The sequence below is a fragment of the Humulus lupulus genome, chromosome 2 (assembly GCF_963169125.1).
Source record: "Humulus lupulus chromosome 2, drHumLupu1.1, whole genome shotgun sequence".
Classification (NCBI taxonomy): domain Eukaryota; kingdom Viridiplantae; phylum Streptophyta; class Magnoliopsida; order Rosales; family Cannabaceae; genus Humulus; species Humulus lupulus.
In genome coordinates, this window is record NC_084794.1 from 154520881 (window position 1) to 154592969 (window position 72089).

A 72089-nucleotide genomic window follows, 5' to 3' on the forward strand; every position below is an offset into this window, starting at 1 on the left:
CAAATAGGATGTTTCCCAAAGTGAGGATAGGGATTTAGATCCTCACTTTGGGGATTTTGAAGAAGATGTAGGACCAGTGGAGGACCTCGAGGAGGTCCAACTTGATGAGGCAGATCCGACCAGGGTTGTGACACTCAGTAAAAACTTAGAGACAACAACAAAGAAAAAACTAGTGGAATTTTTAAAGAAGAACTAGGAGGTATTTCCCTGGTCGCATAAGGATATGGTTGGGATCGACCCAGTATTTATCAGCCATGTCTTGAATATAGATAAAAGTTTTCCACCAATACAACAAAAGAGGAGGTTGCTCGACAAAGATAGATCAAATGTGTTAAAAGAAGAAGTCGAGAAGCTAGAGGAGAACGGATTCATCAGAGTGGCATTTTATCCATCTTGGGTCTCTAATCCTGTACTGGTTCCCAAGCTGAATGGCAAGTGGAGGACGTGCCTGGATTTCACAGACCTCAATAAAGCCTGCCCGAAGGATTGTTTCCCACTCCCAAGGATCGACCAGCTGGTCGATGCCACATCAGGGCATGAGATCTTATCATTCATGGATGCATACTCTTGGTACAATCATATCAGTATGCACCCACCTGATGAGGATCACACTAGCTTTCGAACCGATACAGGGCATTACTGCTACAAAGTAATGCCTTTTGGTTTGAAAAATGCTGGTGCGACTTACCAGCGACTAGTCAATCACATGTTCAAAGAGTTGATCAGTGTTAACATGGAGGTATATGTTGATGACATGCTGGTTAAGTCGAAGAAGGCAGAAGAACACATCAGAGACTTGCAAAGTGCTTCAACATCTTGAACTAATATTAGATGAAGCTGAATCCCCTTAAGTGTTCCTTCGGAGTTGGATCGAGGAAATTTTTGGGATTCATAGTGAACTCGAAGGTATTGAAGCTAATCCCAAAAAGATCAAGGCCCTGATCGAGATGAAGTCGCTAGCTAAAATTAAAGATGTTCAAAGCCTAACTGGGATGATTGCCGCTTTGAGTAGATTCATTTCTAAGTCAACGGACAAATGCATTCCATTTTTTAATCTACTTAGGGGCAACAAGAAGTTCGAGTGGACTAAAGAGTGTGAGCAGGCTTTCCAGGCTCTAAAGTTTCATATGTCGCAACCACCGATTTTGTCCAAGCCGGTCGAGAAAGAAACTCTGTTCATCTATTTGGCAGTCACCGAGTATGATGCTAGCGCTGTCCTGATCAGAGAAGAGGAACATGTTCAAAAAGTTGTGTATTATATAAGGAAAAGGCTAGTAAGAGCAGAGTTGCGGTATCCGCCCATTGAGAAATTAGCCTATTGCTTAATTTGGCCTTCAGAAAGCTATGACCATACTTCCAAGCTCACCCCATCGTAGTACTCACCGACCAGCCACTACGACAAGTCCTACAGAAACCAGAAGTCGCCGGTCGATTGTTGAAATGGGCAGTTGAACTTGGACAGTTCGATATTTCTTAGTCGCCACGAGCAGCTATGAAGGGACAGGCTCTAGCAGACTTTGTTGTAGAACTTACTGGGCTCCAGGATACCAAGCCGACAGAAGAGCTTGAACTCCAAATCCAAACTCCTTCCTGGAAGTTGTTCATAGATGGCTCTTCCAACGAGCATAATGTTGGAGCAGGTTTGATCTTAGTCATGCCTGAAGGACATCAATTCCATCGTGCAATCAGAGTCGGCTTCACAACGTCCAATAACGAAGCTCTGCTCGCGGGATTAAGATTAGCCAAGGACATGGATATAAAGTCACTTGAAATCTACAGTGACTCCAAGTTAGTGGTTAATCAAATTATTGGAGAATATCAAGCTCGGGGTCTTAAGATGGTTGCTTATGTGAACAAATCAAATGACTTATTGGCACAGTTTGAAAAATATACTCTCCAGCAAGTACCTCGCAACCAGAACTCAAACTCTGATGCTTTTGCCAAGTTAGCAAGCACGAAGGATGCTGACACCTTGAATATAATACTTGTTGAACATTTGTCCGCATCTAGTATTCAAGCAGAAAAGTCTTCCCTGGTAATCCAAGCAACATACACATGGATTACACCCTTCATTGAATACTTAGAGCATGGATTGCTGTCGACGGACAGAAACAAAGCAAGAACCCTCCAAAGATAGTCGACTTGATTCATTCTGGTCGATGGAGTTTTGTACAGGAGAGGGTACAATGCCACTTCTAAGGTGTGTTTCAAAGGAAAAGGCCAAGGAATTGATGCGAGAAGTCCATGAAGGTTTCTGCGGAGATCATGCTGGGGGGCAGAGTTTATCAAAAAAGATCCTAAGACAAGGATACTTTCTGGCCAACGTTGAATGAAGACTCTGTGGATTTTGTTCGGAAGTGTGACAAGTGCCAAAGGTTCTCCAAGATACCGCGAGCAGCCCCTAATGAGCTAAAACAGATGCAAATCCCGTGGCCATTCGCAGTATGGGGGATAAATTCGATCGGGTCTTTACCCATGGGAAAAGGCAACGTCAAGTGTGTTGTAGTTGTTGTTGACTACTTCACAAAGTGGGCCGAAGCTGAGCCACTTGCAACAATAACGACCAAGAAGATGCTAGATTTTGTGGTCAAAAATATCGTGTGTCGCTATGGGTTACCAAGAAATATTGTCTCAGATAATGGCACACAATTTGACAGCGATCTGTTCACAGATTTTTGCGAAAGGCATGGGATTATCAAGAGTTTTTCTTCAATAGCTCATCTGCAAGTAAACGGACAGGTTGAAGCTGTCAACAAGACACTGAAGGATACCCTGAAGAAAAGGCTTGAAGAAGCAAAGTGGGCATGGCCAGAACAGTTACCTAAAGTCCTTTGGTCGTATAGAATTTCCCATCGAACAGCAACGGGCCATACTCCATTTTCTTTGGCCTATGGTTATGAAGCCATGTTGCTTGTTGAATTAGATCCACCATCGCATATAAGGTTGGCATACGATCAGAGTATTAATAGTCATTTATTGATGGAATCTTTGGATTGGGTCACTGAAAGGCGCGAGCAAGCTCAACTCCATGTAGCAGCTTACCAGCAAAAGGTCGCTCGGTATTTCAACTATATAGTACGTGAAAGAAAATTTAATGTGGGAGATTTGGTACTTAGAAGAGTTTTTCTTAACACCCGTGATCAAACTGCCGGAGTGCTTGGACATAACTGGGAAGGTCCGTATCAAATTGAAGAAGTCCTCCAACCAGGCACCTATAAACTTGCTCGCTTAAATGGAGATCTAATTCCTCGCTATTGGAATGGAGAACACCTGTGCAAGTATTATCAATAAATAGTTCTTTTAAAAGAAATGGCTTGTATTAATTTCACTTTTTACAAGTTTATGAACAAGGGTTAGTGAGTCGTATGACTAGTCGCTTATAAGTGTAAGATCAATTTTTTTATTACTCGTACAGACACGATTGTCCATTTATTACGAGAAATAAAAGGAACTGTGCGCAAAAAGTTATTCTTGCCAATTATTGTATTTATTACAAGTATTTGCTCATTACATGTGTTGTTTTGTTATATTATCATTTTTACAAGTCTTTATTACGAGCAGTAATGTTCTAACAGGTCCGGGTCTTGGCAAGTGACCAAGGACCTTAAGCTCCTCAATCACTTGGGGGGCATATAAGGTACTAAGCAAGAAAAGCATATCAACATGCATATGTAAACACATGAGCAAAATAAGGGAAAGCATATGTAACACCCTGGATAGCCAAGACCGTTACACTGTGTGTTTATAAAGTGCCAAACTTGCTAATCAAGTATTTAAAGTAAAAGCGTGTTACTTAAATAGTAGAGGAACTAGGGTTAAAAGAGTTTTGGTCTCAAAAGATACGTTTTCATTACTAAACATTGTTTATGTACATGGGATCCCAAAAATGACAGTTTAAAAGCCATTTACAAAAGTTACAAAGTCTATATACATCAACAGCCATACTAAGGCAAAATGAGCAGTTAGGTAATTTCCGTCCTGACACACTCCTCGACCGTGGTGATCGAACGGCTGGCTATGTACATTTCACCTCGGAGCTCTCCACCTCAGGCCTGGTCCAGCTTGCCCTTACCCTTACCTGCACCACGAAGCACCCGTGAGCCAAGGCCCAGCAAGAAAACACAGTAATAACAGAGCATGAATAATTAGCAATCAACTCAGTCACTCATACAGCATCTCATAAATTCGAGTATATCATCATTCAAGTATACCACATACAAAGCATTTCAACTCATAATACATATTGCACAGACGATAACCAGGGCTAGCGCTCACAGGCTGCTCCCTCTGTTATCCTATTGTTTCTGGCTCCCAGTGGCCAATTCGCGCCCCGTGCGCTAAAAATCATGAACGGTACTCTTAGACCGCTTATACGTGTCCCTTGGCATAATACCAACGATGACACAATACAATTCTCGGGAGCACTTAGTCCCACCACAATCATACATTCGGGTGCAGTTTTCTTACCTTTCAATTCACTGGTTTCCGATGCCACGTAGCCACAAGCACGGTCCTCTACCCCGAGCCTCTTCAAAGTCCTAATCACAACACAAATATAATATTCTTTGTCGTTAACCAATCCAAGACTACCTTCCCGGTACCTAACCCACACTCTCGGAACCCCCAAAACCTTAGAACAACACCCCGGAGACATCCCCCGAACCCCCGGAGCAAAGGCCAAAAATTGCAAAATGTAACACCCTGAAATTTGCCTTGTGCCGCGGCACCACTTTCCTTGTGCCGCGGCACCCAACACCAGAGACCCCTAGGCCGCGGCAAGCAAAAGCTGTGCCGCGGCACACCATCGCAGACCCAGATTTCTGGGTTTTCCTTCGCGTTTTTCCCGAGCCTAACTCACTCCAAATCACCCCAACTTCATACCCAAGCCCCAAAACCTGTTTGAAACCCCACATAGACCAACCAACAACTTTTAAACACTATAACCCAACTCAGCTACACATTTACCCACAGAATTCACACCTAAATTCAGAGTTAAACCATTGAACCAAAGCTTGAGAAATGTGTAAACCAGCCCCTTTAGATTCTTAAACCATAACAGCTACGAAAATTTAAACATGATACACTCTTACCTCAGTCAAGTACTCAGCTTGGATTCTCCCCAACTCTAGCTTCAAATCACCTTCTCCTTTTGATTACTCCAACTCTAAATTCATGCAAAACCAGCCACCAACTTGCTTCAATTCATATTCATCTCTAAAAATTCAGACTTGAAACTTAAACATATTATAGCCAAATCCTTACCTCTGAGTTTTCTTGGCCTAAGCTTGGTTGATAACCTCAATCACCCCCTTGATTCTCCTTCCAAGAGCTAGAGTTCAGCTTCTCTTTTCCTTCTTTCTTCTGTTATATTTCTAGGTCTCCAATATTCAGCATAAACCAACTCCCAAAGTGTTATACGTAAATGTTATTCCTTCAGCTCAAACTCATCTACTAACTGCCAAAATACCATTTTAACCCTCCATTAATATCACTTACTAACTAGACCTCAAGGGCTTATTTGTCCTTTCCCTAACTTTGCAATTCTACCACTTTCCCAATAAAACCTGTTACTCTCTATAGTTACCAACAGTTACGCAGGTTACCAAATCACCAGTTACCATTATCTAGTTTCCTAGAACCGTCTTGGCACGTGCATCACGTTTGTATCACAGCACCCACACAGTACAATTCACATATCATAATTATCACATAATATAATCCACATAGTCATATAACATGCTTAAAATCATAATCATACATCTTAATCATAATAACCACACATAATTCCCATCTTGCCCTCCCGGCACACTAATCAAGGCCCTTAAGCCTTATTAGTAAATTTGGGTCGTTACAGCATACTATAGTACTTAGAGTATTTTTCAAAATTTTGTTTAAATTTCTTCAAATCATAACAAAGTGCTATGCTAAGTTCGATCGTGTGAACAGATGTTATAATAAATTGCAAATATTATAATATCAAAGTAAAATATTTTACACCGCGAGCAGTTACTGCTCGGATGTAATTGCCAATTAAATTAAAAGCTGCCATACGCAGTAAAAAATTGTCTTGACATCACGAACCGTGGTTCGTGTGTCCTAGTTACAAATTATAATAAAATAAATAAAGTTATGAAGCAGCAGGATCAGCTGGAGAATCTTGTTGAGGCTGCTGGTCGACTGTGGTATTAGCACCCTCGTCAATGCCTTCAATACCTGTGGCCAAAGAAATATCAGGGGATCCCTGAGCTGTCTCCTCTTGCTCTAGGCGAGCAACGCACTTATCCAGCTTAGCCTGCTTCATATGTTCTGGCAAATAATCATAGTTTGCCTCGGGATTTCTTTTCTATAACATATAAAAGCAGTTGAACGCTGCTTCCTTGAACCTCTCCAAGTCACTAACGTTGGTCTCTTCGAGCAATTTGACTCGCTCCTCCAGTTCCGCAGTTTCTTTCCTGCTAATAGCCAGTTCGTCTTGGAGTTTGGAGGCCTCTTTGAAATTAATAACCGAAGCCTCCTTGTACTTATCTTTGGACTTAGTGACTTTGCCCAAGGCCTCCTTATGTTGCTTCATCTCCTCGCCCAGTTTGGCATTTCTCTCCTCAACCGCTCTTAGTTCCTCGCCCAGTTGGGCGTGTCTATCCTCAGTCACTTTGAGCTGCTCAGCGAGTCTTCCCTTAACAGCCTTAATCTCTTCAACATGTTTGGCAGACGTCTCCTCCGAGCGACACCAACCAGTACTCAGGGTCAAAACTCCCTGCGATCAAAGAAATAGGAAAGTTGTTAGTATGAATAAAAAGGCGAGATAGACAGCTAAAGCACGGCAAAAAAAAACAAAATATATATAGCAACTTACACTGAGTAAGTCATTCAGTGAGCGACTGAGAATCTGTTCGACCTTCATGGAGGAGACATTGCTGAAGGCTTCTTAACTACACCGATGTCTTGATAGCTTCTTCAGTTTGTCACTGGCCAAGTTGTAGGCTGTGTTCAGGACCGCCTCGGCCTGATTTTTTCCTGACTGATCAGGAGGCGTTGGGTTGACAGGAGCTGGAGGAGTCAGGTCGACAAGAGCTGGAGGAGTAGGTTCAACGGGTGTTGGAGGAGGAGTAGTTTCTTGGAAGGTACAGGTGCAGGAGGGTCCTCAGTCCGAGCCCTTTTCCTAGAAAGGTCGCTGCTACTTTCCCCAGGGTGCCGCCTGCATTCTTTCCTCCTACTTGCAGGAGTCTTGGCTTTGGGTTTTCTGTACAGATCGAACGCCTCTCTAGAGGCCTTGACTGCAAGATAGAAATGAACGATAAGACAATATAAATTAAGTTACTTAAAAAAGCAAGGAAATAAGAGCAAGAAAAATTCTAAGTAGTATACCCGAGCTACTATTACTGGTTGATACATTATTTATGGTACTACTGCTACACTCACTCTCTGCTTCAAAGAAGTCTGAATTTAAACTACTGATCACATATTTAAAGTTGTCATCCCCGTCGAATAAATGACAGGGAATGGGCAAACTGTCTAAAAGTGAGAAGTCAGTACCGTTCTCATCAGAAGACTTGAGTATGGGCTCAGGGTATTCTGGAAGTTTCTGCTTGGCCTTCCCGTGTTGGGTCGGAACAGTAGCAGCTTGTGGGATGCTAGAAGGTTCCCTGATGGTCACTCCTGTTGCCCACCTTCTCGGGGGCTGTGACACATCCTGATGCTACTCGGGGATCTCTCCTCAAGTAGCACTCCCTGCTGTAGACTCCCTCACATCATGGTGAGGTGCCAGAAGGCCGACCAGCCTTAAGTTGCTCTCAGTTACCAGCTCTTTGACGCTCTTCTCGACGTTCGTCATGCTGGGCAAGGCTGCTGCCCTTATCTCCATCTCTGGAGTAGGAACAGGTCAGTACCATGGGTTAAGGCCAGGTTATCAGCGACCAGGTCCGTTGTAAGAAAGTACTCCTGGAAGTACTTCCCTACATAGGATTTGTAGGTGATGTCGCTCAAGAAGGTACGAGTGGAATCTTGGTGGTAGAAGTGGAAGAACCCCATGTTGCTGTGGTTGGGGTTGGACTTGAGATCGAACAGGTAGTTGATCTCGTGTGGTGTAGGTACAGGGCACTATTTATGGTTATAAAGGATATAGAGCACAGATAATACTCTATATCCGTTGGGAGTGATTTGGAAGGGGGCGACCTCAAAATAATTGGCCACCTCTGGGAAGAATTCATGTAGAGGCAAGATTACCCCTACCTCGATATGGTACCTCGACCAGGCACTGAAGGCCCCCCCAGGCACGTTTGCCCTCTGGTCGGGTGAAGGTTTGATGAGGGTTATCCCAGGAAGATCGTACTTCTTGATATAGTTAGTTACCATCCTAGCAGATATGATGCTAGGAGGCGCAACATACCATTCGCGAGGTCAGGCTTTAGTTTGAATCTCGAGAGGTACAGTATTTACAAGTTGGGGATTGGTAGAAGGCTCCTCGGTGCGAGGGGCAGGCTGGTTAGAAGGAGGGTTGGTTGTTCTCTTCTTTCTGGGAGCAGTATATTTCACGCGACCCATGTTAGGTGGAATGAGCGGAGGTCTGGTCGCTGGGTTGTATTGAGAAAATGGGACTTCTAAAAATGGTAGTGACGGTTGTTCTTGATCCTCAAACAGTAGTGCAAGCAGATCGTCAATAGTTCTCTCACCTCCCCAAGGATCGTGCATGAAAATCTGAGAACAGAAAATGGGAGATGAGAATCTACGGCCAACAGATAGAAGAAGTGGAAACGTTGGGATAACGTTGCTCGTGTATAAAAGATAAACTTTTATACAACCAGCAGCATTCTAACATAAACACTAAAAACATTCGAATAGTTTGGAAAAATTGAAGTTTTTTTCAGAGAAACTTTTTTACTCCGAAAATAGGCGGGAAAAACCCAGATTTTTCCGAATGCATAAAAATCAAATTTTTACTTCGATTGTGCGCCCTAAATCAGTATTCCTACTTCCCAAGCCAATTCCTAAGCCTCATTTAGTGTTTTTTCTAATTCAAACTCCTATCCTATCATTTTACTACCTACGAGCCCGATTACCCCAGAATTATTTTTTCTCAAGAACATTCAAAAACTCAAAGCCCAAATATTAGAAAACTAGAGAAATGAACGTTGCATGGTATAATAGAGATAAATCGATCAAGAAACTTACTTGAATGGAAGATTGAAGTGAAGTCACGAGCGTTGATACAAGCGGCTGAACAGACACACCACGGATCACCAAATTTTTTGAGTTTCTTCTTACTTTTTTGCTTCTGAGTTCTTGAGAAGAAGAAGAGTGGTAAAAGGTAAAAAGTGAGAAGAGTAGGTTATTTATACTGATCGTGGCACGGTTAAAAAGGTAATGATGGGGGATGATTTTTCGAAACGTGGGGAATCGTGTTAGCCGTCAAAACACTTTTGGGAAACTGCAACAATCATAATTAGTCACTTTTTTTAAAAGGTGCTGACAGATGTGATAGGTCATACGGAAGGTCGGTCGCTTAAGTTTATTATATGTTGGTCGCAGTAAAATAAACTTGGGGGCAAATGTTTACCCAAAAAATAACTACCTGGTGACGTGGTAGAATTAGCCTACACGTGGAATGCACGTGGCATTTTAAGTGAGTATAATGTGTTCGACCATCGACTAGAAGATCATTGGCTCATCAGACATCATATTTATGGGCGACCAGTCTGGTCGTATCTTTTCATCTATTTCCTTCAGATATGTAATCTTATAATTACATATTATAATTACATATTAATTGTAATTTCCATTATTATTTAGATACGCATGTTTTAAATATAATTAAGGCTCGTTGTCCTAGGTAGAACTTCTTGTGCCTATAAATAAGAATCAAAAGGTTCAAGAGATGAGACTTTTTGAACTTCGGAATTCTAAGAGAGAAATAGAGTGTTTTTATCCACGATAATTGTATTCATCTAAAAGCTTGTGAATCTCGTGAACCATAGTTCATTGATCACAGTTCTTGGAAACATACATCAATAAGAACACTGAGTGGAGGTAGGTTGTTACCATTTTATTGGGGTCGAACCACTATAAATCTTTTGTGTCGTTTATCTTTTCGTCTTGATTTCATCTCATTTTCTATCGTTTTACTTGACTCCATGTCGTTAACCAATTCGAGGGTCAACACCAAATATAATATATATATACTTATTTCCCCAAAAAAAAATCATTAACGTTCAACTAGCAGATTTCCTTTTCTTTTATATACAGGCTAAAAAAATTGTGCAATTTTTCAAACTTTTATTTCTTGTACAGAGTTTATGAGTTTTATACAACAAAATAAAACACACATAAACAATCATAAACATACGAAAATCATGAACAATATACTTTTATCACACATACATAAAACTTAAACATGCAAACAATTATGCCATTATCCAATTAATCTATCTAGCATGTCAAAAAATCACATACATTTATATAAACATATAAACTAGCAACCATTGGATCTTAAGCCAGTTGTAGGATCTCATTTATATAAATCTATATGCATGCTCCCTATAAATATATATTCAAAACAACATACAAAGTAAAAAAGCATAAATGCATACAAGCATTTGAAAATTACAGAGATATGTAAATACAATAGCAAAACTATTAGAGTACTTACGATATGCGTAGCGGAACAATGACTACACTCTTTCGATTCCCAAACATTTTGTTCCTGTTGAATACTATGTATTGCAAGGAATTCAAACCGCTTTGAAACAAGACCACAGTCTTCCAAATCTTTCTCTAAAACAACCTAGTGTTTGTGTGGGCAAGTCTCAACAAATGAGAAGATAATTCCTTGAGAGAAAACTAAGAGATAGTGGGCAGCAAAGTATAGAATACTAGTAGTGAATTTTTACCTTGTCAAATTCATCTACCCTAATGCATTCTATAACACTAGTATGTATAGGCAATTATCTAGGACATAATATAAGTTTTACTTTCCCATTTTATATTTAATTATTTAATAATTATAATTAATTAAATATTTGTCAAAATTAACCAATTATAATTTTGACCATTATTTAATTTATTTTATTAATATTGATACCAATCTATAATTATTAACAACAATACTCTCTTTGTGATACTTTGCAATAAAAATCTCAAATTTTCTTCTACTTCTTTTTTCACAAAATATCAATAAATAATTTAACATTATTTATTTTCGTTGACCTAGTCAATATGATATTTTTATAATTAATAATTAAATTAATTATTCAAGACTAATAGGTTCACTTTTATAAGAGATGACATGGGGACCATGGATCCATAAACTCAAGCTTCAATAAGTTACTGTGAGTTTATTTATAACAAATAAGCTCGCTACCTTATTAATTTCTCGTGACTCCACTATAGACTCAGAACTGCGCTCTTGAATTCATAGAACACATTACACCAAATGTAAATATATTAATCATTGTTATAACCATAACCACCATTCAATCTTCTATAGATAATCTACTAATGAGACGGGTATAAATTACAGTTTTACCCCTCATTGATATTTTATCCATAACTCTCACTAAGTTTCTTGTAAATGATATTTTTGTAAACTTAATTACAAAAATGAGCACTCTATCATTTAACACTTAAACCAAGCTATAAGGAAATCATCGTTTCACTTCTTAAACAGAAGCTATAGATTTCATGACTAACAAATATCCCCACTCAATTATACTACTAAATCTCAAATATGTAAGTATGAGCTAGTCCGTAAGGTAAGCTAATAACGAACAAATCAAAATACTTGAATAATACAATTAGCAAAATATTAATCACTCAGAATATAGATTAAATTGACATATGGTCAACGTTGAGATATGATTAGATCAAATAATAACGATATTTAATTATCTTATCAATAATCAATATCGGTACAGTCCAATGTAACAAAATACATCTCATCTTATCTACTTGGTCAATGTCCTGAATAGGACAGGACATCACACCAGATGTATAAGTAGATCTTATCGTAGATTACCGAATCATAAAAAATTCAGTATACTGATTTAATCTTATGACAAAATATTTTTAAACATATAATTATACTTATAATCCATTGTGACCGAGTCACTATAATTGTAATTATACATATGTTCAGAATTTTATAAACGTTTGTATTAATAATAATTTATCATATAATAAAACATGTAAACAACGCAATTTGATTGAACAAAATAATTTCTGCTACTTTATTGATAATGAATGAAGTACATAAGAAATATAATTTTATAAAGGCATGAAACCCAACAACTCTCACACTCAACCTTAAAGATGGATAGCTTATGTCCCATTTGCTTTTATTTCTATATGTAAATAGAATAAAAAAAGTTATGAAGTATTCTTAACAAATAATTCAGAAACTAGACTAGTTTCTTTCTCTTCTTTGAGGAGAAACTTCGGCTTCCACGTGTTTTATTTCATTTTTAATATCGTTCAGTTTGAGTCTGTCAGATCGCTGTGTTCCTTCAGTATCAGTATCAGTGTCAATTATTAAGCTTGCAAGATGCTTCAAACAAGAAAGATACTCGGTCTTCACATCACGAGTGTCATGAATAGGCTTCTCACTCCCAAACTGAAAAGCAAAACCAAAAATAATGAGTAGACAATCCCAATAAGTTTAGATAAGCAGCGTAATTTGTATGTTCAGTTTTGGATGTAACATATACATCAAAAGAAATTATGCACGTTGCATTTTAGTGCTAAAGAGTTGAGGATCTTTGCTTACTGATTTTTCTACTACTTGCGTATATTGTTGCTTAAAACTCTTCCTTCTTCATGTATTGTTTCCTTGTATGAAATAATGTCTGTTTCTTATCAAGATAAAAGAAAATTGCAGGCAACATGTACAGCGTGATTGTATGACTGCTGAGTTGGCTAATACTAATATTGAAAATAATATTTTAGATGGTAGTTTATGAGGGATCGTGTTCCTTGTTTTGGTCTTTCCTATTTTGGTGTTTCTTGTTTTGTTCTAGAATAAATGCACGTGAGATTGGCGGTGTGTGCACAATATGACTAGTTTGGTATTGTGGTTTGTTTGGGTATTCAAATAAAATTCCTGGGTATTCAAATAAAATTATTCATCTATCTCAGATTCTGTTTTTGTCACTTTGAAGGAGAGTTACACATGTAGCACACAAACCAACTATTATAACGTCTACAAAACGCTACACGGAAAGGTACCACAAAATGTTGCTGAAATTTTTGGATACACAATGGACAGATGTAGATGAAATCAATTTATGAGACGGCTTTTACAACAGTCAAAATTAATTAATCTTTTATTGAAGAGGAAAATAAATCATCATATTTTCTAGAGTTGATCAGTCTTTTGCTAAGAGAAAGATTACACTGCAAAAGCTTACCTTTTTGTAAGCAGAAATGCATCTAAAGAATGAATTTCCAGCCTCAACAACAGGGGTGTGCTCATCCTGCAACAGAGTAGTGGCAACAAAAGTATTAGAAAGAAAGGTTTATTGAAAAATTAAAATAAAGGTTATATTGACGCCCGCAAAAATTATATAGGCACCTCGAACAAAATGAAACCAATGTAAAATATCAAATAAAAGTATTTTTTATGCTGACACCCTTACAATTCTTAAAATAGGTCACTCTTCCATACACTTCCATCAATTTATCCACATCATATTTTCTTTTTCAAATAAACTAACACCAACATCCACTTAATACTTTCTTCACCAAACTTTTGTCTTTCTTTGTCTTTCAATCGTTTTAGGGCTCAAAATTCAATTAAATGCTTAGCTAAGAACAGGGGATGACATGAATGAATAAGGAGATAATTTTTATATTTTCGTCTTTTTATAAGGATAAAAATATAACAATGGAATTTTAGAAAATTGGGATGCCCTTTATGTTAATTAGGGGTGCCATCCCTTAGACTGGCAATAATTCAATGACATGCTCTGGGGTTTCAGATTCAGAGAAACTAAAAAAAGATCAAAGAATTTTGACCATTATATTAAATATTTAAAATCAATAAATAAATAAACATTTAATGGTCAATTTTTCTTTTTCTATTCAGCTCAAATACATGAGGGGTTGTTTGATAGCTTTTTGAAATTAACATGCCTAACATTTTATGTGGTGTCAACGAAAATGTCTAGGCGATGTCCCTGTAATTTTGACATAGCAAGTGTAACTTTCAAAAAAAAAAAAAGAACAGTAGTATTGATAAATCTAGAACAGGGAGTTATCTAATGCACTTTTAGGCTAATAAAATGAAGCAATTTGAGTGATTTGTGTTCTGTGTTTATTTGTATTTAATTTCATTGTATTTTTGTGTGTTAGTTCTTGTTGACTTTCTCGTTTAGCAAAGAAATGATTAAAATGGCTAAAAACACTTGGTAAAGTTACTTTGTTGATGTAAAACTTCTGTTGCTTGTAGGATTTATATCTCACTTAGTTTAGTTTTTGCAAACAGAAAAAAAAAAAACTCAGGTATGCGGTTGCATTGGATTTTCGTTGTATTGCCGGACTAGTGGCAAATGAAGCTGACATGGAATGGACTTAAGTGGGGTTTAGTCATGAGCTGATGTGGCAAATTTTCAGAGAGACAGTCGGGCTTCAATTTATAACATCAGAATGGTTCCTTGAGAGGTCTTGCAAGTGAGACTCAAGGGCTTTTCCCAATTACGATAGAAAACCCCATAAAAGAAAAGGAATGAATACATCTCACACCCTCTCCACCCTTTGAACGTGATACACCATTGAAGGAGAGAAACCAGCCGGCCAAGGGAGTTTTCAGACCCATTTTGAGAATCCACCCCAGCCAAGAAGAAGAAGATGAGAAAAATACAAAGGAGAAGGAGAAGAGGAGACAAGCATCACTTGGTTTTTAGTGTTTGGATTTGATTTTCTCTACTCACATCTTCCTTGTATTTGAACCTTTTTATTAGATTAATATGGAGACTGACTGATGTGGTTATTTTCTTAAAATTGATCATGAACTAAACTCTTTGTAGATAGAGAAACTAAGGAACCCTAATATGTAATTTTGGGTATTTGTGGGTAAAGTTAATGCCAAAGTAAATTGAGGTTTTGTTCAATGAAGTGGAGAAATTGTTATTGGTTGCTTTGGTTTGGCCAACTTTAGTGGGCAATTAAATTAATGTTGATGCTGTAAAGATTGATATTAATGGATGCAAAACTTGATTGATGCATGTTCTTAGCTTTTAGGTTTTGAATAGTGATAATTATGGCCTATATAATCACCTTGCATAACTTAGAAAGTTTGTGTTGAAATTGGTATTCTTGACATGCAAAAGGTTATGTTAATTAATTGAAGAATTGAAGCTTAATTGTTTTGGAAAAAGAATTAAGACAAGATAATTACCTTAGTCAACTCTGCCTAGAATTGCGACCACATTGCTTGTCCGCATTTTACCCAGAATTGTGTATTAAGGGGAAATGGTAACTCTAACTTCTCATAATCATCTAATTCATCACTTGATTGTTGTTCTAATTTAGTTTTTGTTAATTAGTTTATTTCCTCGTTCATTTGGTTTAATTAAGTCATCTTTTTTTTTTGTTCCAAGTTGTTTGATTTTGATAAGTACAATATTTAGTTTAGGCAATTCTTGAGGAGACGATAAAAATACTTATTACTTTATTACTTGCATGCGATTATGTTCACTGGCATATCATAAAAAAATTGCAGCAAGTATATAAATCCTTACAAATAACTAATTCAATATTCACAAATGTATGGTTAATGTCCTACAGTTTTACACTAATTTAATTAGTTATCAATTTCTTTCATCCACAAATTCAGATAAAGTACCCCTCCAAAAGACTCAAAGGTGACAAAAATAAAGTAAAATTATATTATTGACAATTACAATACTACACTCGATGTAATTAGTTATGTTTAATATTAGTTGTATTTTATCTTTATCCTGGGTGTACGCATTTAAGTTAAGTTAGTTATTTCAGTTTGAGAAATAACTCTTGTACTATTTAAAACCCAACATTGAGGTTTAAATCATTATTCAATAACATTCAGATTTTCCTAGTTTTCTCTCTATATTCTGGATCTTCTTTGTTTTATCTCTTGGCATTCTACATCAACTTTGAAGACTTTATTTTTAAAAGAGAAAAAGGTCACATCAACTTTGAAGACTTGCTATCACTTCATGAATAAGTTCACTGGTTTTAAGTCTTTGGACTTTGTTTTTGTTTTCTTTTTTAAAAAAAAATAATAATATATGTCATTGCCATTGGTATCTTCATGCAATAGAAGAAGAGGCCACTCAAGTGATCTACATGAATTTGTTTTCTAATATTAGGAGGCAAAGATATTGTGGATAACCCTCTTGGAAACTGTAATACAATGCACATCCTTTATACAAACTTTAAATTCTTAGGGGTGTTTGGTATGCGGGTTGGAAATGGTGGGAATAGACTTAGAGAGAGTTCAGATTAAGAGAATGTGAAACTCAAGTGTTTAAAGTGGTCAAAATTACCATCAAATCAAGCTAAAAAATGAAACTCACTTGGAAACACAAACCCCCAAGCCATTAAAAATAAATTTACCAAACATGGGTTAGTCTTGACATTCCCACTCCCACCAAACCTAACCCCATACCAAACACCCTTTGAAGTTTCGTTAAAACATTCAATAAAGTAGCATGTTCCAATCTTGGGAAACCACTTTCCTTCTGAATGGCTACTTTCTTCCCTATCTTTCACTATTTTTTTCCACACAAATAGCTATATACATAAATTTGGTAAACACATCCAAAAATGAAGTCACTAATAGACTGAAGCAGTGAGAGACTTGAATGCTAACCTTTAAATCTTGTAGCTCTTTCTTCGTGATTTCCAAGAGCCCAAGAGCATCATATGATTGTAACTGCAAGCAAGTGGATTCAACAATAGTCGACAGAAAATGTCACTGCTTATAAGATACCAGAATTGTAGCCACATTTAGTTCCGTAGAACATGATAATACTAATTATACCGAGTTTGATCATCAATCAAAATATAATAACGGTTAAGGGATAAATAATTTCCTAAGATGAAACAAAAAAACAGGACATACTCAAGTATCTCTCACTAACACCAGCATACACCACTGGTACTATCACAAATACGAGAAATTGATTATGGTCTGAGTGTGCAGCCCTATGCCCCCACAAATTGCACTACCCACTTTCTTCTTCTTGTTCATCTTTTTTTTTCGTCAATCTCTTTCCAGAACAAAATCATACTACCTTTGAATAAAGGACATTTCAGAGATGAAAAAGAATAACATACACATCTGCATAATCTGAAGACAACAGTCTACAGGTAGCATTTATGAATATAAATGGGGTATACTCCTTTTTTTCTTTCCATCCTTGACAAATATTTTTTTGAAAAAAATCATATACCTTTTAAATATTTTCAGTACAAAATTCTCCATTCATAAATATACTTTTTTAACCTTTATATTTATTGTTTAATAAAAAAACTTAAAGTAATTGTGATACTCACAAACCTTAGTTTTACTTTTTAACTCAAAATATGAAAAATATAAACATAAATAATTTTATATTAGAAAAAAAATTTATCTCACTGGAATCAAAATCTGTTGACAATCAGAAAATAACATCAAAACGTTACAGAAGGATGTTTCAGTTTCCTAAAGTCTATAGGAATTCTCTTTTATTGTATTTATGTTGTATTAAAGATAGTTTGATATGTAAAACTGTATATAAGCCTAAGTTCTAGTTTGTAAAATTACACAGCAATAAGAAAACATTTTGTTCTCCTCATCATTTTATATGGTATTAGAGACGTACGGTTTTTTTTTTCTATCCTCTCTGATCGGCTCCTGGCAGCTTCTTCAACTCCAGGTGACACCTTTGGCGCTCCAAGCGATTATCGCAACTTCCAGCGACATCTTCAGTGCTCCAGGCAGCTTCTGCAACTTCCAGTGACATCTTCGGCGCTCCAGGCGGTCTGCAACTCCAGGGGCAATCTCTGTCCAGTCCGGCTCGACTGTCCAGCCCAGTCTCGTGGCTCTCTGTCCAGCCCTACCTCGACAATCTCTGTGTAGCTCAATCTCGGTCACGGTCACATATTCAATCTCGGTCGTATATTCACTCTCACATATTCATCCCATACTTCCTTATCAGTCTCACATATTCCTGCCAGAAAACAAATTTTTGATTGATACATCCCCACTTGTTAGCCAACCCTAGCCACGTGTCATCATGTCAAGCAGTGATGAAATCTCTTCTCAAACTAGTGGCCTAACTCAAAACCAGCCCAAACTCAGTCCTTTGGCTCCATTTATAGTCATGATACCAACTCTCTCCACATCACAGCCCACAAACTCGATGGTAGGAACTATTTACAGTGGACACAGTCAGTAAAGTTAGTCATTTGTGGACATGAAAAACTCGGATATCTCACCAGTGACCTTCCTGCCCCTCCATTGGCTGACTCAACCTACAAAGTATGGCAGGCTGAGAATTCTATTGTCCTTGCATGGTTTATTAATTCAATGGATCCAAAGATCAGTCGCAGTGTGGAAAAAGAGACTTTTTCTTATATTTTATTCATAAAGAATAAGGCCTTTAAATAGGCACTGTACAGCTCTAACAAATCTGGTAGTTAATACCAAATATGCAAAAAATAATTACAAATATTCTAGAGTAAATCAATAAGCCTAATCAGAATAATCTAATTATAGTATCTACTACAATTATACAGCTATACTAAATAAATGCTAAAAATAGAATGTTTTCTACACGCAGGTATTTATTTTTTAAAACTGCTAAGGAAGTATGGAGTAGCCGAAAGGAAAAATCATCACCTCTTAGAAGTAGCCCGTGCTATCATGTTCAACATGAATGTTCCAAAATATCTTTGGAGCGATGTTGTACTCACTGCTACTTATCTAATCAATCGCCTTCCCAATCGGCCTCTTCAATTCAAGACACCATATTCTATTCTTCAGTTTCTCTATCCTCACATTTCCACAAATACTCTGCCAGTAAGTCTTTGGGTGCACCACCTTTGTCCATGTGCACTCCCAACACCGGAGTAAACTTGATTCTAAAGCCATAAAAACAGTTTTCCTAGGATATTCTCCTACACAGAAAGGCTATTGTTGTTACTGTCCCTTCACCAAGAAAAATCTACATCTCCCGTGATGTAACTTTTTTCGAAAATACTCCATACTTCACTCCCAGTTCGCTTCAAGGGGAGCATATTCATCACGAGCAAGAAGCTCAGTGGTCGTGGGCTTTAGATTTACCCCTAGACGTGTCCTTTCCTCCAATGAATGAAATCATTCCCGAACCAGAAAATCTTCCACCTTCTCATGACTCTCAAAATCAAAACATGCAGAAAGAAATTCGAGTGTATACCAGAAGAGAAAGAAATAAACAAGTGATGAATTCTCATCACAGTCAAGAGGTCGATCCAGTGATAGAACCACCTCATTTAAAAGATTCAGGAACTCTACCCTCAAACACTCAATCAAATCTAGATATTCCTATTGCTTTAAGAAAAGGAAGTAGATCTTGCACCCAACACCCTATTTCAAAATTCATCTCTTATGCAAAATTATCATCTCCATTTAAAGCTTTTACCACTAGTCTATCAGATGTTGTGATTCCTAGGAATATCAATGAAGCACTTGGTACTCCTCAATGGAAGACAGCAGTTCTCGAAGTGATGAAAGCACTTGAGCAGAATGGTACTTGGCGATTAGTGGAGTTACCACCAGATAAGAAAGTAATAGGGTGCAAGTTGGTGTTCACAGTCAAATATAATGCAAATGGATCTATTGAGAGATACAAAGCTCGGTTAGTTGCCAAGGGTTTTACTCAAACCTACGGAATTGACTACATTGAAACATTCGCTCCAGTTGCCAAACTCAATACCATCAGAGTATTGCTCTCGCTTGCAGTCAACTTAAATTGGGAATTGCATCAACTTGATGTAAAAAAATGCATTCTTAAATGGTGAGCTGGAAGAAGAAGTGTACATGAGTCAGCCTCCGGGTTTTGAAGAATCTCCCAATACAACCAAAGTTTGCAAGCTAAACAAATCGCTCTACGGTCTAAAACAATCTCCTCGAGCATGGTTCAAAACAATCTCCTCGAGTATGGTTCAATCGGTTCTTGAAAGTTATCAAGGGACTTGGATACATACAAGGTCAGACTAACCATACTCTCTTCATCAAACACTCGAAAGAGGGAAAATGTCAGTTCTTATTGTATATGTTGATGATATCATTGTCACTGGCAACCATACTGAAGAGGTGATTCGGATTAAAGAAATGTCGGCAAAGGAGTTCGAAGTCAAGGATCTCGGTGAACTCAGGTATTTTCTAAGAATGGAATTTGCTAGAAGCAAAAAGGGAATTTCTATTTCTCAAAGAAAATACACTCTTGATCTCTTGAATGAGACAGGAATGCTAGGCAGTAAACCTAGCAAAACTCCAATCGAGCTCGGAGACAAGAGGAAAATGTTTGAAGGAAACCCAGTTGACAAAGAAAGGTACCAGCAACTAGTAGGGAAGCTTATCTACCTCTCTCATACCAGACCAGATATTGCCTTTGCAGTAAGTCAGGTCAGTCAATACATGCATGATCCATGCCAAGGATATCTTAATGCAGTATATAAAATTATGAGGTATTTAAAGCAAACACCAGGAAAAGGTCTTTTCTTTATAAAGACGACTGAAAGAAAAGTTGAAGTGTTCACAGATGCAGACTGGGTTGGGTCAGTTGATAATAGGAAATCTACATCTGAATATTGTACAATTGGATGGGGCAATGTGGTAACATGGCGAAGTAAAAAGCAAACAGTGGTTGCAAGAAGCAGAGTATAGAGCCATGGCCCACGGAATATGTGAAGCGATATGGATCAAACGCTTGTTAGGAGAACTAAAGATTGAATATGAAGCTCCCATTCAGCTTTACTATGATAATCAGAGTCTACCATCAGTATTGCACACAACCCTATACATCATGACAGAACTAAACACGTGGAAGTGGATCGTCACTTTATTAAAGAGAAGATTGATAGGGGAATTGTCAACATCAAATATGTTTATACTATTCAACAGTTGGCTGATATTCTCAGAGAGGGGTTATCCGAGCGAGTATTTAAGTTCTTAGTAAACAAGCTTGGACTCATCAATATCTATAGTCCAACTTGAGGGGGAGTGTTAACAGTCAGAAAATAACATCAAAATGTTACAGAAGGATGTTTCAGTTTCCTAAAGTCTATAGGAATTCTCTTTTATTGTATTTATGTTGTATTAAAGATAGTTTGATATGTAAAACTGTATATAAGCCTAAGTTCTAGTTTGTAAAAATACACAGAAATAAGAAAACATTTTCTTCTCCTCACCATTTTATAAAATCATTAGTACAATCACAATTATCAATTTTTATGCATGTAAAAATAAAAATATCTACAAAATTATTCTTTAAAAATAATAAACTAGTTAATATATAAGTGACATGCTAAATATTTTAGAGGTGTGCTAAAAAAATAATTTTTATTTCTTAATATTTATTGAAGACATTTATGTCAATTCACCTTAATAATATATTTGCTAATAACTAAAAGGATCATACCATTTCAATAGAATAAACTTAGTACCTTATTGTTTAATTACCTTGTATATGGTAAATTAGTTCAAAATTATTTAGATTTAAAACATATTTATAATTTTTTTATCAAAAAATACATTTGCCAAAATGAGTAGAGAGGAATAGTTTTGAACTGTGGTTCCAAGACAAATAACATGGTACTAAAATGGTATATGGTAAAATAGTTCAAAATTATTTAGATTTAAAACATATTTATAATTTTTTTATCAAAAAATAAATTTGCCAAAATGAGTAGAGAGGCATAGTTTTGAACTGTGGTTACAAGACACATAACATGGCACTAAATGGTATAATCCCATTAATTTATTGAAATGGTAGGAAAGGAAAAGAAAAGGTGCCAATATTCCCAAGTGTTGTAAATGCAAAAAATAGAAAAAAGGGCAATTGAGAGCTGTAATTTTTTATGAAGGAAAGATCATACATAACAACTTTTGCATTCTTTCAAAAAAGAGAGAGAGACCAACCAGTATAACTAATGCTTCACGTCCATTCTTTCTAGTTTCTCCAGGTGCCCCAAGACCTTGCACTTTCCCATTTTGTTCACTCAATTTATTTAATATATTCTCTGCTATCCTGCACGAATAAATATAACTGATCTCTAAGACTTCATACAACTTAAAAACAAAAGTCCAATTAACATAGTCAGAATGGAGCAATACTTACAAATCTCTTAAATTCTTCCAAAAAAAGTATCCATACTTTTCATTAATAAAATGAATTACAGTCGTTACCAATAGTTGAAGGTGAACAAAAATAAAAAAAGAAGAAGAAGAAGAAACATCTAGAACTCTTCACAAATAAGTGATTTTAAAAAAAAATGACAACTTTGTACCGGAGAGAATTACTCTCCTTTGGGAATCTCCAAAGCCATTTAATTAAGAGAGATTTATTCTGGGAACTAATCATTACTGAACAAGCAAATAAAATTGATAGTTGAAACACTGCATTTCTATCAAGAGGCAGGAGGCTAACCCTCATTCAATCTGTTCTATTGGCACTACCAACTTATAACCTAAGTTAGCTTGTTGAAACTTTGTATGGGAGACAGGAGATTATGGTTGGGGGATAGTACTGAAATATTCTCATGTAAATCAGCTTTTGAAAGGCTGACTCTGAACAAAAAATATCAAGAATTATCAATTAGACAACTTTATGGAAGAGTCATGTTCCAACAAAAGTGAAGATTTTTGGAAGTGTCAAGGATGTTTTGCAAAAAAGAAGACCTTGTCATGCTTTGTCTTCAGAGTGGTGTGTGTGGTGTAAAGATAATAGAGAAAGTGTTGATCATGTATTCCTTCATTGTTCATTCTCACTAGAGTTATCGTTTAAAGTTCTGAAGGAATTTGGTATGGAATGGGTTATACCTTCTCAATGCATAGATGTTTTATCTATGTTTATGGAAGGTGATAAAAGGAGGCAGCTGCTATGGAAGGTGGTGACCATGTGGCTGAATGGTGGCCTTTGTGTAACTTGTGTTTGTAGCTTTCTCTTTCACAAAGTTGTCTTTCTCTGAATACAGAGTCCAGCGTGCAGAGGCTAGCAGTTTTCTATTGTATTTGTTTAAAGAAAATTTTGAGCCTATTTGGCATTGTAACATAAAACTATGTTTTTGTTTTGAAAACAGAAAACTGTTCTCTGAAAACAGATAATGGTGTTTGACATTGTTTTAAGAGAACAATTTATAAAAAAAAAGTTCCAAAAGTTGTCTTTTACAGTTTTCAAAAATAATTTTTTTTGTTTGTCATTTTTATAAAAATATATATATATTTCTTAGCACTTTCTCTTAAATCACTTTTTCCCACATCACTCTCTCATATTACTCTCTCATCATTTCTCTTTCATCACTTTCTCATTGCTTTCTCATATGGAAAATGGAAAGTGCATTTACACACATAGCAAGACAATATTGAGACACAAAAACAAATAGAGATGAGTGTTGGGGATCATTTTTATATTAAGCAAATGCATTAATGACCCATAAAAAACCAAACAAACAGACCTTACGGAATTATTCAAATGATCTTTTGCCTTTTCAAGCGCAGCAATTGCTTTGGAAGTATCCATCTTCCTTAGCCAGTTGGCATTGAGCATTGCCAACCTAGCAATGTGAAGCCAATTGGCACCAATCTAACAATGAGAACATACAACATTAACAGCGCAAGTAATCAGAATTTGTCAACAAAGACATTATGAAAAATAGTTTCAGGATTATTATATAACAATTAGTTTTTTGCGGCATAATTTCCTAATGTTTTCAATTTGTTATGCCTATATCCTCAATCTTTTTTTTTTTGCAGCAATAGTTTGTAACATTACGTTATAGTGCAGTCGTTAGTCCCCTGCCATTATCTTCTACGAATAGTTGCAACGAAAGTACCTATTATTTTCCATTTGTTGCACCTATATCCTCAATGTTACTTTTTTTTACGACAAATATCTCTAGCATTATGTTTTAGGTGATTTAAAAAAAAAATTAATTTTAAATAAATAAGTTATAGCCCCTTAAAGATCTAAAATAAATCTCTGAAAATTTTTAAATAAATTATGATCCTAAAAAATTTGAAATATATATTTAATTAACTTAATAAAAAAATCAGCTAAATAATGTATAGATATTTTTGTTGATTTAGTAATTAATAATCTAATATATGCTTCTGGATTTTAATTAATTTCAATTTTTAAAAAAAGTTACTTAATTTTTTTGGAATTTAATTTATTACAAAATTTTCAAAAGGATTATTTTCTATTTTTAAGGGATTATAATTTATTTATTTATTTAATATTTTTAAAATTCACAACTAGAACATAATGTTAGGGATTTTGCCATAAAAGAGTAAGATTAAAGATAAAAATGCAACAACTAAAAAAAATAGGGACTTTCACAACATATATTCCTAGAAGATAGCAACTAGTGACTAACAGTTGCACTAAAAACATAATATTAGAGACTTTTGACTTCAAGAAAAAAAGTTTAGGATATAAGTGCAACAAATTGGAAACATAACTCTTCCACTGCATATATCCCTATGATAAATAATAACATTGCAATAAAGTAATATGACAATAGTAATACTAACAACAATAAAAGTTAATGGCAATTATTGTAGAAATATCATTGTAAATACTTAAAGTATATTGTACAACTAACTTTAGGTTGTAATTGACAGCTAAGCTTTAGGTTATATTTTTTACTTGTTTTTAGTTGTCTAGCTATTTGTATTCAGCCTATATATATGTCATACCATTCATCAATAAAATAAGATTAGAAGTAATATTCACAAAAACTACATGATATCAAAGCTAGGTTCGACTTCCAATGCACTCCACTCTTGACTTTAGTTTGGGACATTCCCAATGTATGTCGATTCTTATTTGATTCTATGACCTGTTTCGAACGGCGTATATACCCACAAATTTCCCGACCAGCCTTGTGATGTCTTATATTCCCACAAATTTTTCGAGTCGGCCTTGTGGCATTCTATCAAATATTCACGTTCGGTCATGTTGTATCTAAAGTCGTTCATAATGTCCATACTTTCAGGACCAAACATGAGGAATCGTTTTAAATATGACAAAACTCTCACATGAAAAATATATAGGAACAAGAATATCTTTATAAAGAAAATGTTTTACTCCACCTATCACCAATTGGTTTGGCATTGAGTATAGCCATTCTGAATGATGAATTTAGGGAATTTTCCAAACCATGCCCGTGTAGATTGCTTAAGGCCATATAGAGATTTTTTTGAGTCTACATACTTTGTCCTGGTTGGATGAATTCTCAAAGCCAGGTGGAATATCCATATAGACTTCTTCAAGATCACCATTCAAGAAAGCATTCTTAACATCTAGTTGGTGCAGTGGCCAGTCTCAATTTGCAACAAGAGATAATAGAACACGGATGGTGCTGAGTTTAGTCACAGGCACAAAGGTCTCTTGATAATCTATCCATAAGACTGAGTGAAACCCTTAGCAACCTGGCGAGCTTTAAACCTCTCAATGCTACCATCTGCTTTATGTTTAATGGTGAATACCCATATCCATCCCACAGGCCCCTTTCCATTTGATAATTTTGTAATTTCCCAAGTACCATTCTTTACCAAAGCATTGATTTCATCTTATACAGCCTTTTTCCAACTAGGATCAGTCAGTGCCTCTTGGATTGTATGAGGAATCTGTTCACTATCAAGAACAGAGACAAATGCCTGATAGGATGGAGATAAGATATTATAGGACACACAGTTGCCAATGGGCACGAACTCCTTTTCTCAAAGCAATAGGTAGATCATCATTTATATGAGTAACATTATCATGACTAGGCAAACCTGAATGTATTTCTAAAGGATGTGGTTCCAGTTCCGATTCATGGTGGTCCTCGAGATGTGTTCGGTCTTCTAATTCTTTCTCAAAAAAATTTCTTCTTTGGTAGACACGCAACTCTTTAGGTTCTGGTTGAGAATCAACAGTCATTGGTGGCCCAGATGAATTTCCAAATTGATTTTCTATGACTTGGGAAGGACTAGATGGATCTTGATTTTCTATGACTTGTGAAGGAGATGGATCCATTGGCTGTGGTTTGGAAGATTGAACAGATACCTGGAATAATGTCAGTATGGGTACCTGGAATAATATCCCAAAGATGAGATTCACTTACATTCTCCCCTTGAATCTCGGACTTGTAATAAGCATGGTTTTCGAAAAAGGTGACATCCATAGAGTTATAGGTTTTTTTAGTAGTTGGAGAATAACACTTATAATGCTTCTGATGAGATGAATAACCAATAAAGATGCATTTGATAGATTTAGGATCTAACTTACTCCGATATTGCGAATAGAGATGGACAAAAACAGTGCAACCAAAAATCTTAGGATCAACAAAGCTAATGAACCTTGTATGAGGGAATAGTTGCAAGAGAGTTTGACACGGAATTTTAAATTTGAGAACTTTAGATGGCATCCGATTGATGAGATAGGCAGCAATAAGAACTGCGTCCCCCCAGAAAAATTTGGGAACATGAGTCCCAATCATGAGAGATCGAGCAAGTTCAAGAAGATGTCGATTTTTGCATTCAGCAATTTCATTTTGCTGAGGAGTGTCAACACAAGAACTCAAGTGAATGATGCCCTGTTGTATCATATAGGGACCCGGAACAGAATTAAAAAATTCTTTGGCATTGTCCATTTTGAGAATTTGAATCTTAGTTTGAAACTGAGTTTGAATCATAGAATGAAAGCGCTGGAAAATCTCACTCACTTTTGATTTATTTTTCATAAGAAATACCCAAGTTAATATAGTGTGATCATCTATAAATGATATAAACCATCTTTTCCAGTTATAGTGTTTACACATGAAGGTCCCCATACATCGTTATGAATGAATGAAAAAGGTTTGGATGGTTTATATGATAATCTAGAATAACTATTACGAGTGTGTTTTGCAAATTGACAGATTTCACAACTAAAAGAGTTTGGATTTTTATTAATAAATAAAGAAGGAAACATTTTTGACAGATATAAAAAATTCGGATGACCCAGACGATAGTGCCATAACATAATATCACTATCTTTATTAGAATAAGAAATAGATTGATTATTCAAAGAAAACAAACTGAACTTTTGGATTGTGCTAGTGGATGGAATTTCATTATGTAAAACATAAAGACCCGAACACATCTCAGCACTTTCAATCCTCTTCCCCGAATCCAAGTCCTGAAATACACAAAGTTTTGCGAAAAATTTAGTCACACAATGGTGGTCACGAGTAAATTTACTAATCGAAAGCAAATTACAATCCAATTTAGGCACATAAAGTACAGATGTGAGAGATAGGTCCTTATTTATTGTGACTGAACCCGAACCCTCAACTTGAGAGAGTGTGCCATCAGCAATTTTCACTGTATGATTTCCTGTACTCATGTGAAACTCAAAAAAAATCAATGCATCTCCGGTCACGTAATCTGATGTGCCAGAGTCAAGAATCCAAGATTTAGCAATTCTTTTATTGACAAAACAAGCTACTAACTTATTACCTCTCATGGCCAACATTCCAGTACCCTGAGTAGCATTTGGCTGATTGGAGGACTGACTTAGAAGCTTTTGAAGGGCCTCAAGCTGAGCTTTAGTAAATGGAGCTGATTCAGATGCGTCTTTATTCCCTTCAACAGTAGAACTAATAGTGGCAGCAACATTCCCATGACTCTCACGATCACCCCATGACTTGGGCTTCCAATTTGGAGGCTTTCCATGGATTTTCCAACATGTTTCTCTGTAGTGTCCAGGTTTTCGACAATGGTCACACCAAGGACTTCCCTTGTTCTGATGATTATCAAGATTTGCACCACAAGACTGTCCTCGGGCAGCAAGGGCAGATGATTCCTGATCTGAAAGCAGAGTTGGAGAGCCCATCATAACCTTTTTCCTACTTTCTTCAAGATGGACTTCAGAGAATGCCTCTTTGACCTTAGGAAGGGGCTTGGTGCTCATAATTCGACCCCGGACTACATCGAGATTTTTGTCAAGGCCATGAAGAAATTTGAAAGTCCTTTTTCTCCACAATGGTACGGTAGAGGGTAGTATCATCAGTACACTTCAAGGCATATTCTTCAAATAGATCCAGTTGCTGCCAACAGCGTGTGAGAGTGTTGAAGTATTGAGTGACAGAGGTATTATCTTGGCGAAGATCATACAAGGCAACTTCGATAGCAAAGAGTTCTGAGGTATTTTCAGAACTTGAATAAGACTCTTTGACAGCATCCCATAATTCATTTGTCGTGGCATATAAGAGAAAATTTTCTCCTATATCATTATTCATAGAGCTTATCAGCCATGATTTAATCATATGATAGTCAGATTTCCAAGTTTTGAACGTAGGATCATCTTGCTTTGGAGCAGAAATTTCCCAAGTGAGATATTCCTCCTCGCCTTTTCCACCAACATACATCAGCACAGATTGGGACCATTGGAGATAGTTGTGTCTATTGAATTTGTGGCTAGTAACCAGAGAGACAGCTTCATTGCTATGAGAGAGAGCTGGAGTAGAGAGGGACTTATCTAATGAGGACGTCTTGGAGGTTACCTCTGAGTTGAAGTTGTCTTTTTCAGCAGCCATTGCAAACAGAAATGGACACACGGTGAAGAGAAGAAGGAAAAAAAATATTGAAACCCTAGGAAAGTTACGGCTCTGATACCATGTGAGTTTTTGAATATTTGTCTTGTTTTATTATCTCCAATGAGGGAATATATATACATCCTAGAAGGAAAAAATAAATCTAAACAAATAAATATACAATCAGCTAATTCTAGGAAAAACAAAATTATAATCCCCTATTTCTAGAAAGAAAAGATATACATGATATTTGGTATTAACACCATATTGATCCCTATATACAACTGTGATCAATTTCCTAATTTAGGAAATAAATCCACACAATTGCTTGTAAGTGGATTTTCATCGTCAAGTATAATGCAGATGGGAGTATCAACAGATTCAAGGCTCAATTAGTTGCCAAGGGATTCACTCAATCGTATGGTGTTGACTATTAGGAAACCTTTGCTCCCATCGCCAAACTTAATACAGTAAGAGTTTTATTATCACTTGTTGTAAATTGTGATTGGCCTTTATATCAGTTGGATGTAAAAAAAATGTCCTTTTGAATAGGGATCTCGAAAAAGAAGTTTATGAAAATTTCACCAGGGATGAAGAAACACTCCAGTGGTCGAGCAGTGTGCAAACTTCTCAAATCTCTTTATGACTTGAAATAGTCACCTCGGGCATGGTTTGACAAATTCGCAAAGTTAGTTGTCAAACATGGATATACTCAAAGCCAGGCTGATCATACTCTATTTTTCAAGTTCTCTTCAACAGGGAAGCTAACGATTCTCATTGTCTATGTGGATGACATAATCTTAACTAAAGATGACTATAGAGAAATTTCAAATCTCAAAAGACTTCTTGCCTCAGAATTTGAAATAAAAGATCTAGGAACCCTCAAATACTTTCTTGGTATGTAAGTAGCCCGATCGAAAGACGGAATTGTTATATCTCAGCGAAAGTATATCCTAGATCTTCTAAAGGAAACTGGATTGGGAGCAAGCCGGTTGACACTCCCATGGATCCAAACTTGAAAGTTAATCGAAGAGAGGATTCAACTCCAGTAGAGAGGGGGAGCTATCAAAGATTAGTAGCAAAACTAATCTATCTCTCTCATAATAGACCTGATATCGCCTTCCCTGTCAGCGTTGTGAGTCAACATATGCACAGTCCTTGTGAGGAGCACTTGGAAGCAGCGTATCGTGTTCTAAGGTATCTGAAAATGAAATCAGGTCTTGGTTTGCACTTCTAAAACACAACAACCGAGACTTGGAAGTTTACAGAGACTCTAGTTGGGCTGGTTATTGCACCTATGTATGAGGTCATTTAGTTACTTGGTGCAGTAAAAAGCAATCTATGGTCTCAAAGAGTAGTGCAGAGTCAGAATATCATGCGTTAGCCTTAGGTATTTGTGAAGGGATGTGGATCAAAAGGCTTATGAATGAATTGAGGTTTGACTCTCCCGAGTCTTTTAAAATGTACAGTAATAGTCAAGCTGCAATTAGCATTGCTAAAAATCCAGTTCACCACGACAGAACTAAACATGTTGAAATAGACACTTCTTTTTTGAGAAGGTGATTCGAAGATCATTGAGCTCAACTACATTCATACAAAGAAACAGATTGCTGACATCCTAACAAAGGCCCTACCAAGAACAAGTTTTGAAGAATTCAATTCCAAGCTGGGTTTGTAAAACATATACAACTCAGCTTAAGGGGGAGGGTAGAAATATCATTGTAAATACTCAAGCGTTGTACAACTAACTTTAGGTTGTAATTGACAGCTAAGTTTAGGTTGTATTTTTTCCTTATTTTTAGTTGTCTATCTTTGTATTCAGCCTATATTATTCACAATAAGATTAGGAATATTATTCACAAAAACTACAATTACAGAATTCCTGCTAGTAGAATCTCACAAGTAAAAGCTACCACTGAATTTTTTTTCCATAAAGTCTGAAGTTCGAGTCCCTTTTGGGTACTTAAAACAAAAATTGCTATAGTTTTCTGGTCCTTGACTGTGGGTTAGGCAAGGGGTTTAGCTTCAAAATAATAATAATAATATGTATTTGATTTATTAAATAAGAAGAAAGAACAGTTTTCCTTACAGGTCGTGTTTTGTTTTTCCAAGAGTAAACTTCTATATGCAGAAAACAAGGTAATGAATTGTAGAGTAACAACTTCATTATGAGTATTAAAACAACAAACCTGAATATGATCTTCAGGAAGTAAGGTTTTCCGAGCATTAAGACACCTGAAAAAACAGAAATCAGGAATAAAGTTCTCACTTCTAGGCTCAATGTCAACACTTTACCCTAACTATAATTCTATAATTGCACCTTTCAATAAGTTCCTGGGCTTCTTTTAAACTCCCAGCAGACTCTAGAGTCAGGGCCAAACCTTCAGCTGCAATTACTGTATCCAAAGAATTCCATCCCTGATTCACAATAATATTATTAAAACATATTTGGTTATGGTAATTGATAACTGTGTACATGGACAAGGTATATTAAAATGCTAAACAAAAAATAAATTGACAGGTACACTTTACAACCTTTAATGTGAATATGAATATTAAAAAGAGTACTTTTTGCTATCTAATATATACAAATTAGATAAGCAAAATGTAAAATTCTAGTGGTGCCAATTATGATGTGTAGAGAGGGATAGTTTTGTGAGAGACATTAAAATGGGTATATACTTAGTATTAGGTGTGTTATGGGGAGAAAATTATGGAGTTTCCCTATATAAATGTGAGAAACCATTACCAATGTGGATGCAAAATTTATATTTGAAGCATATAAGAGAAAATATGGAAGATAAAATAGATAATTCAAACCTTAGTTAACTCCAAAATATGAAGGATCTTTCTTTGTACATTCTCAGCCTCCCTAACACGATTGGTTTTCAGGTATATCTAGGGAGAAAAAGAACAATTAATAAGCTTGTAATGAAAGATTTATAATTCAGTAACATGGCAAATGAGATCTTTAATTATATGGTAATGTAGGAAGAATGTTTATAATTAAAATGACAAACACAAAAAGACAAACTTTTTAGAACGAACAACTCAGAGGAGTAAAAAACTATTCATCTAGAAGTGATTCATCCATGAATGATGGGAAATAAACATCAGACATTCATTGATTCTACAGAAATATTGTGAATGAAATAATAAATTCTGAATCTGAAAGCAATCATCGATTGAATTCTCTTTTTAGACACTAAGAATAACACATTTACGTTACATAGCTATGGCCCTCTCCTAATTGTTGCACACACACAGTTCTACCTCACTTCCCATGGTAATTAGTCGTCCTTCTACCTGTAATTAGTAAGGTATCTAGATTTCCATTTCTAGTTATAAGCAGCACACTGTTATTAACTTCTTTCAACTTCAAAAATTTGAAAAACAACTGCAATCTTTCACTCTGGATTGCCTGTTCCATCTAAATAAATGTTTCAAACTGTAAAACAATCGAGAACCATCATTTCCTAAAATCAAAGCTCATTCTCTCATCTAATTATAACGTTTACACTCAAAAGGGGTTTCAAGACATAAAAAATCAAATTCAGGTTTTACTAACATCACTTAAGACACGAATGAGTAAATAATATTTTCAGATAAACAAGGTTCCTACGATTATCCAGGAAGGAATCTTGCATAGCAGAAAGTATAACCTGTGCAAGATACCGTAATCTCTTGACACATACGGTTGATTCTGCCTGGCCACTTTCCTACAAGATCAAACACTTGGATCATTAACAACAGACTAGCAAACTGAATACAATGAATCGCTGCTTCTAAGCCACATCGCTCCACACCTCTAGTATTCTAACAGAATCCAAAACAAGGGCCTCCGCATCTACATTCTTTCCTCGGAGATACAGCACCTGAAATTAAATTTCCATTTCAGTTTACAAGTATAAAATTTAATTCACAAGGCCCGGAAAATAGACAGCATAAAAGTCTTCTGATGGAATACATTTCTTAATAATCAAAATGACTTTACAAGAGAACATGTTATAAAAACATTCAAAATCAGTTCTGTATGCAAGCATGTGTACGTCTGTGCCAATTTATTTCCTACTAATTGTATTTTTTGTCTTTAGGAAGTACTTATCGTTTTTGCTTTTTGTTAGTGATTAACAGGGATATTGATGGAAGATCTATTGCCTTTCTTTTTGTATTCCTATAATCCAATACACTATATTCTCAAATTCCATGTAAAAATGGAAATCGTGACATGGAAAAAGAAAAGGTTTTGCCAAAAAAAATTATAGATTATATTCCTAAACTCAACTAGTAGTACATTTAGAGCCCACTTCTTCCCCATACTATGAGTGAAAGAGATGTAAAGACTATCACTAAAGCAGCCCAAGCAAGACGTACTATATCCATGGGAATAATCATTAACAATAGTAGAATCACCGCACAGAGTCGAATGAGATTTTAATCCAACACCATTGATAGAACAATAAATCCAATTATGTTCTTAATAATGAAAAGATTTGAGTATAAAATATTAAGCACAAGCAAAATACACAGATAATATTCATAAGTGTCAAAGGAATGTTAAGTTAATAATATGTCTAAATAATAAGACCATATTCTTATGTTTTCAACCAATTCAAAAAGAAAATTCCTCCTATTACATCATCATAAGCCATAATTTTCAATCCATTTCAACAAGTTAGACTGAAGTTACAAAACCCATTCGGAACAACCATTTTGTACCTGAAGTGAACACCTTATAATTTAATCATGATTACATCTATATTGTTAGAAAAATCAGATACTTGGATGATGTGATATAGACACTATTTGGAATCAAGTCATGTTTTTATTGGCTATCTTGTAAGTTATGCTTAAGATTTTCAGGAATTGAATATATTTAGGACATGGGATTCATTATTGTAATTTCCTTTGGGTGGACTTCTAGTCCCCTTATTTCAAAAAATGATGTTAATCATTGTCATCCAGAAGATAAAATGATGCCATACTGAAGTCACAGTACATCACCACTAATATAATCATTATGTTCAAGCAAATAAAAGGGAAGAAGTAAAATAGATGTAAAACAAAGCTAAATTGTTGTACAGACATTTGACTGATACAACACTTAAGAACCTACCATTCCAAGATGATACATGGTATCTGCATAATCTACATGGTTATGTCCCAAAACACGACCCTTTATCTGAACAATTATAAGGAGAATAACATCCAATGTTAGAGTTTATAAGAACAAACACACAAACTAATGTAAATATATAAATATAAATATTATAAAGAGGCAACAGAATGATACCTTTACAGCACGCTGGGTAATCACCAAGAAGACAGCAAGAATAACAACAAATGTCAGCAAAAAAAAAGCCAATGTTGTAAATGGAATATATTGTTGTAGACAACAGTTCAGAAGAAAGGTAAAAGAATTATAAGTTACATTTGCAGATAAACTTGCATAACTATATCCCAACTAACAAACTTTGAAAACAGAAACATGCACAAATACAAAAAAAAAATACAAAACTAAAAGGTATTCAGAATGAAAGAAATGAATTTGGAAGAAATATTTTATGTAGTTTAAAATCCTAAATAGTGGTAGTGAATATCAACAGTAACCCATGAAAGTATTTCCATGCTGTATGAGTATTAGAAATAAACAGTACTATTAAAAAAGATTCATTAGAAGGGAAACGTAGTAAGACATAAATTAAGAATCATGTATATTTTCCCATCACCTCATAACAGTTATGAGCTTCTTCCAGCTTCCTTTGCACAAGATAGAATTGCCCAAGGTTGTGAAGGGCTGAACCAACTCTGGGAAGACATGGTGATAGTGCCAAGACAAGAAATTAAAAAAATATGTGAATGAAAAGAATTCCTTATTCTCTAAGTTTGTAGAAGTCAGAAAATACAGCGCTTGGCTGAAACAAGATTCATTGCATTTTCCTTTACTTCGTTCTTTTCTTGTTTTCTCAAAATCTATATGTACTGTGAGTTTGTGACACTTAGAACAGAAATTAGAAATACAAAACAATCCGACAAAGACAGACAAATGTGTAAAATATCTACTATGGATTGCTTCTTACTATCTTAAATTAAATGAGATTCAATTCGCAAGCACTTGAAGACACAACATGCATATTGCTCCTATAGTATGAGAAAGAGAAGCCTTGTAGACTTTTGAGTTAGGAGTTCCATGTTTTCAACAATTCATAGATTATAAGAAGGCTTTAAGTATTTTTTAACTTAACTGCTAGCAAAATGGTAGATCATGTGGAAAAATATAGTACGATCTATTTTTTTTCTTTGCATACAATATCCTATGTGTAGGATGTAAACAAAGTAGCTATGTAAGCTGTACAAATCTGACAGCTAACCTGGGTCAACTAATTAGGGCTAGAATCAAGTGATATATGCAAAAAAGAGGAATGTATTAATTTCAAATTCCTCCTAGGTTGATACCAAAATGTACAATATTTTTTATGATATTTCTACAGCTATATGCTGGGGGAGGGAGTGTTCATTATCTGCAAATACTGAGCAGATTCTTATAAAAAAGCATCCAGGCCATTTGGTTATTCATTATGATGATTTTTGTCAATGCAGAAATAAAAAGTGAGTTAGCAAGGCTGACAGAATGCTGGGAAAGAAGTTGGACAAATACCCGCAGTCATACCTAACTTTTAAAGAACTAGATGTTCCATAAACAAATGTTGAAAGATATTTGGCTAGTTAGAATAATTTAAGTTTGAATTTTAAATATTAATTTGAAAATTGGATAGGAGTAAATGTTTTTTTTTCATGTTTTAAATTTAAATGTTCTTATATTTTAGGATTGTTATGATTTTTTCTTACTATGAATATCTAGGAATTTCTAGAGTATAAGGGTCCCGTTTGGAGCCTTGGACAGCTTGGAATTGAACAATTTGGCCCAACCCAAGTTTGGCACAATTTTTAAGGTTTTGGAGGATTGGACTCTCCTTCGTTGGGACTCCACCAAGAGGGTAGGTTAATTTAGTCCCCAACAAAGGGCACTTCTTTTTTTTAGTATGTAATATATATTATATATTAATTAAAATTTTAAAAATGGCAAGTCTTTCAATTTTAAAAATAATAAATTACGTCTATTATAAATTTTATTGAAATAATTTTTTTCTATATTTTTAATTTTTAAAAATAATAAATTATATGTATCACAATTTTTGTTCTTAAATATAATTTAATTACCAGAATTATTATTCTTATTGAAAATTATTTTATTTATTTTTAAATGTTTGTTTAAATTAATATTATTTTTATTAATAAAAAAATAATTTGATAAAATTACAAATTTATTTAAAAAATTATTTTATACTTCATTTAGTCCTATACTACCCCAAACACGATATTGTACTAATATATTCTAATCCAGTCCAGCATACCAAACGGGCCCAAAGAGTGTATACCATAGGTTGTAAAGATTAGAATATTGAAGAAATATTTTTTTTCACTCAACATTGCATTTATAGTTTGACAGCATTAATTGCTTTCTTCTATTCCACAAACACTTAGAATCGAAAACACTTAATGTACAAACCACCTTTGACTTCACCAAATCTGATGTTAGTTCAGAAAACAATCCTTTCACTCAATCTACAGCCCAAACCACACCCAGATTTGTCATGCTTCATCCTCTGCTCCTAATAACCCCTCCTTACAAATCCCTACTCAAAAAACTTAATGAACTAAACTACCTACAATAGTCTCAAGTTGTCACGATGTTTAAAATTGACAGTGGAAAACTGGTGTATTTGAGAAGAACTGTCAAAGATATGGTGACAACAGGCTCGACATCTTTGTTACTTGGGAAACTGAAAAATGCTATAATTATGGCCTAACATTAATTCCGTGAGGAATATTGTAAAGAAGCTATGAATGCTCCTCGTTCTATTCCTGAGCTTGACAAATCGGCTTTACTTGCTAAACCAGTGGAAAGTGCATTAGCTAAAGGACCATCTACTCGTGTAGGTTCGCATAGACAAAATCAAAAGAATCAGAGTCTTTGGTGCGAGCACTGTCATAAGCCTTGTCATGCTAAAGATGTATGTTGGGTTCTTCATGACTGCCCTGTTAATTTTTCTAACTGTGGACCAAATGCCAAAAGGCTAGGGCAACAAAATGGATCTGATTGAGCCTATACTATTGGATTCAAGGATCAAACACCTGGAGGTTCACTGTTCACCAAGGAAAAACTTGAGTTGCTCAATCAACTTATTAATCAATCCACCCAGTTTGACCCTTCTAATGGTGAACCCAAATGCAATGTGGCCTAACAAAGTATTGGTTTCTCTACCTTTCTTTCTAAAACAGCTTGAATAATAGACTCTGGTGCTTTAGATCATATGAGTGGGACTAGGCAATCTAATTTGTTCATTTCTTATACTCTTTGTTCTGGTTATACTAGCTTGTGTGGTTGATGGATCTGTCTTCTATTGCTAGAGAAGGAAATATTTCTCTTGCTGAAAATAACCCTGTTATCTATTTTATATGTTACACATTTTTTTTAAACTAGGCTTCCCACCTAACCCTACAATATTTGGGGACCAAGAAACTATAACAATTGCTATAGGTACCTAGGAGGGACTCAAACCAAAAACCTTGTGGGAGAAAACCATTTTTATATGTTACAAATTTGTCTTGTGATGTACTTTCTTTTTTTCAAAAAAAGAGTAAGAGGTCGAAATGACCTCCTCTCAATAATATTGAAAACCCTCACTTATGGCGGAGGAATACCGTAGTAACATAGTGAAAAAAGAAAACAAAAGTTATGACCACAAATGCACCCACTCCCTACGAAGATCCAAAAAGAACACACCCTCAAACTCTTTCGTTCTATACACCCAAGTGGCAACCCAGAACCTGATTTTATCCCAAAGGTTGTCCACGGAAGAAGAGGAATTGTCAAAAGTCCTCGAATTTCTCTCCAACCAAATAGCCCAAAATGTAGCGAGGACGGTACACTGCCATAAACGCGTCACCCTCTTTCCTCCCTCCAAATGAGAGAGAAACAATAGCGCACAGGAGGAAGGCATACACCAACCGACCCCGAATTCTTTTAATACTTTATTCCAAACGATGTTGGCGAAAGAGCACCGAAGAAACAAATGGCCCACTGACTCGCTATTGTTATTACAGTTAGCACACCGATTGGGCGACAAGGAATGGAAAGGTCTCCTCCTTTGCAAATTCTCATGGACACTTAACTTGTCAAGGAATAATAACCAACCAAACACTTTAATTTTGTAGGGGACACCACTTTTCCATAACCTCCTTGCCCACGGCCACTCTGGCCCTAACTGATCATAGGCTAAGCTGTGAAAGGCCGTTTGGCAACTGAAAACCCCGCTACTGTCTGGTTTCCAGATCCTTTTGTCTTCCAAAATTTCCGGCAGATGCACATCCTTAATCAAATCTAACATCTCAATCAAGCTAGGAATCTCCCTGTCGAATAAATTCCTTCTAAGTCGGAAATCCCAGCCGAGACCTTCCGAGCTAATACCACCATCAGCCACCACCAAGTCTCTGATCGAAACATTCACTGCCTCGGACACCTTGAATAAATCATTGAACCGTGAGCTCAGGGAACAATCACCAATCCACTTATCCTCCCAGAAGCAAATCCTGTCACCCCTCCCCACCTTGAAAAAGACCCTACGCTTGAACTCCTCGTACAACATAGAAATGTCTCTCCACGGACCACAAACTGAAAATCTACTCCCCACGTTTGTATCCCAGAAGCCAGCGTCTTCACCATACCTACTGCTGATCACCCTGTGCCATAAAGAATTCATTTCCAATGGAAACCGCCACAACCACTTCATAAGAAAAGCCTTATTACTCAAAACCAAATTCCCAATCCCCAAGCCTCCGTGACTACGAGAATTGCAAACATCGACCCAGGAAACCAAATGATCGGCACCTGACTTGTCCGCACCTTCCCAAAAGAAATCGCGCATCAGTTTCTCAATTGTCAACGCCACATTCTTAGGGATACAAAATAGCGACAGGTAGTACACGGGAATGGAAGACAGAACAGATTGAATAAGTGTCAGCCTCCCTCCTCTAGACAGAAACGCACTCTTCCAGGAATCCAACCGAGTAGCACATTTAGATAACACAGAGTCCCAAAACCCTTTGGAACGTGGGGAAGCCCCCAAAGGAAGCCCCAAGTACTGAATAGGCCAATCACCCACTTCACACCCAATCTCACTAGCTTTCTGATCCACCAGCTCTTTCTGCAAATTAATCCCCAGAAGCTGACATTTCTGCAAATTGATAGATAACCCCGAAACTCCACCGAAGACCTTTAGAATGTCCAAGAGAACTACCAGCGACTCCTCATCATTTGCGAAGAAAATCGTATCGTCTGCAAACTGAAGGTGGCTCACATCCACTTTATCCTTGCCCACTGAGAAACCTCTTAGAGCCGAGGCACTTTTAGCTTTATCCACCATTCTACCTAAAACATCCGCTATCAAAGTGAACAAGAATGGAGACAAAGAGTCCCCCTGGCGAATACCCCTGTAACCTTTAAACTTTCCTCTCGGACGCCCATTTACAAAGACAGAGTAAGAAGTGGAGGACAAACACCCACGCATCCACCTCCTCCGAACTTCACCAAAACCCTTCCTTTCCAAAACTAACTCCAAGAAACCCCAGTCCACACAATCATAAGCTTTAGTGAAGTCTATTTTAAACACCCAACATTTTCTTCCTTTGCTTCTATATTCTTCCACTGCCTCATTTGCAATCAGAACTGTGTCCAAGATCTGCCTCCCCTCGACAAAAGCACCTTGATTTTCCGTAATTGTTTCTGAGAGAACTCCTCGAAGCCTATAAGCCAACACCTTTGAAATAATTTTGTACAGACTAGTGACTAGACTGATAGGCCTGTAGTCCCTTACCCGACAGCTATTCAATTTCTTCGGAATCAGGCAAATGAAAGTTTCATTGATCCTTTCGTGGATAACGCCATCCTTGAAAAAATCATGAAATACATCCATCAAATCCTTTTTCATTACCTCCCAATTGTTCTGATAAACAGCAATGGAAAACCCATCTGGCCCCGGGGCTTTAGTGCCATCACACGAAAAAACCGCTTGTCTGATCTCGTCTTCAGCAAAAGGACGCTCAAGGAAAGAAGCCATAACCGACGAAATTGGAGACCAGGAAATCCCGTCCACACCCACCCAATCTCTCGGCACCGCCGAATACAAAGATGAATAAACACCCACAATAGCCCTTTCAATATCGGGGTCTTTATCCCAAATAGTACCATCCTCTTCCTCAAGCCTAGAAATGAAATTCCTTGCTTTCCGAGCACTAAGAATGCTATGGAAAAGTTTGGAATTAGCATCCCCTTCCTTTGCCCATCGACACTTAACCTTAAACCACACACTTCTTTCTTCTTCGAAAACAATTTGCTGCCAATCCTCCTTCACCTTTGATCGTTCCAAAAGAAGATTCTCATTCCAAGAGCCCCCTTCCTCCAATCTATCCAACTCAAACAGTCTCCTTTCCAAGAGACGTTTCCGCATTTTCCTCTCCCCAAAGACATGACGACTCCACTTCCTAATATGAAATATGACCACGAATAGAGTCTAGTTTTGACATAAATATCATGCCCGACTCCCCTTGCCCCTTAGCTGGACCCCACCACTTCTGGAAAAGAGGAGAGAAATCATTGTGCTCCAACCATGCATTATCAAATCTGAAAGGAGAAGGGCCCCAAGACGGAGGACTAGAGTCCAACACTACCGAACTATGATCAGAAACTACCCGAACCAAAACCTCCTGCCGAATGAAAGGATAAAATTCCGACCACGAAGGAGAGTGAAAAAACCTGTCCAGCCTACAGCAAATTGGCTTGTGTCTGAAATTTGACCATGTATTACGACCATTTTGAAGCTTTGGATCCACCAATTTTAATTCTCTAATCAAAGCGTCGAACACCTTCATGCTCCTAGTGTTAGAACTGTTATTCAACTTCTCCTCAATTCTTCTAACCACATTGAAATCTCCCCCAACACACCAATTATCTCCACAAATAGCACTCAACCCAGCCAATTCATCCCAAAAACTGTCTCTGCTACCATAGACTACAGGACCGTAAACACCTGAGAACCACCAGGGACCCTTCCCCTCAGCCTCCAAGCAAATTGAAACTGAGAAATCCCCGACTAAAGAATCAATTACAAAAACACACCTCGTATCCCAAACTACCAATGTGCCTCCCGAATGGCCTGATGGATGCTGATAAATCCAAGCTTTAAACCTAGATCTCCAAATGCTTCCAATAAAACTCCTGTCAACAGAACTCCTTTTTACCTCTTGAAGAACAATAATGTCTGGGTTTACTTTACAGATCAATTCCTTAATTGCTTTCCATTTACTCTTATTGCCACAACCTCTCACATTCCAAGTAAGCATCCTCATAAATTGTAACTGTGCCCCAAGCCCCTCTTTTTCCTGTTTCCATAGTTAACATTAAAACTCAGCTTGCGTAATTCCCGGTAACTTTTCTGAGATAGGCTTACAGGGTCTCCCAAACTTTCCCCTCCCAAAGCAGAATGGATCACTGATATACCCAAAGAATCCATAGACTTAAGAAGTCTAGAGGACTCACTCAACTTCTCCTCTTCCTTGCTCCTAATATTGTCGATAGAGGCTGGCCCTTCCTGTGAATTACCTCCCTCTGACAACCCTTCTACGCACGCAGTCCCGTGATCTTCCTCAACCTGAGTGCATTCTTCATTCCTTCCTCCACCCCACAGGTATCTCACCTGCTCAACACAGTCCTCTTTGTCATTCATTTCGCCGTCTCCAATCTCATCCACATATTCATCTTCTGAGCTGCCTGAATCAAGCTCCTCATCGATTGGAAAAACTAGATCCTCCTCTTCTCCTACAGTTTCAAAAGAAGGCTCCCCCCTATCTAGATCTTCTATAAAAAACTTATTGTCTACGCCATCGTTATTTTGCCGGTGAGAATACACTTTCAATCCACCCTTGTTATCTTTAAACTCTGACTCCTTCTCCTCAAACTTCTCCAGCAGTACACTCTGCTTCGTAATGAGGCTCCTTCGCACCGAAACATCCCAAAAAATGATATTCCCTTGTGAAAAACTGCCACGCTCCTTAGGAGAAATCCCTTTTGAATTGGGCAGCTTATTTATTGATTCTGTATAACCCAAACCGTGGCCCAAAATATTTAAAAGACTTATTGGATTGAAGAGAGCCCATGACTTGATAATCAAATTAAATAAACAAGGCCCATTTACCAAATTAATTTGAAACCGGCCCAAAGAGAGTGCTGAAACAACCCAGCCTTTATCCTTAAAGTGCCACGTGGAAAAGTCATTTTGATTCACCTTTTTGAAATAGATGCACGTGCTTGCCATCCCTCTACAATTAATAGATAAGTCTGACTTTATTCTATTAAATATTCTCCTTAATGGCAGGCATGAGTTACGTGAAGCAACGGTAAACTCATCAATGGTGATCGTGTCCAGCGCCGACCCTCTCCTTGCTGCCTGCAACTTCCGATCAATCATGGCCACCATGGCGCCGCCTTCCCTCTCCTCCACTACCCCACGCGTCTCTTCGTTCTCAGCGTTGGTCCCCTGCTGCTTCTCCAAACAACCTCCTTCATCGGGACCCGAGCCACACCCAGACTTCCTGGTTGATTTCCTCACCCAAAATTGCGGACCGGAAAAAGCTTCTTCCCTCGAGCTTTAACCAGACGCAAGGACAGTTGATTGCCATCATACGGCAAAGAGATGAAGCTTGGAATAAAACCCGAAGCATCCCCCTTCACTTTAATATAGGCACAAAAAAGATTCTTCCTTTCCAAAGTGTGCTTGTCTATAGCTAATAGCCCTCCACAGAGTGAGCCAATCACCTTGAAAACATGGTGGTTCCATATATTCAACGGAATACCTTCAATACCAATCCATTCATGTTTACAAGAAATTTTCCTGTTCTCCATTTGATTCCTCCAACTCCATATTGCAAAGGAGACTGCAGTCAATCTAGGAATAGTAACCGAGCCAGTAGAGATCAGCCTTTCCTTCTCTCTCTCGTTCGCACACCATATTAGAGCCCTGTCGTCTGAAAAATGCGAAACACATAACTTTTTCCCCCACCATCTTTGGACTCCCTCATGAACAGCCGACCAAGGGCATTGGTTGTCCCTTCTGAACATGAAAACAGCCAAACTCCAATCGAAACAGGCCTCATCCCCTGTTAACAGAGAGTGGCAATCCTTAAATAACTTGACTGCCCCCTCCTTCTCATCCATGATCACCTCCTTGGGGTTTCCTTTAACTATAGAAGCCCAAGAGACTTTTCCATTGACCTTCCTTCCGAGATCTCCTTGTGAATCAAAGCCCTTCTTCTTAACCAAGTGTCTCAGGCAATCCTCTAGTCCTTTCCATCCTTGAGCAAAATCCTCCTCCGGAATGATGATCGAATTGAAGGCATTGTTTTTTAGTACGGAAATCTTCAAAAAAATTCCTCTAACGTTTTGATAACATTCCAGCCACACCCTCATGGAATAATCCCTGAAAGTTCTCCTCCGATGCACCCTAAGGTCAGCTCTAGCCTCGATCAACCACACTACTTCTAACAGCCACCTAGAAGCGTCTAAAGATAATGAAATCTCATAACCTGATAGTCTTGTCCTCTCACAAATCCTTACTGAGCCGCCATCCTTAGAAAGGGTCAGCATGAACACCTTGAAGGCTGTACGAAAGCTCCAATACCTCTGACCAGAAGACACGATGGGACCCCCCCGAACCAGAATTTTGTCCAAATCCAGTGGGAAAATGGACATATTTCTTCCCATAACCCTTGTGATGTACTTTCAGTTAGCAATTTTACAAAAACCAACAATTGTATTGCTAATATATTTTTTGCTCTCATTGTGAAGTTCAGGATTTGAATTTGGGGAGAACAATTGGCAGAGAAATTGAGAGTGAAGTTTATTGATAATCTGGGAAATTCGAGAGTCCCAGTTTCTCTCCAAGAGCCAATGCTCATACAGATCAAGATAAGTCATACCTCAACCCTACACTCTCTTGCTATTTAATTGCAAAGAAATTCCAAATTAAACAGATACTCAAAGATATTGCCAATAATCAGATTCATTTCAATTGATTTCCCTACCCATGAAAAACTACCAAACTTACCCCCCAACTCTTGCACCTAATATAAGTGTGCCTAATTGGGGGTCTATCATTACCCCCGCCGAAACTTTCACCTTGTCCGTAAGGTGAAAAGAAGGAAACTGCTGCAGCATGTGGTCATAGCTTTCCCAAGTTGCCTCAAAGAACGGTAGGTCCTTCCACTTGATGAGTACTTCCATTTCACCGCTCCGATCTACTTCGGTATTTCGAAGACCCATAACATCAGTAGGTTCAACTAGCAACTCCAAGTCCGGAATCAAGTGAGGTGGCAACAATAGAGAAGAGTGAGTCACACCATGGGCTCGTCAAAGTTGTGAAATATGAAACACCAAGATGCACAAAGGAGGTGACTAGCAATGCCAACTTATAAGCGACCTGGCCAATGCGTGAGAGTACTTCAAAATGCCCATAGAAACGAGGAGAGAGCTTCTCATTTCATCTAGCAACAAGAGTTTTCTAGCGGTAAGGCTTCAACTTGACAAATACCTTCTCTCCTACTTCAAAATGGTCATCACACCGCTTCTTATCAGCTATTATCTTCATATTCTATTGGGCGCAGAGTAGATGCATTTTGAGGTCATCAAGTTGTGCATCTCGTTCTTCACATCTCCTCAATAGAAGAAACTGGAGTGGAGTCGGACTTATACCAATTGAGGGAAGGAGGTTCGCGGCCAAAGAGAATCTAAAATGGTGTATGTTTTGATGACGCATGAAATGAGGTGCCATACCAATATTATGCCCAAGCTAGCCAACTCAACCAAGTTCGGGGCTTCTCCGAGGCATAGCAGCGCAAGTAAGTCTCCAAACACCAATTGACAACCTCGGATTGACCATCTGTTTGAAGATGGTATGCGGTGCTGTAATGGAGTTCTGTTCCATGTAGCTTGAATAACTCTTGCCAGAAATGACTCAGGAAGACCTTATCACAATCTGAAATGATAGATCTTGGAATTTCGTGCAGATGTACTACTTCCCGAACAAATACCCTGGCTACCATTTTAGCTATAAAAGGATGCTTCAAACGAATGAAGTGAGCATATTTGCCCAACCTATCCACCACAACTAAGATTGTATCCATACCAAGGGATCGAGGCAATCCCTCTTTGAAATCCATAGTCAAGTCTTCCCAAACCAAGGAAGGCAAAGCGATGGGTTGTAATAACCTAGTCAAAGACATAGCTAATAAGGATTTGTGTTTCTGGCACATCTCGCAACCGCGCACCCATTCAGCCACTGCCTTCTTCATTCCCAACCAATAAAAATCTGATGCAATGCATTTGAAAGTTTTATCCTCACCAGAATGTCCTCCAAGAGCATAATTGTGATAATCCCTCAGTATGGTTGGAATAAGAAAGCATGTTTTGGACAACATCAGTAGCCCTTCATATCTCAATTGTCCATGTTCCCAGGAGAAATCAGCAGCGCGAGTTTTCCCTTGTTGTAAATCGGAAATGATTCTGCTCACGAAGGCATCTTATTGTAGTTCTTGGTGTAAAGCATCCCAATCAATCCCTTGTGACATGAGTAGATTGTGACATTCCATGAGACAGGAAACTCAGGATAGAGCATCAGCCACCTTATTGCCAACCCCTAGTCTATATTGGATTTCGAAATCAGACCCCATCAACTTAGCCATCCATTTCTTATTCTCAGTAGCCACAATGCGTTGTTCCAATAAAACTTTCATACTCTGCTGATTAGTTCGAACTACAAAACGTCACCCAAGTAAATAAGGTCGCCAATTTTGAATAGCAAAGACAATAGTCATCAATTCTTTCTCATTAATCCGCTTTGCTCGGGCTTTTTGCCCCAAAACTTTACTGTAAAAGGCCATAGGTCGTTCTTGCAATAACACAACGCCCACTCTATAGCCTGACGCATCAGTCTCCACTAAGAAAGGCTGGGTAAAATCAGGGAGGGCAAAACCAGAACAGTAGCCATGGCTCGCTTGAGGGCATCAAAAGCAACAGCTGCAGATTCATTCCACCCAAACTAATCCTTCTTTAACTGCTTGGTGAGGGGCCATGCTTTCTCACTATAGCCTCGGACAAACTTTCGGTAGTAACCAATAAGTCCCAAGAATCCTCTCAATCCTTGATACTTCTCGAGACAGGCCAGTCTAACATAGCATGTTCTTTTGCTTGGTCTGCCACCACCCCAATACCTTAGATGATGTGACCCAAGTACTCCAATTTTGCCCTTGCAAACAAACATTTTTTGAAATCTGCATAGAGTTTATGCTTGGACAAAATTTGTAGGACCGTGGTTAAGTGGTCAACATGCTCAGTGAGAATACGACTGTATCCCAATATATCATCAAAAAATACCAACAAAACGACGAAGATAAGGGCAAAATACTTCATTCATTGATGATTGGAACGTTGCAGGGGCGTTGGTGAGGCCAAAAGACATGATCAAGAATTCGTAGTGACCCTCGTGAGTGCAGAAAGTTGTCTTGGCACGTCATTAGGTTGAACACAAATCTGGTGGTAGCCAGATTTGAGATCAAAGTTGGAAAAAATGGTAGCTTGATGAAGCTCATCCAACAGCTCATCAATGACCGGAATGGGAAATTTATTAGGAACTAGAGCTCTCAGATGCGTTTTTTTGGGCTACTCTTCTACCAAAAAAGGGCACAAGTGCTACCATCTCTCTACTCGTCGTATGTACATCTCCTTAGACGTTACATTGAATGAAGAGCAACCATTTTATCCCAACTTTTCACTTCAAGGGGGGACGGTGAGTGACGTTTCTATGGCCTAAAGCAATCCCCAAGGGTGTGGTTTGAAAGATTTAATCAAGTGATAAGAAAGCATGGATATAAACAAGCTCAGTCGGATCACACTTTGTTCTTCAAACACTCACAAGAGGGTAAGGTTACTATCCTCATCGTCTGTTGATGACATGATAATAACAGGTGATGATTGTAGTTGTAGAGAATGGTGAATAGAATTGTGTATTTTATTCATGTGAATGTCATATATTTATACAACCTAGGAGAAACTAAAATAGGAAAGTATGAGAGAAAATAGAAAACGAAATAATTACAATTGACCCTATCTTCTAGCTAATTTACAGCTAATTATTCTAACACTCCCCTCAAGCTGGAGCATAGATGTTAATCATGCCCAGCTTATTACAAAGATAATTAATCCGCACCCCATTCAAAGCCTTCGTATAAATGTCTCCTAATTGTTCTCCAGTTTTCACATATCCTGTAGAGATCAAGCCTTGTTGAATTTTCTCACGAACAAAATGACAATCAATCTCAATGTGCTTAGTTCGCTCATGAAACACAGGATTTGAGGCAATATGAAGAACAGAGCAACTTGATTATCACACCATAATTTTGCTGGCACTGAAGTCTGAAATCCTACTTCAGTCAAAAGCTGATATATCCACATTATCTCACACACAGATTGTGCCATAGCCCTATATTCTGATTCAGCACTGGATCTGGACACAACATTTTGTTTCTTACTCTTCCAAGAGACCAAATTACCTCCAACAAAGACACAATAACCTAAAGTGGATCGTCTATCCACCTTGGAACCAGCCCAATCTGCATCTGAGAAACACTCCATCTGGATGTGCCCATGATCCTTGTAAACAATACCTCTTCCGGGTGCTCCTTTCAAGTAACACAAAATTTGCTCTAAGGCTGCCCAATGATGAATTGTTGGAGATGGCATAAACTGACTGACAACACTAACTGAGAATGCAATATCTGGACGAGTCACAGTAAGATAATTCAGCTTTCCAACTAATCTGCGATATTTCTCAGGATCTTCAAATGGTTCCCCATCACGTGTCAGATGCACAGCTGGATTCATTGGAGCACTACAAGGTTTTTCTCCCAATTTTCCTGTCTCAGTTAACAAATCAAGTACATACTTCCTTTGAGACAGAAAAATACCTTGAGTGACTTCAACTCCCAAGAAATACTTGAGCACCCCCAAATCCTTCATGTGAAACTGGATATGAAGGAATGATTTAAGGGAAGAGATGCCTTCAGTATCATTTCCAATAATAACGATGTCATCCACATACACAACTAACAAAATGATACCAGCAGTTGATCTTTTATAGAACACAAAATGATCTGACTTACTTTTCAACAAACCAAATTTCTCAACAGCCTGACTAAATTTACCAACCCAAGCACGAGGACTCTGTTTCAAACCATATAAAGACTTGCGAAGACGACAAACTCGGCCTTAACTCCCCCTGAGCAACAAACCCAGGAGGTTGCTCCATATATACTTCTTCCTCAAGATCTCCATGAAGAAAAGCATTTTTAATATCAAACTGATGCAAAAGCCAATGATGAGTAGCTGCCATGGAAATGAACAGTCGAACAGATGTGAGTTTAGCAACAGGAGAAAAAGTATCACAATAGTCCACTCCATAAGTTTGAGCATAACCCTTGGCAACAAGACGGGCCTTTAAGCGAGCAATTGTTCCATCCGGATTAACTTTAACCGTAAACACCCATTTGCACCCTATGGCCTGTTTTCCTGAAGGCAAATTAACCAAGTCCCAAGTACCATTTGCAACTAAAGCATTTATCTCTTCTATCATTGCAGCAAGCCAGCCAGAATGAGACATAGCTTCACGAACAGTTTTAGGAATAGTGATGGAATCAAGAGAAGCAATAAAAGAGCAAGAGGAAGAGGAGAGATGATTATAAGAAACAAAAGAAGAAATAGGGTATGTACATTGGCGTTTACCTTTACGTAGTGCAATGGGAAGATCATCTTTGAGTTCCGGATCTGATGACGAAGATGCAGGTGCAGGACATGAAACGGGAGATGGAGGAGGTGGACGCCTGGTGTACACTATAGAAGGCTTAGGAAGTGGTGGAGGTGGTGGAGGCGTAGGCATTACGAGAGCTATGACCGAGGCAGGTGAAGGAACAAGAAACTCGTCAGAACATGTATCAGGCGCAGAGGATGTGACAGAATATACCAACAAATCATCATCCTCCCCCTGACGAGTAAGAGTAGGTGAAGATGAAAAATAAGGTGTATTTTTTAGAAAAGTAACATCAATAGAAACAAGATATTTGTTGAGATCAGGACAATAACACCTATACCCTTTCGAAAGACGAGAATAACCAAGAAAGACACATTTTAATGACTTAGGGTTTAATTTGGTGACATGTGGACGGACATCGCAAGCAAAACAAACACTGCCAAATACCCGAGGAGCAACTAGAAACGACTTACCAGGAAAAAGAATTTTAAATGGGATATCACCATTTAGTACAGAGGATGGCATGCGATTAATAAGAAAGCATGTTGTGGAAACTGCATCGGCCGAAAAAGGTTTAGGAACTTTCATTTGGAACAAGAGGGCACGTGCAGTTTCAAGAAGATGTCTGTTTTTACGTTCTGCTACACCATTTTGAGGTGCAGTATCAACACAAGAAGTTTCATGAAGCATGCCATTAGAGGTCATGTAAGATTGAAATTGAGCAGATGTGTACTCTTTGGCATTATCACTTCGCAAAGTACGAACAGACACATTAAATTGATTTTGAATCTCAGCACAAAATATAGAAAACAACTCAGAACGATTTTTCATTAAATATAACCAAATTACACGAGAATAATCATCCACAAAAGTAACAAAATACCTGAATCCAGGTTGGGACAAAATAGGAGGACCCCAAACATCAGAATGAACTAACTCAAAAGGAACACTAGCACGTTTATTGACTCGAGGACTCAAACTAACACGATGATGTTTGGCAAACTGACATGACTCACAATCTAATGAAGACACCTTACAGGTGTGGTGGGCCCATAACCCACAGGTCCCAGGATCGGAACCTGGCTCTGATACCATGTAGAGAATGGTGAATAGAATTGTGTATTTTATTCATGTGAATGTCATATATTTATACAACCTAGGAGAAACTAAAATAGGAAAGTATGAGAGAAAATAGGAAACGAAATAATTACAATTGACCCTATCTTCTAGCTAATTTACAGCTAATTATTCTAACAGTAGTGAACAAGAAAGACTGAAAGGTGTGCTAGCCCAAGAATTTGAAGTAAAAGATCTTGGATCGATGAAGTACTTTCTTGGAATGGAGGTTGCAAGAACGAAATAAGGTATTTCAGAATCTCAGAGAAAATATATTTTGGATCTTCGCAAAGAAACTGGAATGAGTGGCTGTAAACCAGTGGCGACACCGGTTGAACCGAAAGGCAAGTACAAACAGGTGACAAAAGAAAACACAGTTGACAAAAGGATGTATCAACAGTTAGTAGGCAAATTGATCTATCTATCTCACACGAGACCTGACCTTGTGTTTGTTGTGAGCTTAGTCAGTCACAATCATTTAGAAGAGCACTTGGAAGCTGTGTACAGAATCCTGCGCTATTTGAAGAAAACACCAGGGACTGGATTATTGTTCAAAAAGAACGAAGAAAGAGGTGTCCTTCACAGATGCGGATTGAGCAGGATCAATTGAGGATAGAAGGTCAACTACTGGGTATTGTACTAAAGTTTGGGGGAACTTAGTGACTTGGAGAAGTAAAAAGCAACCGGTAGTAGCTCGAAGTAGTGTCAAAGCAGAACTTATAGCTCTCACTCAGGGAGCATGAACTGATATGGATCAAGCGCATACTTGAAGAGTTAACTCCAAAGAACTGAGCCTTTGCAGTTGTATAGTGACAGCAGATCAGCAACAGCATTACACATAATCCAGTTCATCACGACAGAACCAAGCATGTAGAAGTGGGCAGACACTTCATTAAAGAAAAAATTGATGAAAGGGAATTATGTGTTGTTTACATTCCAAGGTTTATCTAAAGAAAATTTTAATGAGTTAGTTTGCAAGCTTGGCATGTGGAATCTCTATGTAGCAGCTTGAGGGAGGGTGTAGGAAATAATGTTTTATTATTATACGATATCCCTTTTAGAATAGGAAACCAAGTTGTATAAAATATTTAGTTTCTATATTTAGCTAATTATAGGCCGACTTATTTCTTCCTAGAATTTATGTAATTATGTTAGGATATTTTGTATTCATTACCAAAAATCCTCATTCTCTGTACAGTGCCTATTTAAAGGCGTAACTCTCATTCAATAAAACATAGAAGTCTAATTCCACAAAAGATATTGTCAATAATCAAATTCATTTCAATTGATTTCCCTACCCGTGAAAAACTACCAAACTTATCCCTCCCTCCCCCCCCCCCCCCCGGCAGCCCATTCTTGCGCCTAATATAGGTGTGCCTAATTGGGGGTCTATCACGATGCTAGAGAAGTCGATGGGCATATACTATTTTGGTGACGTTGCTATTTGAGAAGAATAAAGTTCAAGGGGCTTGGAAGAAAATCAGCTATGGCAATTCAAATTATCATAGTTTCCTAATTTACAAAAGTTCTTTCTTGATTTGTTTAAAAATAAGAGGTTGGAACAATTTCGATGTGAATTTTGTGAATTGGCTAAGCATCAACCTTTTGTTTTTTGTTCTCGTTCTTATAAAAATCGTTTCCTTATTTGTTAATATATAGTGATATTTGGAGTTCTCATTTTCCTAATTTGACTCATACTAGTTAGTTCATTACATTTATTGATGATCAATCTAGATTATGATTACTCTTGAAGACGGCACCATGAACCGATCTCCAAAGCTACTCGGTATTCAAAATCGAATCCAAGTCTTGTTGATCATGCAAAAATCAGCAAATGAGTTGCTCATAGCCAAGAGAAAACCAATATGCTCATGCACACAACATCCTATTGATAGAATTGTGTTACAACATCCTTGATAACATACTCAATTTTTATCAATGGTAGACCTTGAGGAAAGATCATTGGTACATGAGGTGTTAGCCAAGGAGATCCACTTTCACCTTTTTTGTTTACCATTGTGGTAGATGTTGTAGGGAGGATGGTGGATAAAGCTAGAAATTCCCCTCTTTTCAAGGGATTTATGGTGGGGAGAGATAAGATTGAAGTGAGTCATCTTCAGTTTGTAGACGATATAATGTTTTTTGTGAAGTTATGAAGGACAATGATTCACTTTTGCTGAATGTCTTAAGTGTTTTGTGTTGTTTCTAGTGTGAAAGTAAATTTGAATAAAAGCCAACTACTACGATTGAATCTGGGATGATCTCAGTGGAACATAGTGCTTTGACCATTGGGTGCAAAGTAGGTCAATAGCCAACGAAGTATTTAGGACTACCTTTGGGGGGAAATCCCAAATCACAGTTGATTTGGGAACCGGTCTTAGCCAAATGTGCCAAACGGTTAGAAGGTTGAAAATGCTCTATTCTGTCCAAAGGGGGGAGACTGACTCTTATTTAATCTGTCATATCCTCTTTATTAGTGTACTACTTGTCATTATTTAGAGCTCCTAAAAATGTTATTAACAACTTTGAGAAACTGATGCGTGACTTCTTTTGGGAAGGTGGGAGGTGGTTTGTAAATCGAGATTTCGAGGCTTGCGAATAGGAATGAGATGAGGAATAAGGCATTCCTTATGAAGTGGCTATGGAGATTCCTTTGGAGACAAACACTTCATGGCACAAGGTAGTTAAAAGTCGTTATGGAGCAGCAAAAAATTTTTGGGATACAAAAAAGGGAGAAAGAAGATCACTTAGAAAGCCTTAGAAAGGGATAGCTAATTTATATGATGAATATCTAAATTTGGTCCATTTTAAGATGGGGAATGGAGTTAGGATCAGATTTTGGGAGGATGTGTGGATAGAAAATGAGGCCCTTAAAAATCAGTTTCCTGATTTTTTTTTTTTTTTCAATTTCTACAACTAAGAATAGGATTATTAAAGATTTGGTGGTTGACAGTGATGAGAATTCTTTTTATGTAGAGGGCATGAATTTCCATTTTAGGAGGAATTTGCATGAAAGGGAGATCCCCAATTTGCTGGTCATGGTGCAGATTTTGGAACATGTGTTGATTCAGTCTCTAACGAAGGATAGGAGAGTGTGGGTTTCTTCTAGAAATGAAGTACTCTCTTGTAAACTAGCTTTCAGTACTCTTAGCTTACATCATTTGAACTCTGAGGAAAGGTGGGCCAAAGCCATTTGGAAGATTTGTGCACCATCAAAAGTTAAAGTGTTTGCTTGGTTACTAGGGTTGGAAAAACTGAACATTCACGAGAAACTTCAACAATGGCGGCCATACCAAATGTTGTCTCCAAGATGGTGTGTATGTTGCAAGAAAAATGGAGAGAATATCTCTCATCTTTTCCTGAATTGTGAGTTTGTTAAAGAGTTGTGGACTAAAATGCTCACTAAATTTAATATTCAGTGGAGTATGCCTCGATCTTGTGCTCGATTGGGTTTTTAATAAACTTGGGAGGTCACTAATGAAGTTGTGACCTTTGTTTCTTTTAAACAAAAAAAAAAAAGTGGGTAGGTTGGGAAGCAAACTAGCGAAGGTTCCTATTGATCTTAATCACAAAAGTGAAATTTCTGAGAATGGAAAGTGTTGATAGAGAAAGTTGTCAAAGCTAGTGGGTAAGCTAATTTACCTATCTCATATACACGACCAGATATATTTTTTAATTGGTGTAGTCATGCATGATCTTGAGGAAGAACATCTTGAGGTTGTTTATAGAATCTTGAAGTATTTAAAAGGAACTCCAAGTCGTGGTCATCTCTTCAAAAAGGGAAGAGAGCTAACAATTGAAGCCTACACAGATGCTAACTAGGCAGGGTTGATAGGGATAGAAGGTCCGCTTTAAGTTGTTGTACATTTGTTTAATGGTGATCAAGGTACGTGAATGAGTAAAAAAACAATTTGTTGTGGCTAGGAGTAATGTTGAAGCAGAATATAAGGTAGTAGCACAAGGGATTTGCAAGTTGTTTGGTTATAATGGGACAATACTAAGCGCCAGTTTGGTACTAAAAAAATTGTGCAATAAAGGTGTTTAGTAAACAATCTGAAAGCAGCTTATTGAAGAATTTATGCAGAAGTTACAGCTAAAAGCTAAAGCTACTTTTTTAAATAAATGTGTTTTTTCGTCTAAATATATCTACTTATTTATTATATATTAACCCAAATAAAAATATTTACAATAAATTATTATGATAATAACCTTAAACAATATTTGAATCTTAAATATTTTTATTTTGTTCTAAAATTATTTTTATATATTTATATTTATTAGATATTTTCAAACAATTTTTATTTTGGTAATTTTATATTAACAAACGACATTAATATAAAGATTTTTTAAAAATGTTTAATATAGAAATTATTATACACTATAATATTATTTTTGCATCCCATAGTATTTTTAAATTATAATTTATCAAACACATTAATTTCATGCTTTAGGCAAAAAAAAAAGAGAAATAATTAAAAACATAAAAGGTGAGATTTTGCATAACTTAATTTTTACATATTTGTGATTATATCATGAATAAATCATGATATTATAATCGTTATAATTAAAATTTTAGCTAGAGTGACAAATTATAATATTATTTTTGCATCTCATAGTATTTTTAAATTATAATTTATCAAACACATTAATTTCATGCTTTAGGCAAAAAAAAGAGAAATAATTAAAAACCTAAAAGGTGAGATTTTGCATAACTTAATTTTTACATATTTGTGATTATATCAATCATTATACTATGATCTTTATAATTAAAATTTTAGCTAGAGTGACAAATTATAATATATATATATAATTATACGTGTGCATTATATAATATAACATTTTTGTTGATGATTACTTTATTAGTGCCTTCTCAAAAATATATTTAAATAGATACAATGTTAATATTGAAATTTATTTTGTATGTGTCAATTTATTTTAATAAAATAAAAAAAATATAACATTTATTTTGTTCTTTTAATATTTAAGAACACTTCAACTAAACAATCTGCTACAACTTTTCCAACTCACAAAACTTTAATATCTATAATTTACTGAATGCTCAGCAACTTTTTCCCACAGCACAGCTGCAATTGCTTTACTCCACTGTACAACTACAGTTGTTTTTCCCCACAGCACAACTACAGCTGTTTTTCCCCCAGCACAACTATACCAAGCTGGCCCTTACACTAGTGAGTCCAGTGAAACTATACTCTGATAGCAAAGCTGCAATCAGCATGTCAAATAACCTAGTGCAACATGACAAAACTAAGCATATTGAATTGATACACTTTATTGAAGAGAAGCAGGAAAAGAGAAATAATCTGCATGCCATACATTCCAACGAAAGAACAAGTTTCTCACATCTTCACTAAAGGGCTATGTAGAGTGATATTTGAATCTCTTACAGACAAGCTAGATCATATCTACAAACCAGCTTGAGGGGAGCATTCAAAGACATTCGGCTAGTTTGAATTTAAATATTAGTTTGGAGATTAAATAGGAGTAAATGTTTTGAATTTAAATGTTCCTAAATTTTTGGATTGTTATGATTTTTTTCTTCTAAATATCTATAAATTTCTAGAGTATAGGAGTGTAAACGGTAGGTTTTTTTTTTTGGTAGAAGTGTAAACCGTAAGTTGTAAAGATAGTATTTGAAGAAATAATATTATTTTCCTTCACTCAATATTGTGCTTACAAACAGTTATCAAGTTTATGACGAAAAATAAAATTCCCTTCCTTATTCTAAGTTCTAACAAGGTTTCCCCATAATCAATAAACAGAACCAGAACTCTAAATTCAGCTAGAGAAGATGTACCAAAATAAATTGAAATATAATCCTAGGTATCATCTGAAAGCCATCAAATTCAGCATTAGAAGTAATTTAAATTCTCTCAATAGTCCTTGTAATAAATCATAGCATACCGTATATCTTCAGGACCAAATGTTTGTTCCAATATGTCGATGGCCTGTAAATACAATGGCTCTGCCTTATCAAATGCTCTATTCACTCTATATAGTTCTGCCTGAAAAAAATAGAACGAGAAATAATGAATTCATGTAAGGGAAATTTGTTCGAAAGAATAAGGAAACAAAAAATAATATTAATGATTAGAATAACTGTTAAAGAAATAAAGAACTCTACAATCATCTTATTCAAATACAAATCTAACCCCAGTCTAACATTCCCAATTTTTTCTTCTCTGCACTCAAGAAAGAAAAATCCCAGTTTCTTGCTCTTTTTAAGAGGAAGCAATTTACTACTGTCAAACTAGTTTAAAGACTAGAATGGACAAAATCTCTCCTCTTAAATCCTCCCTAAAATTCAAAGAGTAAACAACAATAACGAAAAGAAAAAAAAAACAGAATTATGTTTACAAATCTACTTTATAAGAAACAGAGGAATATTATTTTTTAAAAATAAATAAATAAATAATAAGCACACAAAAAGAGAGGTTAAAACAAAGGGAAAATAAAATAGGCATATTACAAAATGCTTGAGCTAAGAAGTTTGTTGTAACACATAATGGGCAAAAATACCAGATTGTTGCAAGAAGATGCAACATGTGGATCCCTCTCGCCAAAACCTTGTTTTGCTTCTTCTAGTGCAGAAAGGAAGAATTGTTCAGCTTCCTTCAATTTTCCCTATAAGAAAAAGAGTAAAACTGAATAAATCAAACAAACAAATCAATTGAAGAAAAAAAAAAAGAAGCCACACCAGGCTGAAAAGCTTGCCTGCAAAAACATATCCCTAGCATAATCTGTAAAAACTCTCCATTTAGATGTATGGATATTGGATATGACAGAACCATCCTCAATTTTGCGTAATCCAACAAAATCGCTGTCATCTTTTAAATTTTCTTCTGTTGAGACTTGCTTTGCTAGGATAGGACTTGTATTTATCCCAACAAATATTGCTTCAAGAGTAAAAGATTAGACAGGAATACGTCAACAACTAACAACCAAGTAAAAGAATGTGGTATATTAATTCATAATGTCTTACAACATAAAAATAACAATAATAATAATGCAATCTTTATAATTACTGGTTTCAGACTCCATGAATAATTTTTTTTAAAAACATGTAGAAAGAACAACTGACCCGCATTCCCAAAGAGAAAAAACCATAGGCGAGGGTCCCTGTGAATGAGGCTCCACCAGTGCTGATGAATATCGCTGGGAGGTTGATAAGAGAAATTGGTTTTGGTTGTGCCTGCAAAGGCAATAGAATCTAAACAAAAAATAGAATACAAATATGAAATAACAAAGTTAGAAGCGTTACTGAAGATTTGAGAAGGGGGCCGAATCCGCCTCCGAAACAAGTTTGCTGTTGCTTGCCGCAATAACATCTTCTCGGCCGGGATTGGGAACACTTGGGGCCTGGTGGGTTTTACTCTCCTCAGCAGGGGTTGTTATTTTATTTTGGGAAAATTGGAGAAAATGATAATTAGTCTAAAAAGTTGTAAATAACTCAATAAGTTTTTTTTTTTTCTCAATAAGAAAAAAATTTATTAAGCACTAACACCCAACAAAATAACCTGCTAAAATATAGACATTAACAAATTCTATTGCTAAAGAAATTCTATTAAGTACTGGGGAAAGATATGCTTGAGTGCTTTAATTAATACTATTGGTAAGCCAATTATGTTTTAATTAATACTATTGGTAAGCCAATTATGTTTGATAAGGTCACTCGAGATTAGTGATGCACATGGGGCAGGGAATTGGCGAGGAGTGCTCCCCTGTCCCCGTCCCCGTCTCCATTTATAATTTTAATCCCCGTTCCCGCCTTATCCTTACTTATTCCCTCCGGGGACGAAGTTTATTTTAAAACCTATGTTAAAACCTAGTTTTATTATTTTAAAATTTATTTAAATGATTTTTTAATAAGTATTAGTTGGACCAATAGGAGATCGATGCATGTCATCTTTTTAAAGAGTTAATGAGGCTATTAGATAGTTAACGAGACTGTTAGATAGTTAACGAGTTTGTTAGATTGGGTACCAACGGAACCGTCTAGAATTGAAGTTTAAGTACTTTTGCCACCAATTTTCGAGTTTGAGTATATATTAGTGGCAAACTCAACAAATTGGGTATTTATGTTGCAAATACCTATAAAAAATAAAATAAAATAAAACTAATAAAACATCATTCATAACCAAAACAAAAAATAAACAATAATAAAGTTTGTTGACTCATTTTTTCATCAACTTGCATAGAACAATAAATGAATAGTTGTTTTGTATGTAAAATCTCAAAGCGGAACTTAATGAAAAACAGTGAGTCAAAGAAAAAAGGAATAAATGCAGTATTGAATGAAAGAGATAAAGATTTATATTAGTTCGACCAAAAAAAGATGACATACGTCCACTTAAGTTAGTATTATTTATGATGAACTTTGAACCCTTAAGAACACACTGAGTTTGTTCTTGTTCTTGGGGCAGTTACAGTAATGGATAGCAGGAGCTCTCTCCAAAAATGAACAGTTACTGACTTGTTGCTCGACCCTTGTTACATTTTGATTTGCACTATTTATAGCCGCGGAGATGGGAAGAGCTGACGATGGCAACTTGTTTCCCAATCAAGCTAAATTTCGGTACACTTGGATGGAGACAGGTTTCTGTCTCACCAAAAATGGTAATCTGACGTGTCTTGTTCCTCTAAAGGTTGAAGGCACACTTTGGTGCGGAGGAAGGCTCGGGTAGCGAGGGCCACCGGCGAGCAGCGAGCACCCTTGGCGACCGGCGAGGGTCTCAGGCGACCAACTATGGTAGATGGTGACTTAGCTGGTGCTTGTGGTGTTACTTGTTGATAAGGTTGTACTTGAGGAGTAACTTGGTGATAAGATCACACCACAACCGACTTTAGAAGTTGGAACATAACATACCACAATTACAAACCAGGATACTACAGTAGTCTGTCGTAGAGAGAGAGTTGTAAGACAACCTGTTCGTTACACTAGATTCAGAGAAGCATGAGTTGCAATATCTGATGGCAATGTTAATGACTCGTTGAATTTTGGTCAAGTGGTGAATGATCCTTATAAGGAACAATGGCTTGAAGCTATGAAACTTGAGATAGAGTCGATGTACTCCAACTCAGTCTAGGAACTTGTAGATCTGCCTCAAGATGTAAAACTCATTGGGTGCAAATGAATATACTAGAGAAAGAGAGGAGTTGATGGGAAAGTATAGACTTTCAAAGCGAGGCTAGTAGCCAAAGGCTAAACACAAAAAGAAGGTGTGGATTATGAAGAAACGTTTTTCTACTATGGCCATACTAAAATCCATCCCGATCCTCTTATCCATTGCCAATCATTTTGGCTATGAGATTTGGCAAATGGACGTCAAAACAAATTTTCTGAATGACCACCTTGATGAAAGTATCTTTAAGGTACAACTAGATGGTTTCATAGAACAAGGCAAAGAGAAAAGGGTTTGCAAACTGCAAAGGCCCATTTATGGTTTATGGACTTAAGCAAGCATCGAGATTATGGAACATAAGATTTGACCAAGGTGTTAAATCTTATGGTTTTGACCAAAATGTTGATGAGCATTATGTATACAAGCGAATTGACAAGGACAAAATGATCTTTCTAGTTTTATACATAGATGATATATTACTCATTGGGAATGATGTAAATAAATTATCTGATATAAGAGTCTGGCTAGCCAACCGATTCCAAATGAAAGATTTGGGAGAGGCAAGCTTTCTTGGGATACGATTAATTCGTGACCGCAAGAAGAAGTTGTCAACACTATCTCAAGCATCTTATATAGATAAAATACTAGCAAAGTATGTGATGCAGAACTCCAAGAAGGGAAACCTCTCATCTCATCATGGTGTTCACCTCTCCAAGAACCAATGTCTTAAGACACCCCAAGAGGAAGAGGAAATGAGATGGATACCCTATGCCTCCATAGTAGGAAGCTTAATGTATGCAATGTTATGTACCAAACCTAACATTTGCTACATTGTGTGTATAGTCAGTAGGTACAATTCAAATCTAGGATTCGATCACTGGACAACAGTTAAGCACATTCTTAAGTATCTTAGGAGAACGAGATACTGTATGCTAGTATATTCCGGGGAGAATTTGATTCCAATCAAATATATAGATTTTAACTTCCAATCCGACAAAGATTCCCAAAAATCTACGTCTGGAGTTGTTTTCACACTTGGGGTGGAACAATTATATGGAGGAGTATAAAACAAACTTGCATTGCTGACTCCACCATGGAAGCAGAATACGTAGCTGCAAGTGAAGCAACTAAGGAGGTTGTATGGCTTAGGATTCCAGACAACAGTGGAGCGGTTGCCAACTCAAGAGAACAGAGAAGCCATAAGAGAGCCAAGCATATAGAGCATAAGTACCATCTTATAAGAGAGATAGTGCATAGAGGGGATGTAATTGTTTAGAAGATTGAGTCAGTGAACAACCATTATGATCCCTTTACGAAGATGCTGTCTGCTGCGAGTTTTAATAGTCATTTCTTAACTTTAGGATTACGCGACATGTCTCATTTATTTTTGGGCATGTGGGAGATTGTTGAGATTTGTGCCCTTAAAGTGTATTTCTGTATGAACGATTACTGTTTATTAAATGAAGTTAATATTTTGCACTCATATTTGTATTTAATTATACATGTCATTTATCATGAATATCAAATATTATTGATGTGGTCTCGAATTAAATATATGTATAATGACATATATACAAGAGGATTTAATTCAAGATAATGATATAAAAATTGTCTGTAATCGCTAAATAAATGTTAGGAAAAAATTGTTTTGCCTCAATGGAAATGATTATAATATTACAACTCTAAGCAATAATATTACAAATAAAAATAGATTGATTAAATAAGGTTACAACACTATAATGAAAATTACAAATAAACAAAGAAAAGGAAGAAGATGATGATGAAGAAGAGAATAGTGAGAATACAACTCTAAGCAAAAGATTACAAGTAAAATAAAGTGTTTAGACCAAAAGAAAAGATTACAACTCTTAAACAAAATATACAAGTAAATAGAACAAGAGAATAAGAAGAAAAGCAATAGAATAAAAAGAAGAACAGAAACACAAGCAAACTCTCACTTACACAACCTAAGTGAACAGGGTTGGGGATCACCAACTTGAACAAGGTTTAAAACCTTTATCCAAAAGCTTATTTCCCCCTAACTCAAGCACTAAGGGATCTCTCTCAGATATTGGAAAAGCTTTCTGGAATTATCAAGTCTCAAGGTGTTTCTAGCCAAGTGCTCTAATGGATAGAAATGTTGTGTCTTACAAGTGAGCTATAGGCTCCTATTTATAGAGTTTAGAGACACCCTTTGAATTTCAAATTCCACCAACCCCCATGGCTGTTACCAATGTTTAATTGGATTAATATGGAATTAAAAAAGAGATTTGGGAGTTATTTGGGTTTTTTGAAAAGTTCAACAAAGATCGAAAAAACTGAAAAATTAATCAGTTTTTGGCCTGTGGCCGCTGGTCTCTGTCCCATAGGCCGCGTCCACCAACATTTAGTGGCCGCGGCCACCGACCAATTTCAGCACTTAAAAATGTGTTGTTTTTCCAAACGGTTCCAAACCCTCCCAAATGACTTTGTAACTCCCAAAACACATTATCGGGATTAAAATCATATCTCTAACAGCCATATCACATATGGCTTTATGAAATTCATCTCAATATTGTGTAACAACAATTTACACAATAAAGAGTAATATTTGGAAGTTACAAATTTGTAACACCAAATATGTTACATTATTTGGATATATCTCATATATCTAAATATTGTAACTCTCTATTATATGTTACAATATGTGACACTCTTTGTCACATTTATTAAATCTAAAACATTATATTATAATATAATATAATTTTACATTATATTATAAAATAATATAACATTCCCCCACAAGATTAAATAGTTGTCTATTGTAACACTTATTTAATCAATCATTATATTTTGAAATATAACATATCCCCCACTTGATTAAATAAGAACTCTCACTTATAGGAGTCATTGCATTAGTGCATAAAGAAAAGTGTTTTTCAACTTGAACTTTACTATAGTGTAATTATCACAAAATTTGTCGAAAATTAGGTTGCACTAGGCATTGAGCCATCTTTTCATGATGACAAATCGGTGATAACACACACACCTTTGCGATGTTCACTTGAGACCTCTATGTCTCGCTTTGCATCGTTAATGGCCATGTGCACTTTCCATTCATGGACGTTCTTGAGAATACTCCCAATTCTCATGAGAGGCGGCACCACCCCTAGGTCCATATAGGTAGAATTCTTACAGTATTTCGTTACCAAAAATACTTGTCTTTACAAGAATGAATTCTATTAAAAAACTTTTCGGTTTTAACCCTCCACTTGGTAACACACAAGTACTCAATATCTCAGATGGGACTTGTTTTGAGTAAAACTAATATTCACTTGATTGACTTATTATTACCTATTGAACCTAACACTAGTTTCAACTAGTGTTAAGATAGGTTACCATCAATCGTGAATCTCTTTAGGGAGTTTAAGTCTCATCCCTCGAGATGATGCAGCCACTAAATCCCTCGTTAGTGGCTTAGTGAAAGGATCCGCCAGATTTTTACTTGTTCTCACATAGGATATTGAGATTACTCCTCTTTGAATCAATTCTCTTACATATCCATGTCTTAGACTAATGTGTCTAGACTTCCCATTATACACTCCGCTATATGCTCTAGCCAATGTCGCTTGGCTATCACAATGTATCGATATAGTAGATACATTATCTTTGATTTGGGGAATCTCTATCAACAGATCCCTTAACCATTCGGCCTCTTTGCCAGTAGCAGCTAGAGCTATAAACTCTGCTTCCATAGTGGAATGAGATATACAGGTTTGTTTCTTGGAACCCCAAGAAATTTCACCTCCACCAAGTGTGAATACCCAACCAGTTGTGGAAAAATTGTCCCCAAGATTGGATATCCAACTTGCATCTGTATATCCTTCTAAAATCGAAGGAAATTTGGAGTAGTGAAGGCTTAGTCCTTTGGTTTTCTTAAGATAACCTACGACTCTTCCAATTGCTTTCCAGTGATCCACACTTGGATTACTTGTAAACCTACTAAGTTCACTTACCGCAAATGATATATCAGGTCTAGTACACTGGGCAGCGTACATTAGACTCCCTATAGCACTAGCGTACTCCAATTGAGCCACCGCTCTTTTTTCATTCTTCTCTAGTTTTACACTATGATCGAATGGAGTATTGCCATCTTTAACCTTGAGATGGTTAAATTTGTTCAATACTTTCTCAACATAGTGGGCTTGCCCTAACGCAAAACCTCCACTATGTTTCTTTACTTTGATACCGAGAATGGTATCAACTTCTCCAAGATCTTTCATCTTGAAGGTTGATGATAAAAACCTCTTCGTTTCTTCTATCCCTTTCATGCTATTACTTAGAATAAGCATGTCATCCACATATAAGCAAACAATGATCACATATCCCTTACAAGTTATGGAATACAAACACTTGTCTCCATTGTTATGTCTAAACCCATTAGACATGATGGCTTGATCAAATTTCTCATGCCATTGCTTAGGAGCTTGTTTCAATCCATATAAGGATTTTACAAGTCTACAAACTTTATGTTCATATTTTGGTAGGACAAACCCTTCGGGTTGTTCCATATAGACCTCCTCATTGAGGTCACCATTAAGGAATGCCGTTTTGACATCCATTTGATGAACATACAAGTTGTGTATAGAAGCTAAAGCGAACAAAATTCTTATAGAAGTTGTTCTTGCAACAGGCGCATAGGTATAGAATAATCGATACCCTCTTTTTGCCTAAACCATTTAGCTACTAATCTAGCTTTAAAGGTTTGGATAGTGCCGTCAGTGTGGTATTTTCTCCTAAATACCCACTTACACCCAATTGGCTTAGACCCCGGTGGGAGGTCTACCAATTCCCAAGTGTTATTGGAAAGAATGGAATCCATCTCATCATTGATGTCTTCTTTCCAAAATGCACTCTCTCGATTGCATAGCTTCTCTATAAGTCTTAGGATCATCCTCAACGAGAAGTACAATAGGTATTTTCCTAATGACTTCCTCTCTATTTCCTTCTACCATGTAGAATGAAATTTGTTGAGAATCTATCTCATCCACTACTAGACTTTTATGATTTTTAAGCCTTTGACTTCTTCTCGGTTCAAAGGGTTGCTTTACATCCTTTTGAGAATTCTCTTCTTGAGAATCAACTTTAAATGTAGAAGCTTGAGAATTGTTCTCATATAACAAATTCTCCTTTAGAGATGTTGAAGCTTGAGAATTGTTGTCACATAACATATTCTCAAAGAATTCAACTTCTCTAGATTCAATCATAATATTAGACTCTAAGTCTAATAGCCTATAAACTTTACTATTGTTGGCATAGCCAACAAAAGCACACTTTATGGCTCTTGAACCTAACTTTGTTCTATTAGGTTCGTTTTTTTTGCAATATGCAAGACACCCCCACACTTTGAAGTACCCTATGTTGGGTTTTCTTCCTTTCCATAACTCATATGGAGATATCTCATTTTTCTTCATCGGTATTCGATTAAGAATGTGACAAACGGTTAAAAGTGCTTCACCCCATAAGTTGAAGTTCAACTTAGAAAACACCAACATAGAATTTATCATCTCTAGATAAGTCCTATTTTTCCTTTCGGCAACACCATTGTGTTGTGGTGTATAAGGTGCAGTGCACTCATGAATTATACCATTTTCTTCACAAAATGTATTGAATTCATTAGAGAAGTACTCTCCTCCTCTATCACTTCTTAAGCTGGTGTACATTGTCAGCTGCTCGGCCGCCACGGTCGACAAATTGTGCAGGACGGAAACCTAAAATGTATATTTTGCCATTAGAGTGGCTTGAACTATTTGTAACTTCTAGAATTTGTTGTAACTAAGACATCTAAACCCTGTTTCGAGTCTCCATGTACTAAATCGTCATTTTTAATGAAAATAGCCTGTTTGTAACCAAAATCTTTTTATTCCTACTCTGATAATGGTATAGAGCTTACACTTTGTCTGAATGACTTGATTAGCAAGTCTTGCACTATTTTAAACACACAGTGTAACGGTCTTGGTTATCCAGGGCGTTACAAGTAGTGATGCCCTAGGTAACGTGATAGTTACCCTTGATGGGGATATTTATTGGCTAGATCTTAGTGTTGAGACTTGGTTCTCTCTTACAGATTAGCAATTATGTTGGAGGGCGTGTTACGCCCGAATTGTTGGAAATTGTCGAGCGTTGGTCTTGAATTATATTGTGATATGATATATCTGCTTACTCTGGGATTTTATGAGTGCAGGGATATATTTGTTGATTAGATATAGTTGTGAAATAATATATCTGCTTGCTCTGGGATTTTCTGAGTGTAGGGATATATTTGTTAATAAGAAATAGTTGTGGTATAATATATCTGCTTGTTCTGAGATTTTCTGCATGCAGGGTTTTATCTGTTTATAGGAAATAATTTATCATTGGTTATCAGGCATGACCATAAGTTTGCCAGGACTCTTTGTGTTCTTGAAATTGATTGTGTAGGGTCCGGATGGATTCGGAACCCTAATCCTCTACATGCTTTTGTTTGAAGGTTGAACTTACTAAGGGTTTTCGCTTACCTAGTTGTTTCATGTTGTAGGTAAGAGCAAGGGCAATGCAGAGCAATGAGAGCCGGAGTCTACCTTGCAAATGTACATGTGGACCAATCTTTTGGGAAGCCGTTTTATTTTTGGAAATGTTGTGTAATTTTCCTAAACTAGGCTCACTCTACTCTTTATAAAATATCTTGTAACTAAATGTTAAGTAGGGTCATACGGCTTTTTTAAAAAGTTTTTTTTATATAGGTTTTTTAGACATTTTTGTTAAATCAAAACATTTATATTTCCACATTATCGAGTCTTGAAAATCTGGGTCGTTACATCACAGATATGAAATATGCTCCTTACTTAAATGAATGCAGATTAATTGTTCATTTTAGTGTTGATGTAACGACCCCAAATTCGCTAATAAGGCTTAAGGGCCTTGATTAGTGTGACGGGAGAACATATATGGGTTTAGAGTGAATAGTATTTATTTGAATGTGATATTATATGATTAATAGTGCTTAAATGATATTTTATAATAATTGATGATATTATGTGATAATATGTAGTAAATATGTTGTATATGTGAGAACCACATTATTAAGTGGATAACTCTGTAGCCGGGGACTCGAGGCGATCCTAGGGCTAAATAGCGGGAAAAGTCACAACGGGGCATTATAATTGACTTTGGACAAGTCAGGGGTATTTTAGGTATCGGATAGTGATTTGGACTATCGGGTTATGAAAATAAATAATTGGAGATATATTTGAGGTTAGGATGTCTAGGTGGGATTATTGGGGGATTTTACCGTTTTGCCCTCGGGGACGTTTCCGGCACCCCGAGCTTTGGGATTAGTCTAATAACCTAAGGATATACTTGGAAGACTTTAGAAAATACTAGACACATAAATTAACCGACCCTCTCAGCTTTCTCTCTCTTCTCTCTCTTAAGGAAGAAGAACAATTCTGAATTTTCAAGAGAATCAAGCTGAATATTTGGGAATTGAAGGGAATAATCTGGAGGATTAGCTCAGGAACTGATCAAGGGTTGAAATAGAGCCAAGGTAAGCTTTGAATTTTCATTTCTGTGGTTGGGAATTTTGAGAAAATGGCTGAGTTTTTAATGGTTGTGGTTTTGGTATTCGAGGTTGGATTTGAGGCTGGAATCTTTGAAGTTAGGTCAGGGAACTCTTGGAGAAGTGATTCTGCAGCTGAGGTAAGCTTTAATCCAAGGTTTGATGGTTGAATTTTAGTATTTCCATGGCTGGTTTTGAGTTTTTAGGTTTGAAATCTAAGAAATTGGAATTGGGATTTTGGTAAGTGCTAGGCTGGATTTTTGGTGGAATTGTGTTGTTTAAATCATTCTAATGATGTTGTTATTAATTGGTTTTGAGTTGGGAGCTTTGGGATGGTCTAAAGTGAGGTTTAGAGGTTGAAAATGGTGAGTTTTTCTGGGTTCGAAGGGTCAGGTCGCGACATAGTTCTTGGTGAGCCGCGACCCTTGGAAGTTGAGTTGTGTTGAGGAAGGAGGGCGGGCCGCGGCATGGTCCATGTAGGGTCGCGACCCTTACCTGTTTTTGTGATTTAAGTGGGCTCTGTTTGGGGCCATGCCGCGGCATGGATGCCCTATGCCGAGGCCCTTAAGGGATTTTGAGATTTTAGGCTTGGGAATTTAACCTAGGGTGCTCGGGATTGAATCTTTTACCATATTTGGTGAAGTTCAATGTTCCGAAGACTAGAACTTGGTTTACAAATTCATTTAAGATTGTTAATGGTATCCTTCATCGTGGTTGTGACTAGGGCTCGGGGATCAGATCGCACTCAAGGAGTATTGCCCGTATCTAATTCATCTAGAAGCCAAAGGTAAGAAAACTACACCCGGTTGAATATTTGAACGGGACTAATGGCTCCCTGATATATATGATTGAAAGAATGGTATTATGCCATGTAAATTGTAAACCAACGGCCTAAGTGTGCCACGGTTAACTTGTGCAATTGCCACGGCTCGGACACTAGTATTCGAGGACAGCTTATTATGCACTGAGCTCGGTTTAAGCAGGCCGGTGTCAGTGGGTTAAACAGAGGGTGCGACCTAAGGTGTGGGCCCTAGTATCTGAGTTAATTGATTATTATATTTGGCTATGAATGTGATTAATGAGTTTGTTGAATAATCTAAGTATAGATGAGGTTATTTGTACCTTGAGGTATGCTTATATGCTATGGATTGAGAATCTGAACATGCTTATTAGAATACTTGTTTAATAATATTGTATATGCTGTGTATGTTGTTTTCTTGCTGGGCCTCGGCTCACGGGTGCTGCGTGGTGCAGGTAAAGGTAAGGGCAAGATTGATCAACCCTGACCGGAGAGCTCTGCAGGGTGAATGTACATGGCAGGCCGCTTAACCGCCACGGTTGAGGAAATTACAGGGACGAGAGGACCAGAACCTTGTATTTTGCCTTAGAATGGCTAATGTTTACCTTTAACCGTTGAATTTTGTAAATTGGCTTTTAAACTTTGTACGTCTGGGGATCCCTTCTGTAAATTGTTTATAACTTATAAAATGTATCTTTTGAGGCCAAAATGTCTTTTAGCCCTAGAACACTTTAACTAATGACACGTTTTGATTAAACTACTTGATTAGCAAGTCTCACACCTTTATAAATACACAGTGTAGCGGTCTTGGCTATCCAGGGCGTTACAGTTGATTTAGGGCTTGAACATAGAGCACTCAATTTCTGTTAGAGAACTGAAATTTCATTCTATAATTAAATTTATATACTAATGTTCATTAGATGATTAATGGAACTAGATAAAGACATAATTAGAGAGGTTAACAAACATTAAGACCTAGCTTTAATTATGAACGACTAGCAGATGGTCATAACTCATCCAATGACTAAATCAATGGACGACACTATAGTTATTTCTTCTAATAATATAAGACTGTAGTTTTAAGAGTTCAACTACGAATTTCTAGTAGAATAATTCATAGTAATAAATTAATTAATGGAACTAAGAGTTAGTGAAATTAATTAAATTATTGGAGCTTAAAACTACGGGTCCATATTGTCCCCGTACTAGCTCGATAACACAGAGGTATGATTTTGGTATCAAAAGGAAATAATTAAAAATAATACATTATTATTTTTAATCTCACAAATTAATATTATTTGTGAAATAATATTTAGAATATTATTTATGAAATAATATTTAATGGCAAATAAAATTATCTTAATAATTTTGTGAAATTAATTTTTTATTGAAAATTAATTTAATCATATTTAATTTTTTGGTATAATTGTATACTACATAATATAATATGATAAATACCCAACAAATAACATTTTATAGAGATAAAATGCCATATGGCCCACAACCTTGCAGTTGGCGCCAACCACAATCCAAATGGACTGTGGCCCACACATAGGCCCAATGATATTAGGGTTATGTCTTCTTTCTACTGTTATATTAATAGAACATAACATCAAGAGAGAATATAAGACATCAGATGCAATTTCACGTTATTTGCCAAGAGAGAAAAATAGAGAACTTTGTTCTTGTTGAATTGTGAGAAGAATACTCTCTCATGTGTTGAGATTAAAAAGTGTGTTCTTGTGTATCCTACCAAATAACATAAACATTCACTTGTCTCATTCTCTTTGTGCGAGCCATAGTATGGAAGATGGTGGGTTAAGAGACTAAGATGCTATTTGATCTACATGTGTTCTCTATCTACAAAATGTATTTGTATTTTTTTTTATTTAGTTTCATGTCGTATGAGAAAAATTTCATTCTAGTTATGGTTTCTAGAGCGATTCGTTATTATACTTTAATAATTATTATTATTGTATTTAAATGTTATTTCATGCTTCCGCTCCACTGTCAATCACATGATCAAAAACCAACAATTGGTACTAGAGCCATGGTTTAGATCATGTGTCATGAATCTAATCTGTATTTATTTTTGAATGTATGAACATGTAGAACACATATTTTATGAGTGGACTAAAGAGTTGTTCTTATTTATTATATATTTTGAATATGTTATACGGATGTGATGAATGAGATTGATCGTTAACTATCCGATTCTTTTTTTTTTGTTCTTATTTCTGAATTAGATTCAATGTATATTCATATTGTTTGCTGAGTCTATGTAATTCTTTAATTATATTGTATTTAGAATTTGAGTTGAGTTCTTGAATGAGATCTTATTCAATAAGATTGAATAAAAATAAAAATTGTTTTTTTTTTTTTGATATTGTAATCGAATTTAAAAAATAATCACTCACGGCAATGTGCCATTGTGAGTAACCGTGGTGCCTAAATTATGATTACAATTGATAAATTGTTGATCAATTGATTAATGTAATTGATTTGATCTTGCCGTGATGTGCTATGGCTCAAAATTATGATCAATTGTTGATCAATCCAAGATAATCCATGGATTGATCATATTGATCAAAATGCCATGATTGCCACGGGGGTGCACGTTGTGCAACTGGTCGGAGAATTTTAAATTTATTTTAATTATTTAATTTAAATCAAAATATATTTTAATATTTAATATTATTATATTTATGAGAAATATTTATGCTATTAGTTGAATAATTAAATTTTTTTTTTAAGAAGCAAAAATAGAATTTTCTATTCCTTAAGAATAGGAAAGTTGGTGATGGTTACCAAATTCAAATTTGAATTAATTAATTATTTTATTAATAAATTAAATTTAAATTTAAAAATTTAACTATATTAATTAAATTGTTTTATTGCAAATTAAATTATTAATTGATAATATTGAAAAACAAGACATTTATGTCTTAATTCAAAATTAAGAAAATGACTTGTTCATGTTGACGCGGTTTTTTGGCAACATGGGATTAAGAAATCCGACAATAGAGAGATTATGCTTTTGATAAACCGAATGTACGAGAAATAACAAAAAGCAAGAATGAAAAATGCTCACATGATTTTACGTAGTTCAGTGGTTAAAATTCACCTAGGCCACAAATCACTCTTATTGATCTATTTAGGATTCTTGGTGAAATTGTTTATGATAATTTCAGCAGAGTTTTTCCATACAGAAAGTTGATCCCTTTAACTGTCCATTCTCCTTGTATTTATAGGATATTCTCATGGACAGTTTTGGGTAACCGTACATTAATATGGTAACTTACAAATATGGGCAACTTCTAATTTACATAAATACATCATTGCCTATCAAGTTTATATCTGTAATATCGGGTAATAAATGCATAATAAAATATGGGCCCTTATGAGGCATATAAAGAATCTCCGAGTCTTTTGGGATCTTTCACTGTGCGTCATAACTAGGCTTCCGCGAGCTGGGTGTTGTAGGACTAACCTGAATTGACATGGATCACGTTCAGAGTTTCATGAAGTTGATTTGGTTAATGCGTATCTCAAACTAAGTTGTTCGCACAAGAAGTGATCTTGAGACTATCTGGTTGTCGTAGGCTGTCAAGTTGACTCGAGCTGCTCACTCTAGAATTAGCAAGATGCTCTATATGTGCGCTTTCTTCATACGCTTGTTTGAAAGTTGTGCCCCGTGCTGAACAATTCAACTCGTATTTTTGGGGTACAACATTTTTCCCAAGCTCCTGCTCGTGCATGACGTCACTTCTGACACGCATAGTAGGGGCTTTTTGGCTTTTGTTATGAGAAAACATGCCCACCTACTCACTCTAGTATTGGACACGTGTCTGTCTGTAATAGGCACCTGTTCGGGTTTCGAGTGATGTGATAGTTGTCTCGTTAATTTTTTGCCACTGCTTATTTAATTTAATTCGGGCCTTTGGATTTCGAACTGATCTAATGATGTGGTTTGATACGAACCACACAAACGATTATGGTGAAACCCAACACCAAATACGGCAGCCACCAAGAACACACGGAATTGGAATGAAGAACCGCGACCCAATGCTTAGCCAAGCACGAACCTTGGTATAAGGAAGACGCCACAAACGGTGATGGGAATCCGTTTGATAAGTCAGATTGAACGCCACAAGGAATACCCTTGACAAGTTCGAATAGTCTCTTCAAGAACTCAAGAAGAAAACTTCTCAATTTTCATTCCACATAATCTGATTTTTTGCAAATGTTTTCAAGGCCTAATATAGGCGAAAAATTACATCACGACAGCCCTTTGTCTTCCTAAAGAAAACCGAAAATTAAAGACAACCCTTTGTCTTCCTAATGAAAACCGAAATTAAAAACAAGCCTTTTGTCTTCCTAATGAAAACCGAAATTAAAGACAAAAGGACTATTTGATACGAACCACACCAACATTGTGATGAAACCCGACACCAAATATGGAACAGCCACCAAGAACACACGAGATTGGAATGGAACCGCGACCCAATGCTTAGCCAAGCACGAACCTTGGTATGAGGAAGACGCCACAAACGGGGATGGAATCCGTTTGATAAGTCAGGATGAACGCCACAAGGAATCCCCTTGATAAGTTCAAAAGTTTCTTCAAGAACTCAAGAAGAAATAAACTCACAATTTCATTCAACATAATCTGCCTTTTCACATTGTTTTGGCAGTCCTTATAAGGACGAAAA

General features: G+C 36.5%; 1 protein-coding gene across 9 annotated transcripts; it reads right to left on the reverse strand.

Moving 5' to 3' along the window:
* Positions 1-12189: 12189 nt before the first annotated feature.
* On the reverse strand, positions 12190-57303 carry LOC133818640 (uncharacterized). 9 transcript variants are annotated; one of them, XM_062251642.1, is made up of 18 exons: positions 57142-57303; positions 56962-57072; positions 56595-56776; positions 56400-56504; positions 55785-55885; positions 34503-34581; positions 34067-34078; positions 33890-33955; positions 32580-32648; positions 32436-32492; positions 31594-31671; positions 31094-31191; positions 30963-31008; positions 23668-23795; positions 22133-22241; positions 16838-16900; positions 13395-13460; positions 12190-12601 (listed from the first exon to the last, which is right to left on the reverse strand). In XM_062251642.1, the coding sequence occupies exons 1-18, from the start codon at positions 57206-57208 to the stop codon at positions 12395-12397; spliced, it is 1644 nt and encodes a 547-aa protein (XP_062107626.1). In that variant the 5' UTR covers positions 57209-57303; the 3' UTR covers positions 12190-12394. The 9 variants fall into 9 exon arrangements, 8 of the variants coding, with proteins under 8 accessions (XP_062107626.1, XP_062107624.1, XP_062107632.1 ...); XM_062251644.1 differs by adding an exon at positions 12755-12816 and having other exon boundaries at positions 12432-12601; positions 56962-57298; XM_062251645.1 differs by adding an exon at positions 12755-12833 and having other exon boundaries at positions 12432-12601; positions 56962-57298.
* Positions 57304-72089: the final 14786 nt, after the last annotated feature.

Excerpts from the sequence above, each read along its gene's own strand:
- LOC133818640 (XM_062251640.1), bottom strand. The coding sequence starts at position 57,208 with ATGTTATTGCGGCAAGCAACAGCAAACTTGTTTCGGAGGCGGATTCGG. Across the intron at positions 55,886-56,399 it reads CATCTTCTTGCAACAATCTG|GCAGAACTATATAGAGTGAA; the intron begins GTATTTTTGCCC and ends TATTTTTTTCAG. Across the intron at positions 12,602-13,394 it reads GCATTTCTGCTTACAAAAAG|TTTGGGAGTGAGAAGCCTAT; the intron begins GTAAGCTTTTGC and ends TTTGCTTTTCAG.